Below are 72,089 nucleotides of genomic sequence, written 5' to 3' on the forward strand. Positions count from 1 at the left end.
TAAGAAGTTATACTTCTTTGGCATTCTTAAAAATAGTTTTTGATTGCATGCAAATAATTAATTACAATTAAATAATCAAAGACTGGAAAAGTAGTCATTATAGACAATAAAGTTCAGTAAACATTTGAAAACTTAAATAAATAACGATTTATTCATTTATTTATATTTATATATTTATTTAAATATTAATAACATCAATTCTATTATTATTCGAATGTTGTTTTTAAAACTATGTCCAATGCCGTAGCATCTTCCGTGGGCAACTTCATTCTGTTAATTTTGTGTCACGGTGCGCGCGCATCGTAAAATTTCACTCTCATCAATTTTTCATAACGTGCATAAAGAAGTATAACTTCAAAAATACATGTTTGTGTGTGTTGAATTGAACGACGACCAAACTTTTTTACATTTGTCAAAATAAGTTCCCGCCAACTCCTTACATATCCGTTTGTAATAGCACTTCTTCGTTCGATAATACCGATTACCTTATAAAGAACCTCGCATATGACGAGTACAATCATGCAGAAATGTGTAATAAACATTAAGGCGCGTCACAAGACAATAATTTGTCCTGATAAAGGGTTGGGCTGTGCGCGTCCGCTAATGACAGACCCGCGTGTCCAGACTTCATTCTATGCAAATACAGGCATAGAGTATAGATACTGTCCACAGACGTGACAATGTAGTATCAGTATATGAAGTACCTCTTTAATGAGTGTATAGAGAATACAGATACTGCAAGTTGTTATTGATAGAATTTACTTTACGGCGATAAATATTTACAAATCAATAACGATTATTTTAGACTCCAAGACTATTTTATTTTATACGTTTTGAAGGGAAACCAGAGTAAGCTGCTTTCAAAATCTTTATAAAATGAAACAGGTTTATTGGGTCGATAGCAACCCTGTGAGCTAATATTCCCCGTAGCAGACTCCATAGATTAAACAAATTTTCTGAAATATACAAGATTAAAATTCTATAAACATACTCTATTTCATTTTCAATGACCCTTTCTCGACGACAGCCCGCCTGCCCACGCGCACGCTCTTTCTAATCAGCCTTCCTACCATACAACGAATACACTCCAACACTAACATGCATTGAAGCTTTACTTTACTACATATAGAACTGTTACGATTAAAACCGTCAATGTATTGTCTTTATAATAAACATCGTTTATTAATAACACCTATCAAAGCTTACGTCCATTCATGAATATCTGGTCGTTTTTTTATTGTTCTGTAAACGCATGAGTGGGTAGACGTTTTGTTTTATTGTACACATTCGATGGCAAATTGCTTTATCATTGTTTCGGACTTGAATGAATCATTTTAGTACATACAGTTTAACCCCTTTTCACTGTTAAGTCTTTCCGTCAAATTGTTTTTTTAACCTTGACAATAATAATAATCCAGTAGCGTTACAACCCTAAGGTCTTAGCCACAATTTGCCTACATTTTATTGATCACGTTTATTTTATATACAAGTAGATACCAGCCTTCTCCAAGTAAATTTTTGGATTTGAGATCTGCCGGTTTCCTCACGATATTTGCCTTTACTGGAACAAAAGTCAAAAGTCAAAAATCATTCATTCATGTAGGTAACACAATGTACACTTATGAACGTCAAAAAAAAAAATACATTAAATGCTTCTAATTTTACATTTACTGCCAGTTCTCAAATCAAGGTCGTAGAACGGAAGAGAAGAACTGGCAATAAACTCTCCGCCACTCTTTTTAATCGCAAGTGCTAATTGCGCACATAAATAGAAAATACGGTGCGCAACCAACCTCTGGGATGATGGTCGCACGCTTTAGCCTCTAGGCCAACACTGCTGATAAAAATAAAGAAATATACCAAAGACCTACCTTCAAACCTTTAACAATATACATATATTATGAATACACATGATTACATGGATACAACATCCATGCTTCAACACGTAGCCACAAAATGCTGAAAAGCGGGTATTTTCTGTTGGACAGTCTGTTAAACTACATATATGTACATAAGTGGGGATTATAGGTGTTTGTGAATTAATTTATCAAACACTTTGCTCTTATGTTCTCAAGTAAACAAATAACAAACGATTTAAAACAACTCTTTAGCTAATTAAAGCAATATGATAGGATCGTAAATTTTACTTTCTTCTTCATTTAGTGTCTCTGTATTACTGGAGGTTGGCCGCAACCTCCAGGATGCAGCAACTCTTCCACAGTCGCAATACCCCTCCACTCCCTAACGTTGCGATGATTTCTTCCTTCTACCAACACACCGTTTTACCTGGATTATACCCATTATAACTAATTGAAGGAGGTTAATGTTCTACCAACATTTTTGACTTTTGTAGCAGTTTTTGAAACTTGACTTTAGTAAAAAGCAACCCTTGGCACGCTTTGAACATAACACCCGATCATAATTCATAAATGACAGGAAACAAATTATAATATTAAAAAATGTAAACGTCACTCGTCCACTGGACAGTATGCTAATAAGTACATACAAAAGTCAGTCTTTGTGATGTTGATGATTGTACCTTTGTCACACCCTCGACGTTTAATGGGTCAGAAATTATAAAATTGTACACTCATTCGGCTATGAATTATTAATTGGTTGTGATGAAATAAATTTAAATCTCTTGAATTTGAAATTAACCCTTCAAAGTTTTACTCTTGTGTTATGGTGATGGCTACTCTGTGGACAAATAAAGAATATCGATTTGAATATGGAATATTTTTAATTAAAATATGAACAGCCAGTGTTTAAAAAAATAGAAAATTCCTACAACCATAAGATTTTGGTATAGTAGATTTAGGGCCTGTTTCACAATGTCTGGATAAAGTACCAAATAGCTATGCAACACATAAATTATTTGGAAGATAAATTGTGCTATTTGACATTCATCGGACTCATAACTTATGATGGACTTTATGTGACGTATAGCGCTATCTGACAGTCGTGAAACGCAACAATAGTGTTTATCCTACCAATAAGTAATAAATAGCTAATTTGGAACTTATGTAGAACTTATCCGTACATTGTGAAACAGACCCTTATTATTCAAGTACAGTTTACAAAATACATGTAACGACTTTATCATAGTGTGACACTGGGCAATTCTTGTCACCACAGCCTTGCGATTCTGTAACTCGCCGCTGTGAAAACCGCTGTGTGAGTTCGAAAAGTGAGTTACAGAATCGCAAGGCAGCACTGACATACAGCGAGGAGACCATATATGGATATAAACTTACAAATGGATAGATAAAATAATTAATAAAGTATGTGTTATTAAAATAGGTACAATAGGTACCTACTGGTTGGTGAATTATATACCTAACAGTTTTTTTTTAAAGACAATTCACACCAATTGACCTAGTCCCATGCTAAGCTGGTGAAGCTTGTGTTATGGGTACTAGGCAACGGATATACATACATATTATAGATAGATATTCATATAAATACATATTTAAACACCCAAGACCTAAGAACAACACCAAATGCTCATCACATCGATGTTCGCCTCAGCCGGGGATCGAACCCGGGGCCCATGGATTCGCAGTCAGGGGTACTAACCACTAGACCAATGAGTTGACATTTGACATTTTACTTAAATGACTTGGTGTAAATTTGGTGTCTATTGACCCACTGCTACCATCATTGTGGAACATTAAAAGCCATACGTTGATATTGTTATTACCATGAAATGGCCGATTAGGGGTCCATACACGACCCATGTGCCAAGACATGTTGATTATGCTAATTTCTAAGCCAACTGGCACAAGCCAAACCACAACAGGTGGAGTCCGAAAGCTTAATGACCGCAAAGCTCATGCATTTGTGTAAGCTATAAACGGACATGTGGCTAATAGCATGTTTTATATAATAACTTCCTTAGATAAATTTCAGCAAACTCACCTTAATATAGTTATTAAAAAAAATTAGTGGTCCTAAACATGGTTCTTGAGATTTGCACAAGAGCTTTTGTTCATTTATTTTAATAGCATGTTTTGACATATCTAGAGGAACAGAAAAGAGCAACAAAAAAGGGGGAGACAACTTATAAGGTGTATTGACTAAATTAAAGAAACAGCTGGTGGTACATGGCAGAGAGTGGCACAGAGCAGAGAGGAATGCCGGGATTTGGGGGAGGCCTTTGCCAAAAAAGGGCACACAGATACCTAAAAGAAGATTGAAATAGAAACATGTTTAAATTTAAAAGTATTTGAATCTATCTATATATATATAAAGAAAATGGTGTTCGTTTGAGGCTCTTTCACGCTTAAACCACTGATCGTATCTACATGAAACTACCACCATTCGATGCGTTCGATTCGTTTTTCCTAGATGGTTTATGGCTATTTATTTTTTTAATTCCAACGTTCCTTCATTTTTTTATTTCTGTTTTACTTTTATGAAATTTTTTCCCGCTAATAAAAACAAAAGAGGCTTCCTAGAACCGCAAAACGTCAACATCTGTTAAAAACTCGATTTTCGAAATATTTCAATTTTCTTAGCGGGAAGTTAAAAAGAAGAATAATAAAAATATGAAATAAAATAAAATAATGAAACATAAAATTTATTTTAATTCGTCCAGCAAAGCGGGCGCGAAACGGCTAGTTATTATATATTTTAAAAATAATAATAAAGACTGATTATTTCAGATCTTACAAATGTTGAATATACACTTTAGATTTGTTATATAGATTTTTTTCTTGCTATCCTAATATCATAACTTCCTTTAATACCCCTTCACGGGTAAAAGCCTCCTCCATATATGTTTTAATATTATACAACTGTTCTGTCGTGTGGCGGTCTGAAATGTCAATGGATGACTGCAATTAAAACGTCAGTCCTAAAGTTACTAGCAGCTCCTACTTTAATTTGTCTTGTTACTATATTTTTCTTAAGCCTTTTGTGACTCATTTGAAAAACAGATTGTGTCACTGGGAATCGAACCCAAGGCTGTCACGTTTATGTGCATACTAAGGAACAAAACCACATTTTTTATTCCATCATTCACACGGCTTCCATACCAAATGATAAACTAAACGTGTAAAAATTAACAGCTTACGTCTTACGAAACAAAAGATGAAATTAATCATAGATACAGTTTAGTATTATGAAATAGATAATTGCTTTTGGCGATTGTAATGTTTAAATGACATGTAATTAATGAGATACCGAAAGCAGACGGGACCGCGATGCGTAGGATTGTACACGAAGTGAAATTTTCGTTACATTTAGCTATTGTTATATTTTGTATTTAGTCAACTTTAGTTTCATTGTTATATGTATCAATATGATTCCTAGGTTAGAGGCACTTTAATGAATACAAATTGGTATATATTTTGCACACACGTAGAAGAAAGAACTAATTTCCTTTTTAAATAATTGAACTTACTTATTAAAGTGGTCTTTCTTTTTTGCGACTGCGACGCAAACTAGCTGCTGTGGTTTCTGGCAGAATGACCAGCGCTGTGGAACATTCTGCTGCTCAGCATAATGCTGGGCCAGGGCCAATTACAACCACAGTACACACACACACTTCAAACAAACCGAATGGGAAAAGGGAATGTTTTTAATTTGTTTTATATCTTATATCTATTATATCTCTCATTTATTTTTTCTTTGTTATTGTTATTTTGTCTGTTTATGTGTGAGTGTTTTTGTTTATAATAAATTGTATGTCTATGTCTAATTAAATAATAATGATTTACATAATCGCACTGAGAAATATAGAGTCTGCGAGAAAACATTGCCTTGTTTTGAATCTTATTATGAGCCTCAAATTGGTGAATAAATTTTTTGTAATAACAATAAATAAAATTGTAAACAAAATAATAACTATTTTAAAATTGTTTCTCGCCAGCTATTCTCGTCCGTTATACGGCATTGCAATTTTACATTGCAATTTATAAATAAATTATATTATTATATAAAAATACTCCATACATTTTTAAGCCTACATACGTCAGGCTACCATTTGGCTGGACCGCAAAAGTTGGATTTTATTGTTTGACATACACGAACTGCGATGAACGTGTCATTATATTATGAGTTCATCCCCAGTGCTTTCTTATTGCAAATAATAGTGCATTGTTACCGATTTAAAATAATTACTCTATTGAATCTTTGTACTAAATAAAAAAATAGTATTGTAACGCAATACTTGTTATTCTTATCTTGCCATCTCCTTTCGAAGACGTATAAATAAATAAATAAAAGATATTTTTTTCCAACACGCAAACATACAGTATTTATTTACCTAGAACTAATAATAATTTTAAAAATTAAATAGAAAATTAAAACAAATTTCAAAAATTTGGTCTCTGTTTAGTACCTTTAATGCTGGCAGAATTTCCTCGCAACAGCTCCGAGGTCACCAGTAGGTACTATCTACCGGGCACCAACTTAAATAAAATAAATTTTCTACTATTGTTAACGGATTTGTTTGTACATAGCTTCAAACTTCAACTTTTTCCTAAATGTTCTTAGCATTATAATCATAAAATATTTGAACTATTGAAATTTATAGTTTCGAAAGACTTTAGCTCTGCGATAAATCAGTTCTAAATAGGTACATAGGTAACAAGTATATTAATTTATAAACCTTACGAAAATGATTAAGTAAAGGTTAGCCTATATGAATACATTTAATTATAACTTGCAGAATGATGACATCATTTTGCAAATCGATTCATATAATTGATTATAGCTTAAGAATTACGATTCATAAACACTGCATAAACGTTATATCAGCCTTAAATAGCTTTGTTCTTTTCACTCTTATGTCATTTTGATAAGAAATAAACGTGACAAAATACACTATAGTTTTGGGTTTGTATTACGATTAAAACGTCACTCCGTGAAGCCTGCGAAGTGGCCAGGAAACTTCTGAGCTTCTGGAAGGAGCTAGGCTGGCTTAATTAGCGAGTACTTACGCACAATGGACCAAATGAACGTCTGCGAAAATTGAGTCCACACTACTAAGTAGGTACTTCATAGTTCGCGATTATAATGATTGGGTTATAAAAAAGAAATAATTTGAGGTGAAATCTACTTTCACAGAAACAAGATATTTAGCACAAGCAACATAAAATATTTTTATTATCAATAAAATTGATGTATTTTAATGTAACATTGAAGTCAAGTCTTAGTAGGTACTCCGACTCACGTATGACAAAAACGTATTTGCTTTGTCAAACAGAGGTCATACTTACCTCTAAGTCTCGACTCTGAATCTTACCCTGACCATTGACCATCAGCTCATGTTAGCAGATATTTAAGGTAGGTAGGTACCTACTAGGTACAATTATATAGTCTAAACAATATTATTTTGTAAAATATATAAATACTTGGTGTTGCGGTACAATCTTGCTATCGTCAATCGTAGTAGGCTACTCGGTGTTAAGGTTATAACGAGACAATCATGGGACAATCAACCTTGTCATCTAAAAAAACTCGATCTCAAAACATGCATGGTCACTATGAGATGCTGAGATAAGTGATGCAATTAATATAATAACTGCAAAAAGAGATATTTTTAAGTTAATAAAAAAGTGAACACTCGCTAGTATCAAAATTTCGCATTTGAATTTAGAACATCTGACGTATGACCTCCAGCCCACATGACAAGTTATTAGGATTCGGGCCGCGCACGCGTTGTTTAACTTTTATTTCGATTCGATATCTTGATGCGTAAACCACTAAGCAGAGACCTCTTAGTATTTTATTTATTTATTAACACTTCGTTGCCGTAATACAGAAATATAATTAAAATAATTAAATAAAAAGGAGGGCAACTGGCGTGCATCGATTTCGAACGATCACTTCAAGGCAACCACTTTGAGAAAAAAATAGTTAAGATGAGCGCATGAAGTGCAAACTACATACGACAAAGAACTTAGACAAACTAACGAAAAAATATGTAAACAGTGAAGAGACATTAATAAAAAAGAGTAAAATATTTACTCGATATCCTGTATCATCACAAGTTTTGTAAAAGTCCTTGCCTTTAGATCCAGGACTAAACATTTACAAATAACATGTCCTGCAATGATAAGTGTTTGTCCGAATATAGATATTTATATCGCTTGAAGGGTTCATTCTAAAATGGCCATTGTAATATGGTCAGTTGACTTTCCCTAATGTTACTCAAATGCGTCAAAAATTGGCCGTCAACCAAATGTTTTATGTGCAACTTTCATTTGGCATTATTATCTGAATAACAAATCAAGTCAATACTTATGTCAAGAATATCCTTGTCCAAACAAAACTTAAATAAAATCTTCAAATCAAATAGTTGGTCAATTGTGGCTGTCTCAAGCTGACGATTGCTTAAAAGTACTCCGAACGTCTAGTTATTTCTTGTTTATCTGTAAATAATTATTTATAGGTGACTTTTATGTTTTTGCGTTATTCAATTGTATATAAATAGTCTGGCCATAAATACTCTTTCATAAAAACTTTTATTTTTTTCAACTTTTTAATTATTTTGAATTTGGAACACGTATATTATTTTAAAAACTTCTTGCGATTTTGCGCCATTTCACATATTTTTTCGTGTTCATTATCAAATTACAATATGTAATGGGGTGTTGAAGAAAATAGGATCGCCTTGCACAAAGTGGGTATGGAGCCGTCGGTCATATTCCAGATACTTCAAAAGCTTAGTATCAGCTGTATGTTGGTATATCGTACTATCAACAGACACAACAATACTTCGTCTGTCGAAGACCATAACGGTCAAATATGCATTTTCATTTGTAACAGAACTAATGGCTAGACTTGGCTGATGATGATATGATGATGCCATCAATTAAAGACTTCGCTAAAACTAGTTTTTTTTAAGAAAGCTAACATTACTTAAATCCAGTATAAAATCACAGTTTTAGCGAAAATAACACCCAATGTCTAAGACAGCAACTGGTCAATGGTCTTTAAAAAAATCTGGGAACAAAAGTTTTTTTGCCGCTACTTATCCATTGTAGTGACTCAATATACAGCTTGTCACAATATTTACTTAGAATCTTTACAATACTAATGTCTATTCAAGGAAATTGCATTATCCAATTGTCATTCGAGTGCTAGAATCGATTGATAACATCAATGTATCGAATTGCATGTTAATACGATACGCGATTTAGATCGGATATTTTTAACAATTTTACGTTGGACTAAGCGATCGCTTTAAGAAATTTATACCTTTATGTGACATCGGAGACCTTAGGAACTGGTTTAAGGAATTTTAGCGCAAATTTATTACATACTCACGTACACCAAAGACAATTTATTGCCATATCTGAGCTAACACATGTTTGTTCAAATACTCGAGATTTTAATTACAAAAATCGATTAGCTACAAATGTAGGCAATAATTTCAAAAGACAATTGACATATTTAACTGAGCAGAATACAAAAACCGTTTTCAATTATGTTATTTTTTCCTTATATTATATCACAACAGTAATATCCAAGCTAAGTAATTACAATAATCTGTGAAACGTGACAAAAAGTTGACCTATGGTTAGGGTTGACAAATATTTATCTCTGCTGACATTTTCATACTGTTAAATGTAAATTCAAAATGTATTATGCCGTCAGTGCCTTATTACAAAATTTGGATTGTGTCCGTCACCATAGTTACGTTTTTCCATATACCTGGTTACCATGGTAACTAAAGAACCAGAATAATCAGTTCTTAGTAAGGCTGTAGGTGTTGAAATATTATGTTATCTATTCTGTGTACAGAATTTTTTATATTTGTATGTCCAAGTCCTGAAACGTTCTAGGCAGGGTTTCGTATTTTTATTTAAATCAGGTAACTAATTGCATTTCCGAGGTAGGTACATAGAAAGTAGTGCATTTAACTAAACTACGTATAAATAGCATCGTGACTTATATATATAGATAATGATTGACAACCCTGATCGCATAAACCCGGTCATTAGTCAAGTTATGGCTGTTTGTATGTAAATCTAGGATGTGACCTTGTCAGGAATCGAACTTGACCACGGGTCAAGTCACGGGGTCAAACATGAGCGACGTTGACGTATGTCGCGATTATCATTCTACACTAGCAAAATATGATTTTTTTAACTTATAGTTAATATTTAATGTTTGTCCTCCAATTGTTCTTAGGTTTTTTACGTCTACAACATTAAATTAATGACGATAAATTCTGGTATAGAGATCTTCTTGCGGTGCGTCTGGAGGTTGGCCGTCATTCTCGTGAAGCAAGCCTGTGCCAGATGCAGCAACTCTTCCGCAGTCGCAATACCCGTCCACTTCCTAACGTTGCGAAGCCATGCTGTTTACTCTGGATTTTATCCATTAGCATTACGGAGGTGGTAGCGGTCATGGCGCAACACGTTCTCGTTAGAGACCTGCTGGATCCAGCCTATACGACGCGTGTGACGATAGTACCACATCTCAATTGCTTCTAAACTTAGTAGGTAAAGGTATCTTTTTTTACTAACCAAGCTATAGCAGTACAGAATATGGTATAGAAATAAATGCTTATATCCTTTAGATCAGTGTTGGCCTGGTTTATGCGTTCGACTCACTGCGTTGCACCAATGAATTTTCTATGTAGGTACGCATTTAGCACTCGCTCGTACAGTGAGGACAATTGTGAGGAGGCATGCCTTAGACTCAAAAAGTCGACAGGTTCCAGGCACAGAAGACCGATCACTAACACACACAAAAATAATTACGAACCAGATACAAGATTCTGTTACCAAGAGATAGGGTAGCGTCACTGGATTATTGTTTTTCATTTAAGTGTGTGTTTTATTGATATCAGTTTTGCCTGGCACTTTGCGTGTCAGTTTTACAATGTTTTTTTTTCAATACGAGCGAGTACTTCGACTTCGACTTATTAGGAAAATAGGTTTAAAATGTTTGTGAACTAGAAGAAACTAGCGTGGAATATGCTTAAGAATTTCCATAGCGCTAAATCACCTGCATCGTGACCCCACATACACCCTTACGTACATACCCTCACTTTTACACCATCACACAACACAGCCAAATTAGGTATTAGATACTTAGTTAAATGTATTTAATAAATTATATTGATTTTTTCCTTTCGTAAATACTATTAAATTAAACAAGATTAATACTATTTAATTAAACAAGATTTAATTTCTGAAAAATGTACAGTATTTTTATTTTACATATTTATTATTACACAATATCTACAAATAAAAACTCTACCAGTGATTCATATCAAGATGGTCATGTTTCCGTTGCCATGGTAACGTGGATAGGCCACGGTCACGCCACCCTCAGTAAAAAAGCTGAGATCTGGTACGGCTTGGCACCAAGTATCGACCACAACCGACCACTCGGTGCTACAAGGCATTTGACTTAAAATGGTATTTCACAAGTCATTGTTTAGATAGAATATCGTAGTAGTTTCCACTAGCAAGCCAGCTACAGCCTCCGCAATATGTGAAAATGGTTGGTTTATCACAATATTTAAAGGGTTTGAGTATATGCAAGAAAATAGCGCCCTTTTGAGTTCTAAGAGACGTCAAGGGGAGGTTTTCAATACGCTGATGTCTAAACAAACTAAAACAAAAATATCTTCTTACTCCGTCAATATTGGATAATTCATCTATATTGTGAACTGCCCTGCGATTCTGTAACTCGCTTTTCGAACTCACACAGCGGTTTTCGCATCGGCGGTCGCTCTCAAATCAGTTGTGAAGCAGTCTTATTAATATTTGGCATTCTGATAAGGTGGGAGCTTGTAGTTTATTGTTTAACTGGCCCATCGTAGAATTTTTTACCTTTCAAGAAGTTATCAGTTGGAGCAAGATCCGGGGAGTAAGGTGGATATTTTAGACATTCCATTTAAAGCTTTTCTAATTTGGTAGCAGTCTGTTGTGCGGTGTGTGGTCTAGAGCGATTGACCAGCCTTGGTTGTTTAGCAGCTAGCTTTGCTATCATGGTTTGCAGTTGCTGACAATAGACATCTGCCGTAATCGTCTGGCCAGATTTAAGAAAGTTATATTGAACCCCGACACTAGTCCACCAAACGCTCACAAGAAACTTGAGACAATTTTGGCTTAGGGCACGATTTGGTTGCTTCAGCTTGGTTCAGCCATTGCGATGAGCACTTCCGATTATCGAACAGGAACCACATTTCACAGGTAATGATTCGCGTGAGCCTGCCGATTTTATTCAAACATTGACTCTAATACCAGCATGACTCACGCAAAGTTTATTCCATAACATAAAACCTACATATAATTTCATATCAATCACAACTAATTACAATGTAAGATCAATCAAAGAATGACCCTCACATCAAAACTAAATGTCGTATTACCATACTAAATCATACTATTGCAAACACGCCCACGAAGTTCCCACTGACTCATCTTAGTACTTAATGAACCGTTAATAAATAGTTTAGGATATAGTTTAAGAATGTTATGACGTACATGACAGGCTTTTTTCGGTCCGGGCTTCAGATTTCTGTATGTTTCATGATCATTTGTCAATTTAATAGGCAAGTAGGTGATCAGCCTCTTGTGCCCGACACACGTCAACTTTTTGGGGCTAAAGCAAGGTTTCATCACGAAGTTTTCCTTCACAGTTCGAGCGAAAATGCGCACATAAAAAGTCCATTGGTGCACAGCCGGGGATTGAACCTACGACCTCAGGGATGAGATTCGCACGCTGAAGACACTGGGCCAACACTGCACTAACATGGTGTATTAGGTGAGTATAAACAATAGAAAAAACTATAAATTTCCGTATGAAAATGAGGATTTGTAAAATTAAAACACAAAAGAAGTTGTAGTAATCTTTATATATGGGAAGACTAATTGAAATATAATTATCCAATTGACGTAGGCACTTGACGAAAATATTATCAAGTTCCTACTAAGACCTCCTGTAACAAGATAGCCATCAATAAGTGACAATGTTCTGGTACTTTTATACCTTGTATGAATAGAATAGAAGAATAAGCAAGCAGTTTTGGCCTAGTGGCTTCAGTGTGCGACTCTCACCAATTGACTTTCTTTCTATGTGCGCATTTAACATTCGCTCGAACGATGAAGGAAAACATCGTGAGAAAACCGCCTAGCCGAAGAACCAAAAAGTTGACAGCGTGTCAGGCACAGGAGGCTTAACACCTACTTGTCTATTAGATTAACAAATGATTGAAACAGAGAGATCTAAAAAGGTTGTAGCGCCACTGGTTTAATTTATATTTATATTGTTTATAAATAGAATAAGCTGATAAATCTTTTGATTATAACGATCCGTAGCAATTACCAGTAGTTTCTGACATCCGCACCGGCATAAAGATCATGCAAATGTATTAACAGAAGTGTTCTATGTACCCAATTCCAGTCTATTTTAGAACCTGGTAATTTCTGAAGATGAATTTTGCCTCATCGCAATTTATAGTGTACGTTGGCGGACACCGCTACCTCTAGACACCTAGGTTTAAAGTTCAAGTCTAGTGATGTGCTAGGGTCTATCGATAATATCGTGCTTAAATCGCTAATAGAACTGATTTATTTCTATCGGTTGTCACCTTACAGTATTTATTACAAAGCTGGTTAATTAACAATACGCATTCAATGTTTTATATGAATAAAAATATGCCTAATACGATCTTCTAGAATGATAGTATGTTAATGCACAACCGATCTGTGCTTGAGTATTAGTTTAAATCTTCAAACACGTAATTGTCTATGTTCACCATTGCTTGTTATCTGTTAACACATATAATTGTATAATGCCGGAAGTTACGCTGATAAAAACATTGCTGATACAGCCTTGTTTTGGTTATAAAGATATTTTATACATATTTATTAAATATTTTTATAAATCTGGGGACAAACGTGCAGGAGGCTTACCTAATATTATCGTAGTGGACCCTAAGTCGTATAGGTTTGGGGAATACTCCAACGGGAAACTGCCCATTGGAGTTGCTTTGCTTTGGCCTAGGGAAACGGTCAGTAAAAATAAATTTAACCTTGTATTTTAAAATAGCTGAATTATTTCGATTAGTACGTGAACAATTTTATCTTATTGCGATAAAATTTGAAGAACATTCTAATCTACACTTTGTGGCCGTATCTGCAGTGTTTTAAGATAAATTAAATTTTTGTCTTTTTTAGAATGATATATTTCTTGCAAAAAACTGACGTCAGTATAAACTCTAAATGATTGTGGGTTAGCAATACCTTTTTAATTGTAAAAAGATTTGATTTAATACATAACCTTCAACGACCACGTTAATTGCAATAATAGTGACAATCTCTCTATATCTCTCTAATTGCTATTATAACGGCTGATATCGAAATACTTTGGTAGAGTGATTGATTCCATTGAGTTTTAAGATCTATGAAATATAGCTACGATGTTTTAATAGCCAGTATCAATAGAGTTTAGACACCGTGGTTAAATTTTATATTATGACAACGCCAGGAATTTATAAATCTACGGAAAACTTACCTCGGCAGAAATGGAGTTATATTGTTGCTTTAGAAATAGCTAAAGAAACCATTAGTCATCTAATCTGTTGTTTCGTAAATATCGATAACACTGGCACATCACCAATGCTCACCGGAAACCACTGACTTATTTGGTATAGTCCTTGATTAGGTCGAGCGTAGTAGGCGATGTTGATTCACCAACATACAAACTAATTACCAGATCTGCATCGTGAAATTGGTGAACTCTAAATCTAGATTAATGACATTCATTTTATTGTAGTTAATATTAAATTACTAAAATTTTCTCTGGTTAAGACAATTTACATATTTAATTGTTCCATATAGCTATTAAAAGACTTCAAAACACACGAATTAGACGTATTGTTTTGAATGTCTATGCATGTGTGTGTCGTATTTTTATTTAATTGTAATGTTATGTAAAAAAATGATGTGTTTGTATATATGGAAAGTAGAAGATGGAAATATATTTGCGCATCCCCTGGATTGGGTATGTGGGATTCGTCCCACACCGAAATCTCGGCTATTCAGAGACTGGGTTAGCAATACCCATCTAAAACCACTGCAAGTAGTTCCTACAGTAGTTATTAGCAGAGATTGTTGAAAGGAACTAGAGAGGAAATCAAAACACGGGTAGAAATACTCGCAAATCATATACTACAAATGTGTTTTTTTTTCTAATCAGTAGGTTTTATTTACACCTATGGCCAAAATAGTTAAGAATATACAATTATTCTATTTAAGCACAAACATCGAACGTTAATAAAAGCAATACGTGTAAATAGAAAGAAATCTCTCCCTTAACCATATTTTATTGTCAATGGAGACCGAAATATAAATTGGGGTTGTTCTAAAATTAAATTGGTCATAAGACTTGGACTTTGGTAAAATAGCGAGGACGTAATAAGGTTTTATAACTTATTATATGTTCTGCGGCGTCTCCTGAACGTGGCATGATATAGCTGTTAACGTAAAATTGTAAACACCGTTAGATTGTAATCTATCTCGCGAGATTATAAACTGTCGAAAGATTGTGAACCTCAGCTTACTGCTTACAATTTAACGTATTAGTATTCGGTAGATTGTGCTACACTAACTTAGTTATCATTCAAACTTCTTTGGTCAATTACAGATTAATTTTACTTTCCAACAATTTGATATAACTACCGAATAATAATACGTTAAATTGTAAGCAGTTCGTTGAGGTTCACAATCTTTCGACAGTTTATAATCTTGCGAGATAGATTACAATCCAACGGTGTTTACAATTTTACGGTGACATAGCCATCCTCAGTAGGTAAATGGATTTTCTTTTTCATGTCTTTTTATTATTGTTTTACTGTTTACATATTTAATTGCTTTGCTTAGTTCTATTAGTTTTGTCCAGGTAACTTTACGTCTTTTGAACTTCTCGATCTTATGGTATATATCGTTGGCTGGAAAAGACCGCTCGAAAGGTGGAAGGCCGCCGGTTAACTTGCTTTTTATTTAATTATTTTAATTGTACTGTATTACTGCAACAAAGTGTCAATAAATAAATAACCACAGCTTAGAAATCACCTCATTTGGTTTCTTTAATAAATGAATTATTGTCTTAAAAAGCAGTGTTGGCCTAGTGGCTTCAGCGTGCGAGTATTATCCCTAAGGTCGTATGTTCGATCCCCTGCTGTGTACCAATGGATTTTCTGTCTTTGTGCGCATCTAACATTAGCTCGAATGGTGAAGGAAATTAAGGAAACCGGCTTGACTCAGACCCAAGAAGTCAGCGTGTGTACGGCACAGGAGACTGATCACCTATGTGCCTATAAAATTGACAAATTATCATGAAAGATACAGAAATCTGAGGCCCAGACATAAAAAAGTTGTAGGGCGTATTTTTTTTTAAATAATTGTCCGATTTCGTTACTTAGTTGCACCATTGTATTTTAACCCAATTGATAATTAAATTATTAATCTACCATAAGGATAATATGATGTCAAGAGAAGAACACGTTGTCGATTTGTGGGTCTGGTCGCGGTTTTCTCACGATGTTTTTCGTCACCAAAAATGCGAAACACAGAAAACTATTGGTGCAATACCCTTGATTTGAACCTACCTAAATTCGGAAGTTGGATTGACTAAAGAAAATATAGAATAAGAAGACCAACTCCCGTAATTACTACAACTCAACGGATACCTTTTTTGTGTTCGCCAGATGTGTGACAGGATACACAAAATTGCTCAATTTGAGACTTGTAACGTTATATTTGGGAAAGTATCGGATTTTTATGGTTACATACCATTTATTTTGACATAGATTTGAGATTTTTGGTGTATTACGAAGATTTAAAGAGGTTGGCTCAAACTGACAGGCACACATGTAACATACGCTGACGAGACTCGGTGCAATAGCGAATTGGTAATAAATCATACAAAAAACCTATAGGTTTTTAAAGTCGGTTAAAAAGAGATACTTAATGCTTCATTAACATTTTTCAAATACATTAATACTGCAATGGACGAACGTGTGGCTACTTTAAATGTAACTAAAAAATTAAAAATCATTTATTCATATATAGGTAACACAATGTATAAGTGACAAAATATAAATATATAATAAATTATTCTAATTTTGAATTTACTGCCAGTTCTCAAATCAAGGGCGTAGAACGGGAGAGAAGAACTGGCAATAAACTCTCGGCCACTATTTTTAATCGCCAAGTTTTTTTATACAAAAACCGTTTACTTATCGGATTTAAACACGTTAAACGTTAAATATTTTTTACTAGATAAAAGCTATCAACGAGAATAAAAGCTCACTAAAACGAAACTCGGAAAACAACCCATTTCCCAACTTTCACGCCGCCTGGCGTCGAGTAGCAAACTACACATAACCTTTCATCTCTATGCATCCCTCTCAAAACACCCGCACACACCTACACATGAACGAGATAAACATATCACTGGTCATATCCAGAATTTTCCTCGGGGAAATCTCACAACCCTCTCCGTCTCTATTTTCACCCCGCTAATGGCTAGTTTAGAAAGAGACAGACCGTTCAAAGTGGACATTAGATGACCACGAATCGTTTATTTTTGCTGAAGTGATTGGATAAAAATTGATAATATTCAATTGGTATTGCCTGCGTAGTTATAGATGTATAAATGGTGTATTGAGTTATTAGATCTATATTCCATTTGAAAAAAAAAACTGTTTATTTTGAAGAGTCAAAGTTCGGTCACATATTATATATGATATCTCTCAGTACTTCTAAAATATTATTAATGATTCAATAATTACAATATTTTATATGAATATTTAGCCTCTTATAGCTAAGTATTTAAACTAAACTTCAAACGATAGGTGACCGATTCGGAAAGAACGCAAAGACCAAAGTTAACTTTAAAATTTCAATAATCGAACACGCAAACTTCGCAAAGTCAGTTCAGAAACAATTATGAAAAAGTTGTTCGCCGTTCGCGCGCCAGTTAAGACTCGACTGACACTCATAAAACTTATTAAAGTCAAGGACCGACCGAGATAAGTTCGTGGCGTCTTAAGTAAAATAACGTTGAAAAAATGCAGAAAGTTCGCAAAAGAGTGAGAGTGAACGATGTCGAGTTTCTGAACGACTCGTCTACGTGTTGCGTTACAGACATTTATTTTATTTATCTGATGTACCAAATACCTTGTTGACCCATATTTTTATTATAAATGACTTTAAAAATTGCACTCATGATGCAGGATGCTTATCGTCCAATTAACAGTTATTAGATGCTACGTCGTAGCAGTGCTACGGAAAAGATACGCTTCAAAAATCACGTTAACAAATTCTTTATTTAAATTTAAAGTTGAACAAGCTTTATATAACATTTATAGTTATATAGTTAATGGATATCTAACTAAAGCTATGTAAATAATCTAAGAAATATAAAATTCATTTATTACAAATATTAGTTGGATTTTTATACGTAACATTAACCCCGAGAAACATTGTTTTCATCCAAACTTTGAAACAGTTGCACAAAAAATTAATTTGCAAACTTTTACGGCATTTGTTTCTTAACGAGCATAGTGACCGCGCGACAAAAGTCCATTTAATTAAAAATTCCATCTCCTAATCGAGTCATGAAATATGCAAGCAAATATTATCCCTTTCTTTTGTCGGCTGCATCTTGCCCCACCCGCACGCACACCGACGCACGGCACTTGTGAAATCAATCTATCTCTTTTCCACCCACGCATTGGAGATAAAGTGTGTGGACAGCGGTCCCTCTCTAACCGCCGACGAAAACGCGACCGCGAGTAACCCCTGGCTACTATTCCCGTGGTGCGAATCCTTTAATTGCTACTTTTTACTTCTTTTCCATTAAAACAATAGAGTTTCGACGCATTCGATTCATTTATTATTTTGCAATTTTTTTAGCATTAAAATCGAATAATGTTGATAAAAATTACTTTTTAAACGATTACAAGATACCTTAATAGTCAAATAGTTTAATTGTTTATTATATTAAATTTTGCATTTTTTTTTCAAAATACAACATAAATTAAATCCTTATTTTAGTAACATTACATTTTAATTTTTAAAATTAGTAATGAGGAGTGAAAGTCAAAATTAATATAAATTTATTGTAAAATTAATAGAAATTATCATTCAAAAGTATTAGTTGCGTAAAATTCGGCCGCAACTGCAGTTGGAAAAGTTGGAAAATGTGATCGCGTCTGAAAAGTTACGATATAGGCGTGACATAGTCCGCACGCGCCGGCGTCGGCCAGTCGAGCGAGACGGCACTAGTTGGACACGAGACAGCGTAGCCCTCGCGCGAAGGGACATGGGATAGACGCGTTCGGACATCGGGCCAGAGCGGGCGTCCGGCCGCACCTGCCACACCGCTTCGCACGCGATATACATCGCGCCAATTCAAATATTTAGTTTAATCCAAAAATCATTGTGATGTGTAAGTGTAAAATAGATAGGACATCCAAGTGTTAGTTATGAAAAGAAAAAAGGCTTGAGGGTTTATTTTTGTTATGGAACGGACTGTACACCCGGGTCCGTTTAGCTTTTGAGATAATTCTGACCGACGGCGGCACAAGTGAAGTGAACAAACTGTCGCATGATAGCGAGATTTAGATAAAGATTAAGGATAAAGACGATCTAAAAATAGGTGACCAAATCAAAATGAGAATCAAGATGCCTGCTGTACGCATCGCGCAAGGTATGTTTATTAAATATATTTACCCTTAATTACTAAATTAATTCCAATGAGTTAGCCTAACCAGTAAAATGTCTTAAAATAAATAACTATACTATCGCATTTTAAATGTCTTTAAAAACAGAATATTTAGGTTAATTAAATTTAAAACAACTTACATTATAAAAAAGTTTTGTATTCAACGTAGGAATAAAAAAATAAAATTGCGCTGTTTATTGACTGATGTTAAAAGGCTTTATAGAAGAAAATGAGGAAGTTAATAGCGTAGCCTATGTCAATATTTGCTTTGTGGTCATCTACTGACCAAAAGGAATGAATGAAAACATGAAAATGAAGTTTTTAAAGGAAAATGCAATGAATAATATTTTTTCTAAGTACCTAATATTATCGTTTTCATTTTTAATTCTAAAAGTTTGAACTCTGTATACCTAAACGTTTAAACTATAAATTAAATTGCTTCTATAATTACGATAAATTATTATTTTGTCTTTTATTGACAAACTTTTACACATAGAAAAACAATTTTTTACCGGATTGAAGTTATGTATTTAAAAAAAATATTGTAAATTTATAATACATAACGTCAATCAGGTAAAAAAGTGTTTTTCTAATTATTTTTTTAATTCAGACTAGACTAGACAAATTACTTTTTATTGTAAAAATACGTCAAAAGATGACCATAAATGAATATTCATTAATTTACCTACGTCAATACTTTTATGAAACATATTAATTATTTAATGTTAGTCACGCTTCTATAGTAAATGTCCGTTTCATTATTGTATTTTAATAAAAGAATTTTAGATCCAATTTACATAAAATCATACATTAGTTTTTACATTTTCGAAAAACATTTTTTAAACTCTAATCAAAAGCATGTTATACTAAGATTCTCTCTATTCAAAATTTTATTAAAAATTAACACAATCATCATTAATTTAATAAAAACATCTCAATATCTATCTGATTTAGAAATTCTACAAATTTAAGAAACTTAAAAAATATCTTAAAATTCTTCTAAACAGTTATAAAATAACATCAGTATTTTTTTTAAATACAGAGAAAGTCGGCTAAACTTTATCAAAAGTTGTCCATCAGAAACATTGTTAAAATCATTAATTAAGCAGCTATTGTTAAATACCGTTCCCACTAGCCATCTTGTAATGTTATTATTCAAAATTCCCATGATTTACTTTCAAAGTGACCAAAATTTTAATTGAATAACATCTTAGTAACAATAATAATAAGGCAAAATTGTTGGAATATTTTGTTAAATTTTTGACGTTATTAAAATCATGATTAATAAAAATAAATAAAAAATCATTGTGTCACCTTTTCTTAGTTTAATACTGTAATGTTTAATTCAAGTGTTATACAATTTATAGTTAATAGACAAGAAATGTAGATTTAAAATCTAATTTTGTTTTGAAATTATGACGCTTTTTCTTACTCTGAGTAAACACAACCCAAAAACATATAATCTGGCAATTAAATTTAAATAACTGGAATGTCATAAATTAAAGACTTCCAGATTCGTTGTAATAATTTGTTTTGATCTGCATATTTATATATTATATTTTGGTGTTTTCATACATAAGTAACGGAAAGATGCAATAGGCTTAGATACAATATTTTAGTTTATCAATGATTAATAATTATATAAGTATTGTCTAATGAGCTATATGCCGTAATTAAAATTAAATCACACGGTGCAGCGGTGCGATACATGCGCGAGCGCAGTTCTTAAAACGTTATCGCACACATGGGCAATTAGTCCAAGTTGACCGAAGGCGACACGGCGGCCTGATTGGCCAGTGGTTACGTGACGTCATCAACGGCTGTGGCCGTCACGCCTGATTGGCTGACACGCGACATTTCGTCGATCACATTTGTTCTTATTTCAACCTTAAGAGGTACTCTTTTGTGCAGTCCCCCTCATAATTGTTGTGACGGCTTGCCGTGTTTTTGCGCCGCATTTTTTATGAAATACCGAGCTTACAACAAATACTACCGCGGAGTTTTATTACTATTGCATTATAAATGTTACATGATATATAATATATGAACAGCGTTGTCCTAGTGGCTTCAGCGTGCGACTCTCATCCCTGAGGTCTTAGATTCGTGCCCGGCTGCGTACCAATGGACTTTCTTAGCGCATTTAACATTCGCTCGAACGGTGAAGGAAAACATCGCCAGATAACAGGCTTGCCTAAGACCCAAAAAGTCGACGGCGTGTCAGGCACAGGAGGCTGTTCACCTTGCCTATTAGATTGCCAAATGTTCACGAAACTTAGGCCCAGACCTAAAAAAAGGTTATTTTCAGTTAATTGTCAGTTACTGATGTTTTTTATATAATATTATGCACTTTTTTATGTGGAATCTGCCCGTTCAAGTATTTTCGATCTATTCTACAAATCTTGAAAGCCTGGCATAGCACACACAAGCCACCCAACAGTGTGATCCGTGGACGGCGAATCATTAGATGAGCCTCCTGCGCGTGTACCCCCTAAAACAAAAACTCAAAGCGTTTGGAGAAACGAGTTAATCTCAGAAACTGCAATTGGATTTTGAAGTTATTGTATTGAGAAAGGCATTAACACTAAGAGCAAACTGACGATTGACCGAAATGATACAACTTTCGCTTTTTACTTAGTACTAAACCTTTTCGTCACAAAAGTTAAAAATACACGAAGGGTATCCCCATTTTAAAACCCTCCTCAGAAGTACGAATTAGAGAATCGTAAATTTATCGCGAGGCTGCGGGTGGAACTCGGAAAGTTTAAAAATGTTACTTAAACATTTAACCCGTCTATTTGTTTGTCGACTAATTGACGCGGGATGAAACTCTTTTGACATGTCTAATTGTTTTTTATCTGTGACGTAAAAAGAATATCCACAGATTACGAAATTTTAGCACAGTATCTTATCCTTGTACCTATAATATATATAATAGGTTAATTTATTTAACTAAATTTCGATAATAAATGCGTAGGCAATGATTGATAAATCAAATCAAATTAAAATATAATTTATTCATAGACAATGTACACTGATGAGTGTCAATTTTTTTTTAACCATATGCTACCAATAAATATTATTTTTTAATGAAACAGGGGGCAAACGGGCGACAGAAGGCTCATCTAATGTTAAGTGATACCGCCGCCCATAGACACTCAAATTGCCAGAGGGCTCGCAAGTGTGTTGCCGGCCTTTAAATCATGTTTTTCACATCTGAAATTATAATAATAATAAATAAGAAGCGTTAAACGAATAATAATAGATAAAAAAAAGGCATCAAAAAGTTAAAATGTACAATCTAGAACCTACAGTTAAAGTATCAGTTATAATCATAACTGAGAATTACCGTAAAAAGCTTGTTTAACTCATTCGTTTTCAAATGCAAAATGTATTAGATCGAAATTTTATTTTCCGAACATAATGAGAGCGCTTGTCAATTTGAAACATCGCGTCTTCGTTGGTTGGCGATTCAATATGTCTTCATTAAGAGAATATCGGAACATTTTATTCACAAGCGGAACTTTCAATCTTGATCCTTGTCCAGGAATTATTGTTTCAAGACCGCTCGTAATCCGTCTAGTTTCGTCTTTGTATTGTAATGGCCGGTAATACGCGTCCTGTTCTATGCAATATTTTAAACACTGACCTATCTGCTATGCATATTTATTGTACGCATTTGTGCAAACATTAAATGCTCATCCGGAAAACTTTGTTTTGCTGTACAAAGATTATTACAGTACTAATGACGCTAATAAAAGGAGTTGGTGGTCAAAATTAAAGGTCAAATTTTGTCAAAAAATATATTTTTTTAGGTAGGTTACAACTTATGGATATAAAATAGTTTACGACCTATTCTCAGGCCCAGCTTTTAAGAGGTTAGGTCAAATATTTTATATAAAGATGCTATACACATATGTAAAGCTACTGCGCAAATCTTCAAATATTTTCGTTTTTTATATGAAAATATTAACTAACGATTACTTGAACGTTCACTTTAGTTCCAATTGGGAGTTGATAATACTTTCCTTTTTAGTCAATTTAATTAAATGAATTATGCCAATCCTTATAAAATTTGACACTCTACGTTAGTCATTTGGATGTAAATTAAATACTGATCATTTTTATTTTCAATTTAGAGGTCAATAACAATTGTTATTAGGGGTAAAGCAATTGCTTTACCCCTGAAATAGTGTAAGACACGCCCTGCATAAATATTCACGATTTACTTGAATTAGCATTGCGTGATCTTAATTATATTCAATTATAGTTATAATTAACTATTTTTGTTTTGACTGACTTTATCACGTAACTTCACGTAATCTTCTTTAGCGTTTGTACTTAGTCAATTTAAAACTAAGTTTATTGGCAATGTCATAAACATATGTTTGATTCTAGAGGAATTAATTCGTTTGAAAAGCACACAAGCAGTACTGGTTCTAAAATACAGGCGAATTTGACAGTAGTTATGTTATTTTAAATTAAGAACTAATGAACCTTTGCACTATTTCCTTCAACTTATGAATTCCTGGTACTTTTACGATTTTTCTATTCTTAATAGGTATATAATAAAAAGACTTTTCCATAATGAAAGCTATTTATTCACTTACGAATGGCATAGAACGCTTCGTCATCCGTTATATGGACCATCCGATATTTAAATTATGGGAATTCAGTTAATTTAGTATTAAGAGTTCGGCGGCCACCCGACTCAACTGGACGTTTTTTAGAATTTCATTTCGATTCAAGATGTATGGATTTACATATGTAATATCGCGGAGGTCCATGCTATTAAAATGGATTTATTAGTTCGTTCAAACAATATGCGACGTTGGAGGCTGTGATGTCTCAACTATTAGGTGTTTTTTATTAAAAAAAAAACATTTTAATTAATACAATTTTAAAAATAATACAATTTATAAACTGTATTATTTCGTAATTAATTAATACACTTCTTAAATTGTATTATTATGCATTGACAACTTATATTTAATATGTATCTAATAGTTATTTTACAATTCTATTGTGTTTGCTAGCGCCATCTTTTGCATTCTTCATATAATCGGGTCATTGTAATCCTTTCTAGAAAGGATTATTTGTGACAATAGACAAACAAAAACAGAAGCTTAACACCTTTCATGTGATCATCGATTATTTAAAGAAACGTATCTATTTCCAGTAATCTTCAAGTGTCTTCAAGCCAACGAACAAATAACAATTTATTAAAATCTATTTTTAAAATTTACAGTCAACATCGCGTACCAGCAAATTGTTTCGCGGAGAATCAAACCTTATCGCTCTGGAGTTTCAATCACTGAGACATGGTTGTAAAGTAGAGAATGTAAAGGTTGTATTCATTCACATTGAAGCCTTTGTTCACGAATTCTTTGACCAATGCCCATTTAGTATAAATAATGTTAATAAGATGAATTAATTTTGATACAATTGGATTGGATGGGAGTGGGTGGACAGATTGAAGAGTCCACCTTTGTCAGGATTTGATACTAATTTGTAAGTGTCGACGAACGACAGCCTATTTAAACTTTGGTACAATCTTAAATGACATATTTCAATTGTTACAGTTGCTTCATAAACAAAAATACAGTTTTTTTTAATTTAATTGAACTATTTTTAGTTTTGTTGTTCGAGTACTATAAGAATTACATTAAGTATATGTGATTATATACAATACTAGCAGACTCGGCCAAGCGTTGCTGTGGCAAAGATTTTTGTTATATTACATAATAGTAAACTACTCATGGGAAACTCTAGGAGAACACCAGTCATGACCACCATGCTTTTTTACACAGATGCCATTAAATTGTAGCTTATGTGAAACGTTGGTACTGTCAAACACAGCGCCATCTGTTAGAATTGTGAATATTAAATAATGAACAAATAATTTGCAATAAAATATTATTGTGGGTACAAATTAAGATGTAAGCTATCCTATCTTTTAAGTTAGATCAAACTGCACACGGTGTGCAAATTTGATTGATATCGGTTCAGTAGTTTAGGAGTCCATCGCGGACAAACAACGTGACGCGTAATTTATATATATTAAGATTAGTACACGACCTCCGACGGAGTGATGGCTTCCAAATTCTTCCATTTGTCTCTCATGTTCGCTAATATTTTCCAACGCTATGAAGCACTGCAATAAATGTTTTGTTCTGCATAAAATAAAACTAAGTAGAATTTAATATTCCAAATCGTATGGTGTATTATAAAATAGGTACGATTATAAAATAAAGTTTTCTTATGTTTAAAAATAAATATGTAGGTATAGTATTTATTCTTATTATCCGAATCGAAAGTATACATCCCTTGATATAAATTGTAAAGTAATAAAAAACAATAGCAGTGTGCGACTCTCATCCCGTCAGGTCGTAGGTTCGATCCCCGGCTGTGCACCAATGGACTTAGGTCGCATTTAACATTCGCTCGAACGGTGATGGAAAACATCGTGAGGAAACCGGCTTGCCTTAGAGCCATAAAGTCGACGACGTGTTTCAGGCACAGAACCTATTTGCCTTTAGATTGACAGATGATCATGAAATAGGTACAGAAATCTGAGCTCCAGACCTAAAACGGTTGTAGCGCCACTGATTGTTTTTAATAAAAAATAAGCAAGTTACTAAGCTAATGCATAACTAACATAATATTGTAATGACAAAATTAAGCTATTAACATTCTCACATACAAAGAATACCTGCTAGTATTAGCCGTTCCCATCAAATGTCACCTTAGTACATCACACAACGCTGGGAGCTTTCTCATGCCGGCCACTCGTGACCGCTCTAGATGACCTGGCTACAGATTATGCTCACATCCGCGATGACTACTTCATTGAGGCCATGAGAAAGCCTTTTTTCCCGATTCACCATAAACAGAGAGATTAATTAGTCTATACTATTGTTTGAGTTTTAGTATTGACTTGGTATGCATAAACGTTATTCATTTCATTTCAGTTTTTCATTTGTTTTTTAAAACCGTGTTACCCAAGCAAATTATTAAGCGCGGCTTGCCATCGCTGCACATTTATTTTTGAAAATGTTTCCAATATTAGTTATGTTACTTGGGGCTATTGCATTCTTATGGTATAGGAACTGTGATATCTGTCCAGATTTGAGTTCATTCGTAACTACCATTTTAAACGCACTTGAGAGTGTAAGCACTATCAGTGTGAGTCGCTGGGTGGTATTACAATTCAAAAAAACAATTTGTAATTTTTAAATTACGTACCCGGCAAATTCTATTTCGCAACATAGATTCCGAAATATGTCTAGACAATATGACCATAGACTCACATGCGACCACAGACTAACAGTAAACTCGGATCGTACTATAAATTTGACGATCGACAGATAACCGATGAGTGACCCGCAGTACACGGCCCATTGTGTGCGCGGGAGTCTACTGAGATTAGGACTGACCTCTGATGCTGCCGATACGCAAACATTGCTACTTTTTAAAGAAAGTAAAGCTTTTTAAATACTTAAAAACCTTTTACGTTAGTAAATGTTTTAATTTAAATTAGTTTCAATAAGTCCAAATAAGTAGACAAATTCTAATATTTAAAATATAGGGGTTTTTAAGAATTTAGATTTATATTAATTTTACACAGTTAGTGTATTTAGATAAACACTTTGTTCTTATACTTACTAGAGATTAAGAACGAATTTTTGTACAGTTTTCACCAGAAAGCGAAGAATTCCAGAGGAAGGTTTAAATATATAGTTCATTGGTTTTACACGATCGAAGAGGTCGCAAAAGTTCTTGCAAAAATAATTCTTTAACCGAAACCTCTTCAATAAATTTGATACCACGCCTGTCCGGTTAATACTAAGCTTATTGAACTCTAAATATTGTATTTAGTTAAAGGAAAGGGCGAACCACTATAAATCTAAGAACGCCTACACTACAAGCTAACAATACACAAACACACACAACGACACAATATAAATCATAAACGAGACAGTCTCTCACTTTGGCTATGATTTTTAACACCCACTTAATCATAAAAACAATGTCGAACATTTGTTTAGAACATGCTCTTAATTGTAGGGAAATAAAATAGAAATAGTTTTACGTAAAATAATTTTTTAAACTAGAATGATTTCAAAATTTCATGAGGAGCTATACGCTAAATGGGTTTTTTTTGTGACGCTTGTCACGGGAAATAAATGTTTATCAAATAAATTGAACATTTTTAAAATTTAAATTCTTGATAATTTTGTATCACGTAAGTGTAAGTAAATAAACTGAAAATCGCGTAATGTGTAATACTTTAAATAAATAATATTACGAAGTCGACTAGAGTTCGAATTTGAAGCATCAAGTTCTAAATTCAAATTAGTGAATGCATTTTCATATCAAGAATATTGAAATAAACTTCTTGGATAGCAAAAAATCCGCTTAATTTCTTTGAAATCTTTAATTCAAACTAGGATTGCCGTCGCAAAAAAATATTAAAACTGGTTGTAATTCTATAGCCGCTCTATTAAGCGACTTGACGTGTAGCTAAAACGGATGGTTAAAAAAATAAATTCAGCCGAATCAAAGGCTGTTGGACAATGGTCACGGGTTTTGAATAATGGTTCATATTGCTCAGGTAGATACCGCGGCCGTGTCAATCAGATGTTTGATATATTTTTTATTCAGATGTTTTTTTGATAAGTAGGTACCTAAGTATGTTTTGGTTGTGATACTCATAATATCTTTAACACATTAATCATAATAACATATGTTTATATAATAAGGCTTTTAAAATAAATATATTATTAGAAGTAGGTACCTACTAGCAGCGAGGAAATGCTGCCAGCATTAAAGGTACTGCGAAAGGGACCAAAGTTTTTACATTTCTTTTAATTTTCTATTTATTAATTATTATTATTATAATTCGTGTGAATTCTAAATACTGTATATTTGTGTGTTGGAAATAAATATAAGTATATAAATATAATATATAAGTTAATTTTTATCATGAATAAAGGATATCATTTATGAAAGAAAACAAAAACAGGTGGATATAACCTTACCCTTTTACCAAACTGTTGAAAGGTATCAACAATAGTTATTTTGCCTACGGCCGACTTTATTCTTTGACAATGTGGGCGCGACATTGCAAAAAATCCCTTTGACCATTTGTTTGTCAATTTTGTTTGACCATGGGAAAATATTTAAGCCTCAGGTGCTGAATGCAACCTGTTTTGTGTATAAAGAATTTGTATACGATTATATAACTGCCTTATCAGTGCCTGAGCCTCCAGGCTTTATATAGATATATATACTATGCGGCCACGACGTAATTGTTTCGTCCTTTTTAGTGCTTAGTAATTCTTCGGGAATCGAACCCTGGACATAACGATTTCGCATCTGTATAAATTATTATATTTTATTATTATAAAAAAAGGGTTTTACAGTAATTTAAAGTAAAAATGAAGTTTTTTTTAAAGTAAAAATGAAGTTTTTTTTAAAGGAAAAATAAAGTTTTAATTAAAGGAATCTAAATTGTGATGGAGTCGCGGTCAGCTTAAAGCTCTCCCACGCTGTCAGTATTGTTCCAGGTGAAATTCAACCCTTCCCATTTCAATCTATCATACGACAATGCTGCCCACAAAGGATTCCTTGACCGAATTTGAACATGTGTGATTTTTTTTTGCATACCTTCCGTTTCGTTTGAGATGTGAAAAAGTCACAATCATGATTTGCAAAGTAGTTTTGTGATTTGTGTTACATTTGATAAGTAAAATTATTTTTATATATTGAAGCTAACAAAAGAAGGTAGATGCAAATATTCTATTTTCCTACGTATTTTATAAAAGTGTATGAGGTCTAATTATTACTTATTCATAAAAAAGCTCAAGTCCTAAGCATGTGTCTCTATCCGTCTTAGTGAAAACACCATTTGACAGAAAGAGACAAAGCAGCTTAAAACAGTGATAATGTTATTTTCTACGAATAATAATGTTCTAACGTAATAAGGTATTATAATTATAACTGTATGACACTTAAAAGTACCTCCTTAAAAGCCTATTATATATCTTCTCATATAAAATGTCTATATCGTTTAGATTGAAGGTTCTATTCATGTTGTATTCCTTTTTCAAATCAGAGGTCTATCAGAAAAACCGCGAACCCATTGTCCGTCAAATAGTTATCAGGTTGCGAGTGGTTGCCGGAACTATACCCACCTGTTATGAATTCACACGCTCAGGTAAAGTTCTATAACTGTATATTTTTTGTCTAAGTCTTTTAATTCGCGGAAAATCAGGCTTATTTATAGCGCAAGAAAATTATTTTCAGAGAAAATTGATAAGTGTTTTCAATGAAAGTTTGGAAATGAGGTGGTATTATGTAATTTTGTTGGGAAATTTATTTTTAACGTCACTTAAAAAAGTATTATAATCTGTTTTAATTATCTTTTGCAATAAGCACCAATAAAGCTATATTTATTTATTCCATTTTCAAATAATTTCATCGCACAAAATAATCCCTAACATTAGAATAAAGTTTAAAAATAGAATGTGACATTTTAATAAAAAAACAAACTTGAAAAGTTCCATTTTTAAAAATGAACTAAGAGCATTCAATACTCGCGTTATTTAATTCAAATGTTCCATTTTTAAATATGAAATTCGCTACCACATACATTTTGGGGAAAAAGTAGAATTCGTTACGTAATACATCACGCACAATTTGTCGGACGAAAAATCGAATTACTGCATTGTTTATCACATCCCCTAATATTTGGGCCAGATGTACACTCAACGTCAATCTTATTTACCTAAGAATAACAAACACGGGGTCATTCTGCAATTCGATTGTCATAATTTTGTTATATTTCCAATTTCGGAGCGAAATCGTACAATTATTTCCATGATTTTTGGCGAAATAATTAATATTGGATGTCGTTTTTGGTTTAACGTGAAGTAATTATAAAAAAAAGTTATTATTAATTTGGGACCAGAAAATTGTGTTTACAGTGTGATAAAGGGTTAATTTGATCACTTTGATCAAAAAGATTTTGCAAACTAATATTTAAATGATAACTAAGGGAACCTTTGGTTCGACTCTCACAATATCCAGATTACACATACTTTGTTAGCCGTCACAAACCACGTCGAACCAATAATTCATGCTTAATATAACGCGATACAATTATAAGTCATCCATCCATTTAGATCCGAAATCATATTCATTCACTAATACCATTTTCGAAGTGACACGCAGTTTTTGCTATTCAAATGGGGACAGTTGTGTTTTTTCAATATAAGCTTTCTCTGTGTGCGTCGATTACGCATATTTTCGCTCACATTAGGGGTGCAGTGTGTGAAAAAAATGCGCTATTATAAATATACGCCGAACAAAGGGATGGGAGATCGGGTCACTAGCAAACGGTTTTGATACGGGTTTTTTTTTACCTGCAATTCGGGGGTTCTTTTTTTAAATGTGGGTCTCAAAGTTTAACAAGTTAGCCAGTCTGTGAGCGTCTGCGAAGATGTTCACATGTTTTATAGTGCCCAGTGGTCTGATCGTGCTATAACTATGGATTTATCGTCACGGAGTAAGTCAAGATTTTTCGACTCTGGCATCGATTTAAGGAGAAAAGGTACTGTCGCTATAAACATGTTTCTTGTTAGTTTGTCGATACATGTGTAGGTTTAATATAGAGGGTCGTAAAGGAGGTAATAACCAATGCTGAAGATAAATTGGAAAGTAATAAGGCAGTGAAAATGGTCCCGAATATATCTCTGTATGAATCTGTGAATGCCATTCACATTAACATATAAATGACTAAGTTAGTGGACTTACGTATCAGATATTTAGCTATAAAATTGTTTTGGTTTATTAGGAGATAAATCTTAATTTCTCGTACGAATAGGTTGTTTTGATCTTATTTTTCTCAACGAGATATTAGATAATTAGACATGTAGGCAAACATTAAAATGTTTCGGTGTATACACATAATTATAATTACTTCTTTACTTACGCAATTTTTAAACGCTTTTATTACTTCATTTTTTTATTTACTTAAAATAAACTAATTTATATCTCAGATTAGTGACTATCGCAATTTTTTTCAATCGCTATACTATAAAAAATATGATATATAACATATAATCTTATTCCGAATATATAACAACAATTCAACATAGATGTAGCGTGATACTGTATACCTAAGTCTTAAGCACTAAAGATACTAAGCGCTAAGTGCGACTCACATATGTCAAAAACTTAAACTTTATACAGGAGTAATGGTTACGTTGACTTTAGACCCTGTTACCCTAAGCTTTTTGCAAGCCAAGCCTCAATGGCTATAAAATTGTCATAGCTTTAACCAGACAAAATATCGGTTGTGCCGAGAACGCAAAATCTTAATGCCATGCACTTATGCCAAGAAACCTCAGCACTATATCATAAAGGAATATTTAAAAGTATTTTAGATCTGCATTCCTTGGTCGCATTGACCGCAAATCTACGAAGAAGGCTGTTTGTCAAAATAATGACCTTCTGGTAATGGGAGGGTTGGGAGGATTATTATACGGAATATAAATAAAATTCTGAGGTTTATTCAATGCTTTGTTAGATGGACAGTTCTAGAAGCTTTGCTAGAACTTGTTAAGGCTTTAGGTTTGAGATATTTTTTTTATATTTCAACAATAACTTTTAATATAATTTTTCTAATCGGTTTGCGCACGTCCTGAGTTCGATTTTGTGACAGTATAATCTATAATTATTTCTACATACATGTGTGGTTTTCCTCATTTACGGCTTATAAAGTATCAAACAAACGGGTTTGCTTTTTTTTCAAAACACTACTTTTTTTTTAAACGAAGGTATTTAAAAACATCAATTACTATTTCTATATACAAACATGTATGCTTTTTGCCTCATTTATTGATTATAGAGTATCAAACAAACAGGTTTGCAGTTTTTTTTATCTAAAGTCAATTTCTTTATTAAAAAACGAGGTGTTTAAAAAAAAATATTATTATTTCTACATACAAACAAAGCTTTTCACCTTATTTACGGCTTATAAAGTATTAAACATACAGGTTTAAAGGTTTTTTAAATCAAAACACCATTTCTTTATTTAAAAAAATCTGAGTATTAAAAAAAATCTATAATTATTTATACATACAAACAAATATACTTTTCGCCTCATTTACGGCTTATAGGGTATCAAAGAAGTTTACAGGTTTAATTAAAACACAATTTTATTATTTACCTTTGGTCATTACTAACGAGGCCAACAGTAACTGTACAAAAGTAACCGTAGATAGGTTATAAAAACGTGTTCAAATATTCCAATAAATATTAACATCAAAGTAATGCATGAGTCCCTAATTACGTCACTTTAATAGCAATTTCAGTCATTCAAACCTCATTATAATCTCCAGAATGATCCGTTAAAACTTAAAAACGGGAGCGAGCCAAGAAAATCTGAACTTTTATATTATTTATACCGGTTCAGTATAAGGGTTGGCACCCGGCCGACCGGACGTCTCTTTATGACCCTAGTTTTATTGCTCAGGGAAAACTATATCTTACTGAAAAATGTTAAAACTGGTAGGTATGATTTACCGTTGAGACAATTATACAGTCAACAGAACCTTCATGTTGTGTTTGCTCATATTTTATGAACGTTATACTTTCTTACTATACAATTTCGACTATTTTTTATATCTAAACTCAAATACATATTTTGTCGAATTTTTTTATTATGATTTAGAAATCCTGAACGGAGTTACTTTTTTTATTGAGAATGAAAAATGAGACAACGAATTTTTGAATTTTGAATTTCGAACATCGAACATTAGAATGTGATTATCGAAATAATTTACGGCTCACAGATTCAATTAATATTATACCATCGTTAAACAGATAATAGAAACAATTGGTAGCAATAATTAGAGGAGGACAGTTAACGGCAGACTAGAATTAAGATTTTTGCCATAAACTGGCGGGAACTGCTGGGGATTAGGGGTTAAGTGTCCGCTTTAACGGGTATAGAGATGGGATATGATATCGATATTCTCAATAGTTATAAATCTACATTAAAATAGTACAAGTTAGTACTGTTAACTAACATCGATTTTTCTTACTGTTAACTAACATCGATTTGTTTCTTTTCATCAGAGTATACTAAACGCTTGACAGAAAAAAACGAAGTACTTTAGCCAGAAATTAAATAAGAGATAACGTTTTATTTGTAAAGAGGTTATGATTTATTATTGTTTCATTTTTCACGGTATTATTTGAATTTATATTGAACCCGTTATTTACATATAAAAGTATTTTATACAATTCATCAACAAATAACGAAGTGAATATAAATGTTTAACATAGGTTTCGTTATAACAGACAGAATTTAGGTATCGATAAATTAATAAGCGCATCACTAGGGTATGTAGTGTAGTGGCGTACAGTCCGGCGTGTCGTTTTTATTGACACTCGTACTGTGACAAATATCCTACGAAAGCCTACAATTCTTTCCTCAAGATCCATATACCTATCACTAAAAGTAATAACAATCGAGTATTCTATGTATTTTTAGTATATTTTTTTATATAATTAGTTTCACCAAATGAATTCCTCAAAATATGTCTTTATTTATATATTATAACTAGCTGACCCGGCAAACGTAATTTTGCCATGTACCTATATTATTTCTTGGAAACATTTTTTTAGTTCAATAAAAATAACTTTCTACTATAATAAAAATAAGGGTTGATCGTAAAGGGGTGAAAATTGAGGATTGCTTGTATTTTTGTATGTTGTATCATAAAAAAATAGAAATTAAAAATTTTGTCTAAAAAAATAAAAATTTAGGGGTGGACTACGCCTAACATTTAGGGGGATAAAAAATAGATGTTGGCCGATTCTCATAGATACCGGATAAGCACAAAAAATTTCATCAAAATCGGTCAAGCCGTTTCGGAGGAGTATGGCAACGAAAACTGTGACACGAGAATTTTATATATTAGATTCTACGTTGTCCCTGAGTAACGTACAATAAATCAGTGGCATTTTTAGGTCTCAAATTTCTGTGTCTGTTCATTTGTCAATCTAGTAAACAAGTATGTAGCCTGTGCTTGACACACGCCGACGACTTTTTGGGTCTAAGGCAAGCCGGTTTCCTCACGATGTTTTCATTCACCGCTAGAGCGAATGTTAAATGCGCACATAGAAAGACGATTGGTGCACAGCCGGGGATCGAACCTACGACCACAGGGATGAGAGTCGCATGGTAAAGCCTAGTGTAACTTAGGGAAGTGTAGGCTATTAGGCATACCCTATATTTATTTCCAAACATTTTAAAACTGAACAAAGATAGGCCGCTAGTATGTTTTAAATTATTAATACCTATAAAGCATGACCCAAATTCGATTTGGATCAAATGTTAATAAAAACCTCTCTAAAATATTTAACAACAAAAAATTCATAAGCTGACCAAAATCAATTTCAATAAAGATCGTCTTACCGAAAATTACGAAAACGTAAAATAAATTTACAAATTTCAAGGGTTGTCTATGCCCCCGGGTCTATATCAGCTTACACCTAAAGCGAAAAAAGAGAAAAAAATAATCTCACTAACGAAGGACCAATACACAGGAGGGACCTGTTTTCTTTACCCAATATCGGGTATTAGGTATCAGTAACACAATTACTGACCCAGCCTAATTTGATCAGTTGTGGTCGCGAAATTTTTTCCGACTACCTGCGACAAAAAATGCCGTAATTCGTTTACGATGATGGGATTATAGCTTTCGGTCTACTTAAAATATTCGATATTGGTTTGCTACTAAGCTACGGGCACTTCGTAGAACATAGAAAAACAATTGAAAATGAATGTGTACGAAATTTTTATTTATATATAACTATATATAACCACGAAAGGGTTTATTATTGTCTGATTTTGTCGTAGAAAGTTAATACTAGAAATGTCTCTTCCGTCGATACCTCATGTCTGAGCGTTTTGGTCAGCAGGTGACATCTGGAGCGGCAATCAGTTTCTACTGGTTTCTGTCCAGCGCCTCTCTTATAACAGTGGATATAAGAGAGGAAGGAAGGAAGGAGGAAGATGAGTCTTTCACTTGTTCGTTCCATCTGGTGGATGAACGGCCACATGATCTTTTGCCTTCTGTGTTACCAACCACGACCAGTTTCTCCCAGCTCTCATCGCCTCTGCGCATTGAATACTAGAACTACAGAACCGATTTTTTTCACCATTACCTGTCAAAAGGGATACAATTTGTTAATGGTCCTCTTGTTGTGTAAAGAACAAATCCTTGGACACATAACTACCAATTGTTATTTTATACAAGCACTTCATTTGTTTTCAAGTTCTCAATTCAAAATGGCGTCTCGCTAATACATAGTAAAAGCTTTAAAGTTTCACATAGGTTGTAATTATGGGGTAAAAGTGACGTCATTAACTGTTGATGTAACCCGCCTCTGAATAGCCAAATGTACCTACTGGGCGTGGTGTTTGCACTAGTCCCACCATAGTTTTAACTTTCTATATAAGTTTAAAAGCACTTATATACATTTTCAAAAACCCTTAACGGTTTTATAAAGAATAATATTACCAACCAATTATGAAATCGTGTTATCCTACTATACATAAAGTATATACCTATATATATGTGTGTTTGCTTCTAGCACTAGGTGCCTTTATGGAGTGGAAGAGTATTTTGACAACAATGATAAATAACATAATAGCTGTTCTTATTACTATGACATCATGATAATTAATATGATAGTATACATAGTGCGGTACACCGCATTCCAAATAAAATATTTATTATTATTAATTTTGCCATCAACACGTAGCAAGCCAATCAGAGAGACATCCCTAAAAGTTTAAAGTTATTTCGGACACAGATTAAAAATACTATACATTAACATAATTACCATGCTTTAATATAATTAGATAACATAATTATAATTTATAAGCAAATCATATAATTTCGAAGTAACTTTTGCCTAAAAATCATTCGTAATTTGAACAATTGTTTGAATTGATCAATTTACAACGAATCCAAGCTATTCAACATCAATGATTGAATAAAAAGGCAACATTTAAAGCAAAAACAAGGTATTATCAAGCCATTAAAGAGCATAAAGCCTGAATTTGCCGACATAAGGCTGTATTTGGCCCTTTGAACTCAATGTCCATTTCCGACTGATTCCTTTCAATAAATATTATCAAAGACTATCATCGCTTGGAATGTAAAAAAATCAGATATTAGATTGCCGCAAAGCGTATTCAATTTTATTCTCAATAATGTTAATAGTGAATTAATTATGTGTTCAATTTTAATTAACTTTAAACATTCAAAGTCGCTTATTATTTTAAATGTAGGTTGAATTAATTTTAATTCTATACATTAAAAATAAATTATTTTCGGGATAATCGTTTTCATAGCTCTGTGGTTAAATGCGAACTGAGCTCGTAAAACGAAATAGACGTTTTAGAAGTTTTTATTATTAAGTTACCATTGAATTCTCTTTACCTTATAATTGATGTTTACAATATTAGATTATGCTTATTTATAACTAGTAGACTCGGCCAAGCGTTGCTGTGGCTAAGATTTTTGTTATATTACATAGTAGTAAACTATTCAAGAGAAAAGGCAGGAGAACACCAATCCACCATGTTTTTTTGGTGGTTATGCCATTTAATTGTAGCTTATGTGAATCGTTGGTAATTATTTTGATAAGGATCAATACCTAGGTACGAATAAAGAGCCTTTTCTAGCGGTGGTATTTTAATAAAAAAAATTAATAAAAGGACGACTATTATTTATATTATTGTGACGTACCTAACTATAAAAGATAGAGACATGCTGTTGCGACATTTTTTATAGATAGTGATGTGTCCTGAAAAATTGTAATACATCATTTTGTTCTATCATTAATAGTTTTCGCAGCGCACGATTGAAGGAATTTTTTTGTTTATTTTTTCACAACTTGGGCTAGATTATTCAAGTTTTAGTAATCATCCCTATTTTTTTTGAAAATGAAACACGCCTCGAGTGACGCCTATGTCACTCGAGAATAGTGTAGCTTGCCAACGGTGAAAGAATTTTTAAAATCGGTCCAGTAGTTTTGGAGCCTATTCATTTCAAACAAACAAAAAATCAAACCTGTCCTCTTTATAATATTAGTATAGATAGAAGTTTTTATAGAACAAATGGACAGAAGGCTCATCTGATGTTAAGAACTGGTACGCTCTTTTCTTGTCCTTAAGTCAAATTCAGAAATTAGTGGCTGGTTCCACATTATGGCGGTGCGCGGCAGTTGCCTTAAGAAATGCTCAGTTGATCGACGGACGGAATTTCGTATTGTCTCGACGTCCGATGATGAATCTCAGCTGCTATATTAATTCGAACAACTCCTCTGAACACCGTCCGTGGTAAATGCGGTAGAAGATGCAGATAAACCCCACATATGTACGCAGCCCAAAAGATCAATTTAAGCTTAATTAACAATTCCTTATCACTTTGAAAGGATTCACAGTAAAGAAATTACGGTCTTTCACGCAAATATTTTTCTTATGTTACACGCTTACTAATCAGAAAGTAATACATATTTGCAACGTGTTTTCTAATCAATCATTAGTTTAATAGACGACTAAGAAAACGCCAAGTTTCGAATACAATATCAAAATCATATCAAATTTCTATGAAAATTATTTTTGATTCATCGCTACCAAATACATTCTGATTTATTGTTCTCCCCCGCAGATTATTTTTACCTTGTACCGATAAAATGTCCACACAATAGGGTGTTAGAGACCCCTGCCAATTAATATTGGTCATGGCGGTCAAAAATACGTCAAAATCAGACAGATTTTTTGTTATGGATCATCCGATCCATCTTTGTATGAAATAAATATAACCTATAATTTAAACATATGTGAAATCTATGCTTTTTTTTAATGTAAAAGGAGGAAAATGGGCAGGAGGTTCATTTAATATAAAGTGCCCATGGACAATCACATTGCCAGAAGGCTCGCAAGTGCGTCGCAGGCCTTTTAATAATTGGTACGCTCTATTCTTGCACCTAAGTGAAATTTGAAGTAGAGAGCAGCAGGTTCCACATAGTGGTGATGCGCGGCAAAAATTGCCTTAAGAAACGCTCAGTTGTGGAACGGACGTCGAGGTGATACGGATGGTAATTTGTATTCTGCCTTGACGTCCGATAATGAAACCCAGGTGCAGGTGTTAGTCCCAACGACTCCTGTTAACAATTCGTCTCCAACGAATTCTTAATAAATAAAGACAAGTACAAAATATAGTACTTTTACGAGTTTTATTAAGCATTTCTCTTACTAGTAAAGTAAAAACTTCATTACGATAAAACACGACTACATATTCAAAATCGTATTCTATACTTGGCACTCTAGCACATAATTAATTCAGATGACACTCCGAAGTTTAACACACAAGTTTTCCATTGACCTTTCCTGCGGTGAAAAAACAAAACAGATTTAACTGCCACGTTGGTAGTAACGAGCTAATTTAAACTTTTAGGTGCGACCTTTTGAAGGGTGACACCCCCGTCACCTGAGGCGTTTGGCGCTGCCTAGACACTACCCAATAAATCACAGATATACACTTGAAGCTAGATCGGGGATAGATTAAAAATACTATCCATTGTTTATGGAATAGGTTTATATTGTGAACGGTGATGGTAGTTATTTCGACTATGTATTTGCGTGTTGTTCCCACGAGAATGTAAGTGCGTGCTCCTATTTCACCATGCCTACTGCTGATAGAGGACAATCTTTGTTTTTAATTTATTTTATTATTATTAATTACTTAAGATGTCATGAACATGTAATGTGTAATGGTTGCAGCTCCTTACAAACATTGTGTAAGACAAATAAAACTGACGTTCGACATTGTGTTACCAAACTGACATTCTAAAAAAAACTAAATAAATATAATATTTTTAAAAAAGGAACTAATTTATCTTTTTTAAATATACAGATTAAACTAAGCGGCTAGAACATTATGTAAAAATTTGACAATTGACACAGTTGTATAGTCTATACCCATTTGTCGGTACAAACCAATAAATCAGGTTCGATTTGTCGTAATTGTGCGCATGTGTCGACTTGACCAGTGTCCACTCACGCGTGGGGGTGTGGCTACCTGATTGATCACTATAAAATCTCATGTTTCCCCGAATAACGAGATTTGATAGGGGTTAACTTAAGCACATATACATGCTTGGCATACGGTTTGTGAATAGTTTTAATTATTAAGAGATAATATTAAGGGATACAGTCATTTGTTTTTTATTTTCAAATTTAGAATTATATTTAAGTGTCGTATCAAGAAACGCTTATTGGGTATGACAATTTCCTGACGAACGTTCTATTTTTAAATTCAATAGTATTAAGGTCATATTCGCGTTCATATTATTCGACGTATTTAAGTAATATTTACAAATAACAAAGGATTTGAGTTTAAACATTTTTAGTTTTATGAAGGATGCCAAATTATGTATTAAACAAAATTTACTGCTATAAAGGCGCGGCCACAGCGGAAGCATTCCGTCGGAAGCAATCAAAAAATAGCCATCTACATCCGACACGAGCCAGGCCTAAATAAATCCTAAAAACATCAATTACACGACACATTTACATAATAAACCCCCTAAACAAACCTGAACATTGTAAACAGAGCGCGAATCGGGTAGTTTTTACGCCATATTAATTTAGTACTCGTGTTACAATCGACCCCCGTACATAAAGTACCGGCCTACTTTCCTCACAAAGCGATTGAAGGAAAAATAATAATAAAAGCAGTAAGGAATGTAAGGGAGTCTGCATAGTACTTATGTAAAATTAGCTCCGGCGTCTTTGATGTGCCGACCAATTGTGCCTTGAGAAAGCGCCTTTATAATTCCCAAGCGTCGGAGCTGTCGGCTTATTTATTAGGCAATTAAATTCTTTGCCCTATGTATCGCAAATCCTTGACTACTTCAAATTTTGCATACGCGTTTTGTTGGAAGAGTTCAAAGGCGAAAATCGAGACACGAAATTTAAGTTATAATTTAGAGAAATTCAGCATCTAGTCCACACTTTTGTAGTCACTATTAAAGTTATTGTATATACCCTACGATTATCTAGATCTTGAACTAAAGCACTGACTTTCCAGTACCGACTATTTAAATAAAAAAAAGGGAAATATTGGCCAGCAAGCCAGCAAGAGAAATGTTACAGTCTTTTATATGTAGAAACAATCTTGATACCAATCTATAGAAATTAAAATTAATCGAAATATAATAAATACTAAGCGCAAAACTAGAAGACGGCTGGACCAAGGCGAGTAATATTTTTATAGAGAGAGAAAATTGCATGTCTAAACTTAAAAACCATTTTCTTTTTCTGTAATTGTGAACGCGTTTCGTGTCCAAAACCGGTGCTGTTTACAAATAGACTAAAAGAAAAAGGCCGGCAACGCACTTGCGAGCCTTCTGGCAATGTGTGTCGATGGGTATCACTCATTAGGTTTGCCCCCTGTTATAATAAAAATATTATAATATACCAAACTTGACGTTAAGCAAAATGAACCCCTAATTATAATTAATATAAAAATCAATTGACAATACAACTTTGACATTTTCAAAACACCAGTGCCGTACCATCTGTTGACAATTAACTTACCTGTAAAGAACCCGGAACCGCAAACAGTTACTCTTTGTCCCGTGAGATAAGTGGTCAATCTCGCAACTGACACCTCAGACCGTGACTTGGGCTAATTATATATAATTTGGAAGGGTTGAATGCATCATTGTCCATATGTCACTTGGACTGGATGGTTGCGTGATGTTTTGGCATTTTTAAACATCTTCGTACGGTATTTTCAATAATATTTATAAGCGTCGAACGGTTTAAAAATCGAACAGTTTAAAATTCGAACGGTTTAAAATTCGAACAGTTTAAAATTCGAACGGTTTAAAATTCGAACGCATTACACAGAGAGATCTATGGAGCTTTTAAGTGAAAATTTAAATAAGCTCACCATGTATCCAGTTGGAAGCTATGCCTATTCTTAGCTAAATCAGACATTATATTTCTTAATTAATTCGAACAATTACTTCATCATTATTGCATTTAATCATTTAATATAGATATTAAAATTATTATTAATTTCAGCGGATGCGGACAGTGCGGCAGAGGGTGGTGGCTCTCCTACACCAGGGGTGCCTGCAGACACCCTCACGTGTGGTGCTTGCCGCCGGGCCTTCGCCCTAGCTGACATCGTGCGGTTCATACAACACAAAGTCTCTTCCTGCGACAAGGATCTCACCACCTACCATTGCTTTAGCGCTGGTGAGTATGGGAAAGAAGACTAATGACATTTATTTATATATAATATCAGAGATATTTTTTTTACGTTCAAGGCACTATAAGCCCCAATTAGTTGAGCAGTGTTTTGTCATGTTTATTTTTGTGTAGTATGAGAGAACAACAAAAACAAAACGTTTTTTAATTGTATGAGATTATACGAGGGAACGGTTCAATTATAAATAAGTTCCAATTTTAAATATTATTTCAAGTAACTATCGTAACTGAGTACCTACCGAACAATATATTGACACATTCCTACATTCGAGTCGTATCTACCTTCTTTGCCTTTAATCGAACAAATTATTTTTGCCATCCGGCTTTAATAGAAAACCAAATGTTTCTACACGCAATTAAATTAAAAAGTATTTCACTTTTCATTTCCATTCGAATGTTTTTGATAATACGGCGGACATATCCTCTATACAAAAAGTTAATTAAAGGAAATGAAAAAATAAAGCTGATAACAAAAGTAATTTTCTACTGACCTTCAGTAAAATATTATATTCAAAACAATTAAACACAGGATATTGATAAACGAACTTTTCCAGGTCCAAATTCCGATCCAGAAGATGGTTCAAGACCCGGACAATTGAGCACTGGAAGTGGAAGAAGACCATCACTCCTGACGGCAAGAAGGCCGCCGAACAGTCGGGTTCACACCCCACCACTAGCCAGTCCATCAATAGCACCACCAGATTTATTGGAAGATGGTGGGGCTTCCAGCACACCTAAAAGATTATTAGATGGTAAATCAAGAAATAGCTTCCTTTAGCATTTTAAAAACAAGACTATATCAGATATCATCAAAAACAGTAAACCCATATAGTGGTTTAAGTCTGACAAACATACAAACACATTAAACTGCAAATTATTTATTTAAAAGTCAAATTCTTATTATACGTGGAAATATCTATTTATACATTACGTAATTCCATGATAATTATTCATGATTTTTAATTTGGTAGAATAACAATGGTTAAATATATGTTATTTATGCACATCAAATAATAAAGTATATCTTTGTATAAATCTTTTGTGTATGTCATGTGTCATTTTTTGATAGAAAAAGTCCGAAGTATAAATAGATTATACCAATAATAATTAAAAAAATAGAGTGTAGGACCAAGTATTAATAAATAGTTACATTCAACTCAAATACTGAAACTTAGTTTAAAGGAAATTTAAACTTTTTTTAATTTAATTAATTAAACTTTAACTTAATTTCTTCAGTTTTTATAAGTTTACTCTCTCTATAGATGCAGATGTAGAGCAGTCAACTCCAAAAAGAAGAGCGTCAACATCACCAATGCCATCCAGCTCACCTGATGAAGACATCAAACCGAAAATCAAACAAGAACACATTATGGACACATCAGCCTCTCCTGAAGACCAAAAGAAATCCAGGATAGACGTAGCAGATGCTGAGTCAAACACAATGCATAGTGGTACGTAGAATTTACTATTAAATATATAATATATATGAGCTAAGGTCCAGATTGAGGCAAAAAAAATTGAGGCTACAATGTTTTTAGTTTTGGTTACAAAACTTAATATTGTAAAAAAATTATCAGCTTTTTAGATAACGTAGCCAAAACATTCAGTACATGTTACTTAAATCATCGCAGACAAGATTCTTCAATTTTAATTCGTAACAGTTTCGCTATAATTTTTTTTCAACTAAATTTCAAATCTTATTGCGTTCACACAACGACATTTTACGTATTTTTGAAACGTTAAGAATGTGTTGCTGTTATTAATGATTGCCTAAATTTGCTGTCAGCGTGGAGGATGGAGTGAAAGGATTTGGTTGTTTATCGGCTTAGACATTGTGTGACATGTTGCGCAATAACAATACCGGACAATTCGTTAAATGCTGCGTCATCTTTGGGTCATACATTGCGGATTTCTGTCAATCTTATACAGTGTGTATAGGTTCTTATTTTATATTAAATATCTTGTTTCATCTAAAATAAGTATGTTGTAAAATTATACACGGTAAAGTTATTTAACGGCACTAATGTTTTCCAAAATGTTCGGTCTGATAGTTTTAACATATAACGCTCTTTTGATATAATCTTTACTAATCGATGTTTAAATTTCTTATCGTAATCCTTAAGCTCAACAAACACGTGGAAACTTGGAACATCTGTATAAGCGCAATCTCGCGGGGGTGGTTCGAAAAATAATCTATCCAAGCATAACCCTTTGTGCCAGCAGATGTGCCGTCATTTGAGACTTTTGTATTAAACCGTTGCACAACAAAAGCTTTCTTAAACCCGAAAATTGTACAACGTTTAAATTTTCAACCCGCATTCTGTCAACCGCTTTGTTGAACGGTCACTGCGTAATCAAAAATTAAGAATCGATCCAAAATTCTGACATTAAAGAAACGTTAGCTGCCACAATACGTTTGCGCTATCATCCAAATGTCAATTGCAGGTTTCGCTTCAACACCAGTTGTTTGGGCTTATTGAGTTTATCCTAAACGGTGATATTAACCCCTTCGAGTGAGCTGTCAAACGCTACATTCAATATAGGGGTCCGTTAATAACAAAATCATATATTTTATTCATCTAAAACAAAACCCATCTATAAATCTCCTAAGCTCCTGTTCATTGTCAAAATAAGATCATAATTCTAATTTTCTAAAGAACGTGCCATTGAAAAAAAGGATTTTAATTTAATTGTATAACTTTATACATGTTAATTAACCCCATCATTTTACGAACAGATAAGGGTGATGTTTTTGGAGAAAAAAATTATTTGCATGAGCACACGATTTGACGTGCGCGCATTGTTATCACCGGCTTTTGTGATGACCCTTACGTTAACCATGACGAAACTTAGCATAAAGATATGAAGGTATATGAACCGGCTAATGAATATTCAGTCTTGACCCTATTTGTTTAGAGTTCAATATCAAAGGATCATATGGTAACGTTAGAGCATTTTAAATTTAAAGTTGCGCATGATATTATAATTGTCAAAGATGCTACTGAGGTTCCATTGTCAGAAACGGTCTTTTATAATTTTTTCAAAGATAAAAAATGTTTGGCGTGCTCCTGACACGTTCATGTGTCGCCGTGACCTACGGAACGTCTTTGACGAGGGCACAATGGACGAGGATATTTTTAGTTTTACATAAAGGTAGCTAAGTAGCGGGTTTTGAATAAGTGGCTTTTAATTTTAGATCTGACGTCTTTCTGAGGGGAAGATTGTCTCGTGCTCATCGCGTGTCCTTTACCTATGAGAAAGTTAAATTTGGAATATATTTGGGTCCGATGAAGTAACGTCGGAATGACGGCATTTTCATTTAAGCAATTCGTGATACAATTTCTTTGTTTCTGGACTACTAAATTTTAACTTTCAACTCATACATTTTAAGTTACGTATGTTTTAATATAGGTGGAGATACTGCTAGCTATTTATTTTTGTATTAGTCATACTTTGCGTATAACAAAAGAACATCTTTTGATGGCTGTGTCCACAAGTCTGAAACATTACCATCACAATCGGAGAACCGATGGTCGTCAGTTATTTGTATCAGAGTCAATATTGAACCAAGTGTACGTTGCGTCCAGTGTTTGTTCGTATTATTTGGCTTACAAATTAATGAGGGATTGTTGAATCAGAATGGTATTCGTTTATCACTTTAAAATACAATATGGTCAAAGGATTTCATATTAAACAGTTGATTTGATATATAAATGATTGTTGGTAGCTCTTCAAAATTGTTTGGCGGAGTTTCGGAGTTCTTTTCGCCCGCTCTTCGATTTGGGAATTACTAGTAAATTTGAATTTAGAAATTCATTTTAATTTCTGACAAGTTTATATACCTAGTTACCGTGAGTAAAGGAATTTTTATTTAAAATAGATATAATTAACGGAATATTGAATGCTGCTTCCTGATAACCGACCGCAATATTTTCATATCAAGACGCGTTTTCTTAAGGGTCGTCCACAAAGGGCCATCTCTTCCAATCTTTAATCCTATCTCGGGACCTTTGCGGGCAAATTTAAATTTCTTTAGAAATATCGTCTCTATTATATATGTGCGGGTTCTATTCGTGACGTTCGTGGGCGAGATAACGTAAGTTAAGTCCGAGTAGATTGTTGAGAAAAAACCGCTAACTTCAACTGAAGCCCATCTTGGACTGCAGCTTGGGCAATTTGATCTTTATAACTAGGCTTTAAAATCTGATCTCGTCTGCAGTATCTGGGATTAGTGGAACCTTATTTTGTATATGAGGTGATAAGTCTTTATGAAGGGTCAACCTTTTCTATAGAGAGCTCACCCTTTTAGTGAAAAGAGTTCGTTGATAGCTGATTTAGGATTGGTGATAATGCATTCAGTGTGTGTAAATATATCATAGATTTATTCTATGATAGATCGCTTCGAGAGCGTTTTTTGAATTGAATTTTAACAATGGACTGCGAGTAGATACTGACATTTGTCCCCTAGGTCAGATTTTAAAGGATTGTTGGTCACATCGATTTGAGAGCATTGAAAAGCTTTGGTTTGGACATGAGGGTTATTTGTTTGATTGTTAATTAAATCTCGTGTATCTATTGATCCAATTATTCCTATTGATTCAATAATGATTTTTATAAAACTAATATACAATACGGAATGTTTTGTCCTCGGCAAACATTTTAAAGCGCTCATATCCCCCACCCCTCCAACAATTTTATTGTTTTTCTTCAATTTTTTGTAATATGTGGTAATGGCCGTTCCACACGTGTCGACAACGGTTATTACGAGTTTAAAATAGCCGCCAACATCTGGCCAGAAGCGGACCAATTTTGGAGATCACATCTCCGAGATAAGGGTTTTGTTTGGGTACGGCGATTGACATAAAATAACCTTGTATGTTAGATTTATCGTCAATGAAATGAGTTTCTGGTTAATTTGTTATATATTGCTTTTTAAAACCGTGTTTAAATGTTTTATTATTTTTTATAGATGTCTTTTGCGTAGGTGGCACATAAAGGCAATCGATTAAATGTTAGTTTAATTTTAACTTAAAGTTTACGCCGAAACTTATTAGTTAGTTTAGATCTCTTGGGGTATAAAATTGAAATCAAGTTTTAACATCTAAGTTATCAATAACATTTTGGTTTAGTGAAATGGAATTGATTGGAGATTGCCAACTATCGTTTATAGAAACTAAAATTTTAATCAAGTAATATTTAAATCATCAAAACATTATTTACACAAATTTTCTTAATACATTGTTGTTTTGCAAGTAAGCAATTTATTTTTGTTCTTTAAATGCTTTTTATAAATGATATATAATAAATCTTTTGTCCATACTTCTTTTAAATAAATATTAAATTTCCGAAAAGTACTTCTAATCGTGTAACATTTACAAAGTAAGAAGATTTATACTCTTTTTATACTAACCGTAACATATCAACGGGTCACAATTTGCACTGGGGGGTTGAAAGGGTAGTTTGGGGGGTTGGGGGTCGGAAAGGGAAGACGGTCATTCAGCGCAGCGGCGCGACGGACATCCGCCGCATAACAAGTCGATGGTCTAAGCGCTCTGGCGTTATAAATGTCGTGAGGTTCTTTTTTCAAATTTTCAGTATTGTCTGTGGTAAGACGCGAATGGGTACTCCTTATACATACGTTTTTGTAACAGGTTTTTACGCTACTTGTACTAAAGTCAACTTCTTATTAATCAAATCAAATTAATGCCATTGTTTAACTGTTTTATGTCTTTTCATCGAAGTGGCAGCACATTTGACGGAAAGTGATAGTGTTACGAAGTCGACGATTCAGTCATAATTACTAATATAAAATATTGTTCCTAACTTTTCTATTAGATTTTAATAGAATATAGGAGGTGCGCTCATTTTCTCACGCGTGAAAGCCTCCAAAAGAACTCATTCGCAGTTTCAATGCGTGTACGGACATACATAATTTTTAACTAACGCCCATACTGCGCTGTATTGTTTATCAGTTTATACTCTAGATATCATATAATAGTATAGACAATTCTACGAAAGGTAGAAGAAATTGTACGATTTCGTAACTAATTATTAATATAGTATACAAGACATACATACAGAGATGATATAATTTTTATGCACTAATAGTTAATATATCTTTAATCATATAAATAAAGTTCGAACTAAGTTCATAACTTAGACAGTTTCTCGAGGTGTCCACGAGAGGCGCTAGTGAACAACTGTTGACAGGAAGTAGCGCCGACGGCTTCCGGTAGAATGTTCTATATGCTGCATTTTCCATTTTCAAACTCAAGATTTTTAAGTTTCACACCTTTTCATATTTTACTTAAAACGCTTATTGTTTTTCAAGTTCGAGCGTCCAAAAAAATAGTCAACGAATAAAATGATAGACTACATTCTATTTTTGAAATTTCGATTTAAAAACCTATACCAATTTATTTATAACAAATAAAGGCCATCTCTCAGATTCAGAGACTTAGCGTGAAGTCCAGTTTCTCAAATTCTAATTCTTGGCCTTTTTAGAAACAAACTCAACCCTAAGTCTTGGCTCTAAATCTGAAGATAACAGCCTTCTAGTCATATCAATTATAAAGGTTTTAGATTAGACAATATTTAGATTTCACTTTCATTGATACCAAAATTTGGAAGAATTAAATTGTGATATTAAACTTAAAAACACTTGGTAACTATTAAGGAAAATGATTCGCAGATCTAAATACATATAAAATTATTTCTGCTTATTTAAATAGGATGAGAAACTGCAAAGATACAGTCGAAACTCACGTCTTGTACATTTAGATCCGAATCGGATGTCGTAGGATCTTTCTGAAGATTAAGTAAACACGTTTAATAGTAAATTAATTAAATAAAAATTTAAATTACACCTATCAGACTTAACCAAGAAAACAGACTTTATTTATTAATAAATAAAGTCAGACTCAATATATTTAAATAGGCAAATAGGTGATTGAAACCACGCTACAGTAATAATTAACTGAAAAGGGGTTGAAACGGCTTCACTCATTTTTATGAAATTTTATATATTTGTATATATAGATGTGGGAAAAAAAATATTTTTTTCTAGGAAGACGACTGAATGAAACCGCGTTTCGTCTAGTTATTTATTTATTAAAGTACACCACATCATATATAATATATCTACAGTATAAGTTACAATCTATTCTAAAATATATGACAACTACGGCGAATATACAATTTACAAAAAACAAATATTACACTCACAAAGAAAGTTGTAACCGTAAATTTCAGTTTTTACTTAGTAATTACTTATTTAATTCACCTTATGCGGATTAGGTACTAGACAGGTGATAAACAATGCTTTAACTCAAACACAAAATAACTTTATTCATATAGGTAAACAAGTACACTTAAATTAATTGTATATTTACTTATAATTATACTTAGAGATAACTTAAGGATATCTATGATGGCCTACAAGAAATTAAGGCATCGGACAACGCTCAGTTAAAAATGTCTAACAACCGTTTCGATTTCAAAAGGCAATCGTTGATTGTCATTGTGAGGCAGTGGGGGTGAAATTTTTAAACGCCCCCCGTCTGGTCCCACATAATCGCGTGGGGTGGACACATCTTGGACAATAACTTTAGTCATCCGAATTAACTAGACAGGACGAATCACAAAATGCTGTAATCGATATAGTTAGTGGCGACTACATTTTTCTTTCTTCTGCGCGTATTTTCAAGCCCTAAGGCTATGAGCGAATATGTGCTGTGATGCTGTCACGTGTATTGGCTTCTTATTGGTAGTATATGCTCATCTACTGCCTAGAGCTACTGCCGGTCTTCTAGCTCTAGAATATGGTGACGTTTTAGTCTGTTCTATGATGAGTTCCCGAAGGGGTAAGCAGAGCACGCATTTCTGACATACCTCCCTCATCCTCTTTCATGACATTCACCAGTACCTCTAGTACCTCCTGGATATAACAAATACAATGAAAAAGTATGCACCTATCGCAAGGTTGTTTCATAATTGATTTAAATTATCGTTACATTCATTTGTTTAAGGAGTATTTATGTGTACTTTATTAGTTCAGTTTGCAAGTTGGTTGGGAAAATTTTTGTCCGTTATTTATTGGCATTATTGTATTTAATGCGAAATAAAATTTAATATGCTTTTGGATTGAACATTTAATAAAAGTAATACTTTAATACGTATATTAATATTTTCCGTAAAGTGATATTTATTTAATATGTTATGAAAAACTGTATTGTTAGTCCACAAAACCTAGCAAAATTATAATAAATATCTTTATAATATATACTTTAGTAGACTTTAGATTTGATTGACTAACAATTAAAGTTTAAGATATATCAGTTCACCCACACGTTATTGTTTAATTATCGGTGTTATCACACGAGCAATAGATTTTATCAATCTAATCTCTTATAATCCTATAAGCCTTAATACTCGGTATGGCTTTGTACCTACACATATATATTAGGCGTTGTGGTATCGTAAGAGTCTCTCAACCCGTCGTGCTTTCGAAGCACGGCTGTGCACCTATGAATTTTTATTTCTACATATGCTTCCACTCACAATGTTCAGATTTCGTGAGAAAACTGACGTCATAAGTCTGGTACAGGTTGATCAACGAAACAAATTTTATTAAGAAACATAAGCACCAAAGAGCGCGGGTTATACCGCCATCATTTAATTCCAGTACAGTGTGCCGCTAGGCTGTGGTCCTTATGTTTCTGGATATTTTTTTTTATGTTAATAGTATTTGTTCATAAAATACGTTGTCTTAGATCCGCAGTTTCTGAATTTCAACTTCACCATATTATGCACCTCAAATAAAATTAAACACTGAAAAAGTGTTTAACGACTCGTAGGTATATATATCATTTTGAAATAACTTTTTTGAATTATCGAAGCTGTGTTATCCGCTATCCATAGTAAAATTGTAATGGCAAATATGGGTTTGCACTGAACATATTAGAATTGTATTTGAATGTATATTTCGTTCAATAAGCAGCGTTTTAAAAATACAATATTTTAATAATAAATACATAGTAGTGACCAAAATACAATGGACAATATAAAAAACGTAAAATGTTGTCGATGTTTATAATACCTCAGTATATAGGGTGTATTTATTTGCGATTTAGCGTGATTATTTACAAAGATTTTCAATATCATTAAAAAAAATGTCGTTACAACCCTATTCTGTACCTGTACTTGTTTAATGATCATTTGTCAATCTAATAGGCCGTTGACACTTAGGGTCTAAGGCAAGCCTGTGTCCTCACGATGTTTTCCTTCACCGTTTGAGCCAATTTTACATGCGCCCATAGAAATAAATTGCATTGGTGCACATTGCGAACCTACAACCTCAGGGATGAGAGTCGCACGCTGAAGCCACTAGGCCAACACTGCTCTAAGAAACTTCATTAGTATTAATAAATATTAAATTGTTGGTTTTTGTATTATATTATTTTTAGATTGAATAAGTTCTTTTGTACATTTGAGGATTTAAATACTCTTCATTGTATGAACAGTAACTTTTCACGATTTATGGGCTTGACATATAAAAAGGCTTGTCCATCAATACATCCTGTATCCCGGTCACAGTCTGACCGTTACATTTCAATAATCGTCTTAACAAGATTGCTTATCTGGCCGCGCCTTCCATTCTTATATTAGTGATGCTCTTATTTTTATCGATATTTTTTTGTACCGCAATTGTATGAGGTTTTTAGATTCGATTAGCTTTCGTGATGGATATATTTATGTTAGTAGATTGTAAAAGTGTTTATCGAGGATTTAATAGATGTTTCTTAACTATAGATTATTATATATATGGGTTATATTTAAAGTATGCTGGAATTAATAGAGCGTTAGACGGCAATTGATTTCCCTTTCGTAGATATGTAACAGTATAGATTTCAATATCAACAGTCGTTACCGCGCATCCGTACGTGATTCCGGTCCGCGAATATTTCATAAGATTTTAGAGGTGCATGAATCACGCGGAACACGAAGGGGCTATCCGTCACGCCCGCCGTCCCTCGGACCTTCTTAGGATGCGTGCCACGTGCCACCCTAGGCCTACTCCGCGATATGTGAAAGCTATTACTAGACGCTTCGCTATTAATATCGGTGTGAATCCGTCAAATATCGTGTTTACTTACATTATTTCTCTTTGTCCACAGAGCCAAGTAACTACGTGTGCTCCACCTGCAAGGCACGCGTGCACTCGGCTTGGCGGCTGGTGCAACATGTCCAGCATGTACACGGTGTGAAGATATATGTGGAGAGCATGCCTCAACAGCTACTCAACAAACAGAATCACTCAAATTCAAGCACATCTTCCAGCAGCTCCGGCTGCTCATCGTCTAGCGCCCCGTTACCACCACCGTCACTTCGTCACCACCCTCTGCTACCTCCGCCAGATATGCATTCCCCTTTTGGAGTTGGTGGGCTGCTAAGAATGCCGCTTCCTGGTAGCTTACCACCTCTCGCTCATCCATCAGTACCTCCAGCGCCACTATTTGCACGCCCCAACCACCATGACCATCGATACAGAATGGAACAACTTGTTTCGGAACAATTCCGCCACCATGGCCTCAATTTAGCTGCTGCCGCTGCGGCCGTTGCAGCAAACTCTCTCCCTCCACATCAAGCTTTTCCTTCACCGGCTGATCGGCCACCTGTAATACCTACCTCGCTATCAGCTCGTGAAAGACAGCCCCCAGTATCACAGCCTCTTTCATTGGAACCCCAGCTGGATTTTTACTCGCAGCGCTTGCGGCAACTGGCCGGTACAACCAGTCCAGGGGCGGCCACAGGCAATTCCAGCTCTCCTAGCCCCAGGAAGCATTCTCCTCCGTTCGCTTCCCCGTCGCCTTCCCGAGTCGGACAAACTCCACCGGTGGGCGCCGGACCCGGAACGGTGGACGCGCCTCGTGAAGCAACACGGGCGCATAGTTCCATATCACCTGAACGTCGAAATGAACCACAAACAGCTGACGCTCCACCAGCAGATCGATCTTCATCTTCTCCTCCAAACAAACGGACCGATGAAGCTAACCACACCTGTGAATTCTGTGGAAAGAAATTCCGGTATGAAAACAGTTTAATGGTCCATCGGCGCATTCATACTAGAGAAAAACCTTTTAAGTGCACTGAATGTGATGAAGCTTTCGAGAAAAGCTCAAAATTAAAACGCCATATGAAAGTACATCGTCCTGAAAGCAATACGGAAGAGGGAGGTGAATCAGCTGGGGATACTGGTGAAGATGAAACCGAAGATGAATTGGAGGATGAAGAGCTTGATGGTGAAGAGGAGGAGGAAAATGAAGACGGGGAAGAGGTGGAAGAGGCCGAGGATCTAACTGTATCAAATAGCAGTGTTCCTTCCGCCCCTACCAGAAAACAAACACCCGTGTTACCAGCCCACCCACCTACTGCATCTGTTGTTGGTGAACTTATGGACAAATTTGGTCTCTCCAACATTGCCCAATACAGTGAAGCTTTTAAACAAGCTCTACAAGAATCTGGTAATTCGTTAAAATGGCAATTAGCTAAGGACCGAGACAATAACAACGGGCCTCCATCTGATAAACCAAATGGAATGCCCCCATCTGCGGCATTACGATTAAAAGAAGAATTCGCTAAAATGCCTCCACAACCACATCCTCTATTCAATCCTTTTGAGAGCCCGTTTGAAGCTTCAAAACGAATGAAACTAGAGATGGATAGAGGTGAAGGTTGGTGGTTACCTACATTACATGCTCAGAGACCTCCAGAAAATATATTTGACGGCCTAAAAAATAGTAGCAACGGTCTTCTCCAGAACCCACTATTAAAAACAAAAGAAAGCAGACGTAACGACACTTGTGAATTTTGTGGAAAGGTATTTAAAAACTGCTCAAATCTGACTGTTCACCGGCGATCACATACTGGAGAGAAGCCATATAAATGTGAGTTGTGCTCCTACGCATGCGCACAGAGTTCAAAGCTGACGAGGCATATGAAGACGCATGGTCGATTAGGTAAGGACGTCTACCGCTGCCGGTTTTGCGAGATGCCTTTCTCAGTTCCATCGACACTTGAAAAGCACATGCGAAAATGTGTGGTGAACCAAAGCAATGGAGGCTCTCTCGCTCTGTCTGACGACTCTAATGCGTGCCGGGATGAGGCATCGTGACTCTACCCCTGGGGCGGCCTACGTTTTCCACCACCTGCGCCGCCCAGCCAGATTTTCTAGAAAAATCAATTTCTCGAACAATTATTTGCTTATTCGCTATAGAAATTCAATTTCTAGTCTTAAGAAATCATTGAAGTAGCAAAATTGTAATTGCAATAGCTCTTATCCTAATGGAGGGGCATTTTCCTTAAAATTATTGACATATCTTTTGAGCCAGTGTTAAGAATTCCAGTTGTTGATGTTAATGTTTAGTTATTTTCTTTGGAGGCTGTATGTTCTTTGCGTTACATTTTGAACTTCGTTTTTGATGTGTTTTTTTAATTGTAAATGAAAACTAATGCCAAAGTTAGCTACGTTGATTTATACATTTAGTTTTAGAATAGCGTCAATTAATTTTCGCTACGTTTAAGATAGGCATAGACGTTTGTTTTTAGGATTATATACAATAAGAAAATGTTTCCTATCCTAGATAAATCTTGTAAATATTAATGTGTAAATGGTATTGATGTTCATATTTATAAATATTTGGCAATTTAAAAAGTTGGAAAGACGGTGAGTTTCCTGTATCTTAAATTAGGACAAAATTAAATTAGGATTAGTACAGGTAATTTAGAAGTAAATTTTAATCTTGTGAGGTGTATAATCTAATTCGTTTGAAAAGCCAGTTTATTTAAGACTGAAAATATTCCAGCTTTTCTTTGTGATCGTTATCACTGGTACCTTTAGAGCTAGCGTGATTCGGTATACGTACTTAATGTAATATATAGAATTTATATAATTTAAGTAAATTATAATAGATTATGTCTCCAAATTAAAAATCCCTTTAGTTTTCTCTCAATGGTGTTGTTTTAATGCCATTCAGACAAAACATTGTTCTTACCAAAGGATTATTTTATGGGTTACATTTAATAATTCTTTGGTACTTTTCAGTTGTACAAATTAGTCAAAAACGGATTGTTGAGGAGACAAAATAAATAACAAATACAAACTAAGACAAATTTTATTGTGTAACTGTGAAAGATGAACTGTTTTTATTATTTTTCATTTTTATTATTTTTATTTCAATAAATATCAATGATTTGTTAATCAGATGTCTTGTTTAATTTACCCTGACATTTAGTGGGATATTTTTGAAAGGTTTATTCAAAACTGCATACCCAACTAGATGTAATGTTATCAGAATCTAGCACTAATGTTGCACACTTGCGTGTTACAAAACCTTCATATTAAAGCTGGGACCGATATAGTTTGAGTTACCGAACATCAGGGCTTGTCCAATGAACTGAAAAAAGTGTTTGAAATGATTATTCAGAATTTAAATAGGTGTTTCTACATCTATAATTTTACCATACTTTAGAAAATAATTTCGTACAATAATTGTTTCGTGTTGGTTGGCACGGAAGGCTAATAATAAATAAGAAATAAAACAAACGCAGAACTGTAATATTATAGGGTTAGGTTAAACGGTACAAAGTGCTACTGGACGGTATCCCTCTGTTCAGTCAGTGTGCAACTAAATGTTTCTTTCTCACATGCAATAATATTCAGGGTGCGCAAAATACGCGTAAGTAACACATATCTGAGTAAATTTGTACGCGCTCGAGGTACTGCAAGCAATTGCGACCGCTTACCACGCCGAGTGTGATTATTTGGCACACGCAGCCCCAGTCTCCAACATTTCCGCATTATATATTCTACCTCCAACGACCTGAAAAAAATATAATGGGATCGTAAAGTCCCTACTTACCTCTAACTTGTTGTATCCTACCATACCCAAGACAAACAAAGTTGGATACGTAACTGGGTAAAATGGATACACTCCAGACAACCTCATGCAAATGTACCTCGTAAATTTATTTTGACTTATATGATGTTATTAAATTCTATTGTTTCATTCCTTGACTGATCTCTCTCATTAGAGTTCTCTTGTTAGACTTGACGCTACTGTCGTAGACTTTGATGGGAATTGATCTTACCTACTTTAAACTTAAAAAATTCCGGATACGTTTAAGCGAATTCAAACGATGAAAAAAGGTTATGGGGAATGTAAAATATGGTAAGATAATTTTCAAAGTCGAGTTTCGATTAGGTCAGTAATCTCGAAAATACCTCACACCACTCATGTCTGATACTATCTGTAAATACATTCACAAAGAATGTGTATAAGTATGAAAGGTTTAAGGAACGTAAGACCGATACGCTTAAATAGTATTGGTCTAAGATCCCGCTATACAACGACCTTCACCGAGATGCTTATTTAATGAAACTTATTTTATATATAATTTAATATGTCAATAAATATATGTAATCCATATGGGTTGCCTAGCAAATTTCAGTCCAGAGTATGTTTAATTAATTTAAAAAAAAAATATTGTCAAAATCATGGTACACACTGTTGTTTTGGGATTATTATTAGGTGGATACTATTTATTTCTTGGTTAAATTACAGGTACTTATAACATTACTGATTATTAAACATTATTAAAAATGGTAATTGTTTTTTTATACACGTGTCTTTACTAAGACATGAAAAATTACGATCACACGAAGTGCGTACGAAGTGTCTAATACCATAACTATTAAAAAAATGTACACATAAACAACTATTTAAGGCATATATTTACCTTTATACATACTTAGAAAAGAAAGAAATGAGATTTTCTTATAGCAACTTAGTGGGATTATCAGTCTCTATTTATCATAGCGTAAACACAACTAAACAGAAAGAGACGTTTTAGTCAAATTAGTGTAATATGTCATATCGTTCCGAAAGTTGTCATTTGTAGAGAGAAACTATAAATGTTTGTATAAAAAATATATTTGATATGAATATATATTTTCTTCACTTGTTAGCAATTACAACTTAGAATAAAAAATCATTAAAATGGATAGATTGTGTGTAGGTATTTTTACTTTCTATTGCAAAGGACTGGGATTTGCTACCTTTGCATACTATATTGACCTAGTTAGGAGATTTCAGATGTACCTAAATAAAACATTGTCTTACATATTGTTACTTCGAAATAAGAAAAATTAAAACAAATAAATTTCACAAAAAAACTAAATGATTACTTATAAATGCGTAATTAAATATAAATCCAAACGATAATATACTACAGCTTTGCCGAACTCTCTACACTTGGTGCCTGAATCTTAAAACACGTGGCGCCATCTATGAGTGAGTAGCGAAATAATTAATATAACTTGGCGTTATTCTTCATCTGTGATTTTAATAAAATAAAATGTTACCGCTACTTATTAAAAGCATATTTTTTTACATTTTATTGTTTGAGTATAAAATATTTTTGAGTTATTTGAACAACTTTCTTATTAGTTTAGGACATTCTAACTTGTATATAACTTGTTAGAAATAATAATTTAAAAAAAAAATAGCATAAAACGAAAGATATTTGTTATTTATTTGTTTGCCTTACGTTTTAAAAACACAATTTTACAATCTTACAACCAACTTCAAACGTTCTTATTTTCAAATAATTGAAATTCTTATTATTCATAGGTGTTTTCATATTATATTAATATTTCTCGAAAGTATTAAACGCATAAATCAACATATTCTTTATTGTTGGCAAAAGTCAGATATAAATTAAATTTCGCTTATAAGAGTTATTGTTCCTTATTGGAAATCACGCGCAGCTTCCAATCGGTAACAATAGAGGGCGATAAAATCAATTTTACAAATCAAAAACAGTTTAAAGATGTCGCTACACAAAAAAATAGAGGGAAACGATCCAATTAAGACGCAGCACAATCATATTTGTATGTCAAAGACGTTATGGATTTTAGAGCTACTAAATTAAAGCTATAATAAGACAGCACACATTTGTTTTTGTTTCCTTAATCTTATCTAATATTTTTCAACACGGTTATATAATAGTAATTGGCTAACTTGTTAAGCTCGGTATATTTTACTGGTGCCTGCTACGGTAAAGCAGTTTACTGTCATCCACACCGATAACTATGATACTGAACGCTGATACCTATGAACTGAATGATTAATTTGCGTTTTGTTCCCACGAGAATGTAAGTGCGTGCTCCTATTTCACCATGCCTACTGCTGATAGAGGACAAATCTTTGTTTTTAATTTCTTTTATTATTAATTGACTATTTATTACTTAAAGGTGTCATGTGGAATATGGTGTAATGGTTACAGCTCTTTACAAACATTGTGTAAAACAAAAAACATGGCGATTAGAAGAGTGGCGGAGAGTTTATTGCCAGTTCCTCTCGTCCGTTCTACGCCCTTGAATTGAGAACTGGCAGTAAATGTAAAATTAGAAGCATTTAATATGTATTTCTTTATTGACGTTCATAAGTGTACATTGTGTTACTTTAATGAGTTTAATGATTACTTATCAATATATTCTTGACGATGTAAAGGCTATTTATTTTACAAAACAAAACAATCGAGGATCACACGTCCGTCGCATCGAAGCACCCTAATGGAAAAAAAGCAGATTAGGTAGTCAGCATGCAATAGGTAACCCCGTCCCGTCAAAATGACGTCAGACGATGTATACTGCACGCCAATGTCCTTCTAGAATATTTCTTTCTGTTAATAGTTTATAGGCATAGGCATAATCCAGCTTACAGGATTGTAAGTTAATATCTTCTTCTTAATTTTAATTATATATTTACGACTTTCTTGTAAGGCGGCTGTAATCTTCAGAGATACCGTTGAGTCCGACTCCTGTATGTAAAGTTCAAAACGTTTCTTTAGAGAGTTGTATTATCTTCCTCCTATCCGGTGCACTCTTGACAGAGCGGTCGTGATCGCTATGAAGTGGTAATAGAATGGGCAGATGTGATGCGCTTCACGATGTTTCGTTGTATTTATTGTATTTGTTAGTTGTTTAGTTGTATTATAAATAAACATTAATATATCTTACATACATGTTAATACATTTCGTACTTTGTTTTTTCAAGAGTAAACTAATCTGACTAACCCATGGGTGAATTCTTATAACACGGATAGTGAAGTATTGATTCCAATTGGAATTTAAAAGGGTCAGTAGTGACCAATGGGCAGCGTAGCCACACCCCTAATAGTGGTGTGTAGTGTGTCTCGATGTTTTTATTTATTTTAGTAAATTAGCCTTATTATTATAAAATTATTGATACATACAAAATCTAAATTCTATTAAATAGATATTGTTTAACTATAAAGTATAGTTGTGTTAATTAAGTGTATTTAATTTTATTTTGTTATTATCTAATATATAAAATTCACAATGTTTGTTACCATACTCCTCCGAAACGGCTTGACCGATTTTTATCAAATTTTATATGCATATTCAGTAGGTCTGAGAATCAGCTACTATCTTATCATATCCCTAAGTGATAAGGGTTGTCCACCCCTAATTTTAATTTTTATTTCTTAGACGAAACATTTTGTTTTTATTTTTTATGATACAGCATACAAAAATAAATACAAACCTTAATTGTCACCCGTCTACGACCAACTCCTATTAATTATTATAGTAGATAGTTATTTTTATTGAACTAAAAATATTTCCTAGAAATAATAAACAGTGCAAAACGACGTTTGCCGGGTCAGCTAGTTTACTATAGGTAAAGAAAACCTATAGCGTAGATATGATTTTAGGCCAGACAAGAAATCTATATATTTATTTATTTCTCTAAGGCAAGTAGTAAGTATTAAGGCCAGTGTAAGTAAGTACATATAGGTATGTAAAATTTCATGATAACAACATTTTGATAGTGTGTTATTAGACTTCTGTATAATACAGATACAATTTTTGTTTCGCCGGAATGAAAGTCATACCTCCGGTAGGAATGGCAATAAAAATTTTGTCATAAAAATATTTGCTATTATTAAGATAAACACTACGTCACAAATTACTTAACAGTAAGTTTTTGTTATTATTATTAAAGGTTTTTTAATTAATCCATACAATAATAATAAGTAATAATAATAAAATAAAGCAAACCATGCTTACATTTCTTAATATGAGTATTAGTTGTGTTAGGATAAGTTCTAAAATTATAACTATTTTAATTTTTTAGTAGTCTAGTATTTGTATGGCCCCTTTTAAGATAAAAGCCTATTATATTCTATTACTACCTATATCTTCCATTTCTCTCTGTCTTGAGCAACATTCATCCAGTTTTTCCCCTCTAGTTTTCTAACGTCTCTTTCCAGTAGGTCCGGACCGGATTTTGCTATTTAAACAGTTAGTTATTAAGAACTAAATACACTTTTTTTATTATATTAATAAAGCTATTTTGTATTATAAGTGCAAAAATATCCGTTACTGTATGGCCATCTGCCATTATAACAATGGATTTTTTGCGAGTGCATATTGCAAACTGGTCTATATTAAAACTGGTTTTAGAAATATTTTTATTATTTCACTAAAATATAAAAGTTTAGTATGTTAGGATTAATAAAACAAAAGTATATCTATATTTATGTAAAGGTTTATTGAAATGTTTTGGAATTTGGAATTTTTACAAGGAGAAATAAAAACGTTTCCGTATTTTATGATTTAGTTTTACAAACTATAGTTAAAGACAATTTATTGACAACTCTATACTTGACAATATAACAGTCTTCTATACGTACATACGGCTCGCTTATTTGCTACTTTTATTGGTTCAGTGAATAGGCTATCTCTCTCTCTTATAACTTAAATACTATCATTTATGAAATTTAAATTTCTATTTAGTTTTTATTAAGTTTTTTGTTTATTATTATTTTTTATTTTGTGGTTGCTTGTTTAATTTCTCCCTTGCTTCTGTTCTAATATAATTAATGTGTATGTGTGTTAAATTTATGATGCCATATTTTCTTGTATAATTTTATGCATACACGTTATTTTTAAACTTATAAATGATTAACTAACTTTAAATACCTATGTGATTCTTTATAAATTTACATGTTTAATATTAGGTCACACAATAAACGAAATTCGACTGAAACGAAATACATACATATATATCGTAATATTTTTTATTCACTGCAAAATGCAAGATTTTTTTTTCATATACTATGGGAATTGTGGCTGACTTGCTATTATTAGTTCAGTGTGCATAATATTACATATACATATTTATATAAAATATAATCATTAAAATTATAATAATTTTCCTCCTGCAACATTAACAAAAATCATCTAGTTAATAATATTTTAGTTAGCACGAAAAAACAGTTCGACTGAAAAAGGAATAAATCATTAGACGAATTACATACCACAATCCATCAACAACTTTTGAAATATAAATTATTACAGAAAAATAGCACGCGTAGGGCATTACAAAGGTAGGGGTAGGTCAAAGAGGTTAGTAGATTTTGGAAGGGTTGAAATAGCCCTAACTGACCACGGGCGTAATATTAGAACCAGTTCTCGTTTTATATACAAAAAGCAAAAGGTGCCAATAATGTTGCTTACTAGTCTCGAACATTAGTTTGTTTTGATAAATACTTTTCATGTTCAAAGTAAATGCGAACTTCGTTACGCCTTAATATGGTTTTTGTCTTAGCCTTAGTCATCAAGAAGGCGCGGCGTCACTAAAAACTATATTCAAATCTATTCTGCCAACTTAAACGAAAATATTTGGACTGTATTGTAATTCCAACTCTACCGTAGGTATGCCTGCCTGTACATTAACCAGAGCATTGTGAACAAAATAAATGTTTTCCAAAGGGCTACAGAGAGAAGTAAGCATACTTCTCTCTAGCTAAATATCAAGCGCTGGGAAAGAAGACTGAATGAATGTAACCGATGCTGATGAGCTGGGCCATACGCGTCTCAAGAGCTAAATACAATCGGTGGAGTGAATAAGTCCTACATTTGCATCCACGCGACGGGAAGAGAGCGCGGGATCGCCTATGGAGCTATTGGTTCGACGACCTGGTGGCTGGCGGCTTTTAAATAAAAGGGTAGTATCTACTCACATATGGAACATTTTTGTACCTATGCTATCCCATAGCGACTTAGCTTTTATGAAATAAAAACCTAAGTATCAATATTATTATAATTTTTTTTTATTTTTCATACAATGTCTCTTCATAAAAACCTACCTCAGGTTTCAAGGATTAATTTAAATGAATTGGTCCAGCCGCCGTCGTGTTTTGCGCCTAGCAAGGAATTTTTTTGTAATGGTCGATGCTAGGATATCCTGTTTATATGGCATTCCATAAAAAATATATAAAATGTTTTACAATAAAATGTTTTTTTACAAAGATTTAACCTTCTTTTCCTAAACAAGAAGGGGCTGCATAATGACAAAAATACGTTTCAAATTGACACACTTTACATCTCAAACATTTACAACTAAAAACAACCCAACCATTACGTTCAAGATCTTCATTTCAGGACCGTTTCGTAGAACGTAACCGCGACCGTAGACAAAATAGGTGTGCATAGACGACCAGCTTAGCTAGACCTCCCCCGCTCCCATCACCACCTGGAATCAGATTAGAAAACGACCAACAAATAATCCTACAGAGGTCTAATTTCAATGGCCAAGCTACAATCCGAATCAAAATTCAAAACCGCGCGCTCTCTTAATCCGCGCTGAGGATCACAATAAAAGGTAATACATTTTAACTCCTTGTGTAATGCTGGAGAAATTTGAACCTTATTCCATGAGATAAAGGGATTAGAACTGTAGTGGGGAACAAAAATAAGATTATCCAAGCGAAAGTAGAAGGTGAAAGGGAGACATTTTGATATAAAGTTTGTGTCGCAGAGAGCTCTTTTGAGATCGAATTTATTTTAAAATTTTGTTATGTGCATTAAGTATCAATGGTTGTAGTACCCACGGCTTGCAACTACCATCCTCAGTCTAGGATATACTGTTACATATATCCTAAACTTTACAGTCTCCTTTCTAAGGTTCAATGCCCTCTGCATACCTTAGAAATTACCGTACACGCCATGTACGGTTTAGGCACTCAACTGGTGCCACACTAACCTCCAGAAGCAAAGAAAAAAAATTAAATTTATAGAAATAAACTTATCAAAAAAAAACATGTGCTCCGACCGGGAATCGAACCCGATACCCCTCACGTAGCGGACCGCTACACTGTAGCGGCTACAGTACAAGACCCTTTAGTAGGTATCCACAAGGCTAACACTGCTTATAATTTATATATGTACTTGTTATAATCTACATAAAATTTAAAGGTGTTTTGGGTGATGCGGGAGCAATACATATTATTTGTACTTTGGTATAAAAACATGTATCTATTGAAACGAATGACTATTAGTACTACAGTATGCAAAATATATGAGAAGGATTTAATATAATTCAGTATTTATTGCAAAAACTCACGAATTATTTCGAGTATAGTCTTGTGTCAGAGCAGTGTTGGCCTAGTGGCTTCAGCATGCGACTCTCATACCTGAGGTCGTAGGTTCGGTCCCCGGCTGTGCACCAAAGGACTTTCTTTCCATATGCGCATTTAACATTTGCCCGAACGGTGAAGGAAAACATCGTGAGGAAACCGACAATTTTTTAGACCCAAAAAGTCGACGGCCTGTATCAGGCACTGGAGTGTGATCACCTACTTGCCTATTAGATTTAAAAAATGATCATGAAACAGATTCAGAAATCTGAGACCAAGACCCAAACAGATTGTAGCGCCACTGATTTATTCATTTTTGTCTTGTGTCATTCCCAATTGGTTAACTTATGCAGCTGTCAGATTTCCACACGTGCCTTCGAGAAATGACAGCGGTAAACTGTCACTCTACTGGAGCTTTACTCCCAGTGTGACCCCAGCCTTACGTCAGGTGTCGGTCGGCTTGCCATAACCAACGCAACGCTCATTTGTGCCTCGCAATTAACCCGCAGGAATCGTGATTCGAACACCTACGTGAAATAGTTGCCTACGTTCCGTCATCGCGTGTTATTACATTTTGTATAGATAAATATTATGTAGAAGGGCTATACAAAACCCTACTTTGGCCATTAAGAAGGAAATGTATAGAATATTACTTGATATATCAAATTTCTTTTTAGGTTATTTTAAAATTGTCAGTCAGTAATTAAAATATAATTTTATACGTGGATTGTGAAGGTACGTTTTATAATAATATTTTGTTGGTGTTTTAAAGCGTAAATAAATATAACGTCCGTGGCTTAGTCTGCGTATAGTTGGTTCAATTCTCGGAAAAACAAAATCTGTCACTGGTCGGTACACAGTATCATCACTTGCCTAAAAAAAATTAAATACTCAGATATATCCCATTTTGATATGAAACAATTCAATTAAAGTTTTATTAATGAGGTATACTTAATATAAATCTGATATATCACAAACATCACTCTGCTTAATATAATTAACATTTGTTTCAAACAATTATGTACTCTATAATATACAAGTGTTAGCCCGGTATAAATGGGCAATTCAGGAAGGTTGCGAGGTAAATAACAAAGAAATATGTAACAAAAGGCTCTCGGGGTGGAACGTGGACAATTTTACACGAGTATTTACAACCTCGCTGTCCAACGGTCTAGGGAAATTGTGAGGCTAGTGATGGGCCGATTTATCGATGAAATATTAAACCATTTAAATGTTTTAACACTAAAATATTATATTTCAAACTATTGTTTGTAAGTTCAATTTGTTATATTAAGGTAAAACTGTATAGTATATTATGTTTCAGCAACACATATGATGAATGAAACTCAAATGTGTTGCTGAAAAATGTATTTTATGAAACAACATTTAGAGTTTGATAATTTAGATACTAAAAAAACTATCACTTTTAGCTTATTTCTTAAATCTTCGAATTAAAATTTAAATGACAAGCCAAAATATAGTCTTTTCCACAGACTAACAAACAAATTAAATAAAACATCAGTTAACACATAAAAGATAATTATTAATAATCTAAAGAATCCAATCTAAGAAATATAAATATTTCTTTACAAAATAATATTAAATATTCCTCTCAAATGTATACTTATTGAATAATCACGGATATCAATGAGATCAAGAAACAAATATAGAAATCAACTGGACTTAGTCGATAGCACACATTATCTAATGTGTTACTACGTTCGTTATATTTACTCCCAGGCTTAATTCAGTAGGTACTTAGATCAACCATTTTTTTTCTTTTTAATACACATAACCTAATGTTTAACAAAATATTAATTTATTGACAACAGTAATGCCACGTATACAAATTTTCCAAGAAGCAGAAGTATTTACCTAATCGAAGTCAATAAGACTTTTTCTTTAAAAAAAATCTAAAATCATTGATGTAGTCCCAAAATTTATATTTATATGAACCCTAGTGAGATCTGCGTTAATGCATTAGACATTACAAGTATCTTTAATATTACTTTAAAAGAAGTATTATAAATACAGAGTTAACTCTACATAATATTATAATCTCAATTCCCTATGACATCGACAATACACGGTTTGTTTATATACATCTAAAAAAAACATCTATAACGCAACATAGAATTTACCCTATAATAAATAAAAAATTAAAATAAATTTAAGTATCGATACTTTTTCGTCAATCACTAGGCAACCATCATCAACACCGCATTCGGAAAATCTACACTTAACCAGAAGAGCCAGCCCTCCCATTTATCCTTACACTCGGTGTCCTGAGGGGGGAGGGTGGGGGTGGCAAAGGGCAATGGGCGCTAGCGCAACTAAGCGTTGATTCGCCCTTTGAATAAGTTTTATGTTTTAGAAGCGAAGTTTTTGGCACAAATAACTCCACACGAGCATAAATGTGAAGTTTGTATAAAATTGATATTCGAAGTTGGTAATTATATTCTGACTTGTGATTTCAGAATTTCGTTTGATACGTTTCTTGTAATAACTAATTAGTTTGTGAATTGTTGAACTGTTTATTCTTTTAAGAGCGTTGCTTTTTCCTTTGCGATCCAAATTTTTACGAATGTTTTTTGCGGCCAGTTCAGAGTTTAATTCCCGAAGCTTCTAGAAGAATATGTAATTATAAATATACAATTAATAGAACCTAACATTAAACGTGTTTAATGGAAATTAATAATTTAAATAAAATTATTGTTAACTAGGTATAAGGTTCCATCCGCATTAATTCGTTCGTAGAAAGGTATAGCTTAGAGCTTTTTAAATAGACTTTTCACTGCAAAAATATTGTTTTGTTAGACATATGGCATCGCTTTTTATAGGTACTGATATCTTCTATAAAACTGTAGTACTTTACTTTGCTATATAGTCAATAGTTTCCGAAGTATATACAGATAATTGGTATCGAAGTTTTCATACATACCGATAACTTTTTTGAAACTACATAATATGTTCATCGGGGATAATGTACGGTTCTAATGGTGAAATAATTTTTCTAATCTTGTAGTTTTAACATACAACTAATCAAATCTTTTATCTCATTTTAATATTGGTGTAGATGAATACCAAAAAGAAGCTCTATCTATCTATACCTACGTAAGACCTAAATACGCATAGTATAACAATATATACTATACCTACTCGATGAAAACTCAAAATGATTACAATAACAATTATTTCCAAGCTTATGTCAAATATTATGTATAAAATGCGCCAAAAGTAGCCCCTTGGGGGGTTGTTAGATTAGAGGGTGGGGTGGGGGTTACGGGCCATCAGTCTGGCCGATTCGGATGATGAATTAATCCAACAAATGTGACGCTATCACTTAGCCCTAATGTAAGGATATAATGTAACCATGAAATTTAAGACAAAAACAGCCGTTATTATAATCACGTTTAAGAAGTTTAAGCTTGTGGGTAACGCAAATGACACAATAACACTAAACAATTAATTTTTCATTTCCATCAAATTAATAATAAATTACCTAAAAAAGTTTTAAAAGCTTAAAAAGGCACAGTTCAGCAGAATGATACGTCTCAGCCATAGTTAGTTTTTTTTAAGATTTTTCATATAATTCATACTAGAATACGGTTAAAGAAAGTATTCCGTAATCGTTATATCACCTCGACGTTCGTCGTGCATCTGAGCGTTATTTTTTTTTAATAATTTAGGGTATAACCTACTAATTTTCTGATTGAGTGTCCATGGGTGAATAAATAAAAAAAACAGGTTTTAATATCACATAACCGTAAAACCATTTAATAAATAGCCACGTAGAGGCGATTTTTTTTAAACAAGAAGGCATACATGTCGATTGGAAGAGATCGACAGTATCGTCCAAGTGTTAAATAAGCAACTAGAAGGAAAAATTACTTACATGCTGCTGGGATTTCAACTAACGATCTAAGGGTTGAGACTCTTAAAGCACTAGGCCAATCTCTACTAAATGTCATTGTATTTATTCATTATATTTTAACAGGGTCGGATTTAGGAGAGGGCAACCGGGGCTACAGTCCCGGGGCCTCCACAATAGGACTTGTGGAGGCAGACTAGGACTTCGGAAAACAAAAATGTTTAAAATTCCAACTAGTAAACACTAGTAACTTTTCTTTTGATTGAAAAACTCGACTGATTTTTTTTTTCATTTTATTTGTAAAATAATTTAGGGCCTCCACTCCATTGTTGCCCCGAGGCCTCCAGACCTCTAAATCTGGGCCTAGATTTTAACATTAAGCATAAAAGAGCGCTAAAATCAGTTAAATTTGTTAGTATAGAATTTGAAATTATTTTTTTATACGGCTTACAAACTCTTTTTAGTCTTCATAAACCATAGAGAAATTCAAAAATAATTGCTTAAAAAAACAGTGTTGTCTAAGTAGGTTACATTTAATAATTATAATAAATTCAGTGAATGAAGACACGGTGACTGGGATATCTACTTTTCTCCTTAACTCTATTATTTGAATGTCTCCCCTTGAGAAGGGTCGCGTGTGCTCACCTGATAATGTAATTAAAACACATTTATTTGGAAAATTTAATGAGTTTTCTGCTATGTATCTACTTAATCACTATAATATCGTGAAAATAATTCAATAACTTTCCTTTTTTAACTCATATACTCATTCTTTTTAATCAGTTACTTTGTGAGTACCGGGCACCCTTCAGTATTAACAATAAAAGTGCAACGAACTGCAATTTATGCAATCCGCCATTTTAATTCAATCGGACATTTCAAATTTCGAAGGGAGCCTTGACCAATAGTGTGCATTTAACCCTTTCAAAGATTAGAGTATTGTTTCAAAGCTCGGTGTTTGTTTCGAATTCAGAACGCCCGCCATATTGTTCATTCAAAATGGACGTGCTAACAATGGGTCACCATTGTTCTAGACGGACTGTGTCTGCAAAGTGAACGAATGTCGGCCATTGTTTTACCGTATTCTAATTTTGAATTTTTAATATCGTTCCGTGTGTCGATAGTTGAGTGCTTCCAGTATGCTTTTTATAAAAACAAAAAGGCCGTTGTTTTCAAGATTTTAATGTTTTGTTTATTGTTTTTAACTATCGTAGTGCTTTTACAGTGCTGTTGTGGAGCGTACAAATTGCAGGCATTAATGAATCTTGATTTGGATTTTATATAATCCATATAGTATAGTTACAATATATGTATTCTAATATACATGACAATTATTAATAAAGGTGTGTGTGAAATCGTGTGATAAATTGGTCCTTAGTTTAGTAAAACATTGATCTAAGATGAACAGAGAAATAATACCTAATTAATTTAATTTTGGGAGAGTGTTGGCCTAGTGGCTTCAACGTGCGACTTTCATCCCTGAGGTCGTTGGTTCCATCTCCGGCTGTGCACCAATGGACTTTATGTCTATGTGCTCATTTAATACTTGCTCGAACGGTGAAGGAAAACATCGTGAGGAAACCAAAAAGTTGATGGCGTGTGTCAGGCACAGTAGGCTAATCATTTACTTGCCTATTAGATTGATAAGTAATTATAAAACAGATACAGAAATCTGAGACCTGGACCTAAAAAGGTTGTAGCGCCACTAATTTGTTTTTATTTTAATGTATTTGATACTTCAAATTATGTTCCAAATAAAAAATGTCCAAATTCATTACAAAAATATCAAGTCCTTTATAAACGTTGGACAATAATGAAATTAACGTGAGCCCAATAATCCCAAAAACCGGAATAACACGTTCCATTGTACACATTCATTTTAGGGTTAAAACTAGATCATTCTTTTGACCGGCGGTGGGCACGCACAAAAAATATTGATGTAATATTGTCAAATTGTCGGTAATTCAGTTTTGTCAACAGCCATGAGGGTTACATGACAAATTATGGAAAATAATAAATGTATAATGGGTGATAACATCGATCATTGGTTGGTATGACCGTTTTATTATGTAAATATATCATTATTATTATTTTGTTCTAAGGTAAATTGAAAGAAAGAATAAATAAAAAATTTTTTTGACCGGATTGAAGTTATGTATAATTATAAATTTACAACTATTTAACATAATTTTAAATTTATCCAACGTTTTGCGTGCTTTACAGCGTGCGTGGTCACGGTGACTGAAGACATAAGGTGTTGGATGTCAAAAAGTATCACAGCTGTAGAGAAAGTTGCATTATCTGTATTTATTTCCCGGAGTTGGTATCGACTAAAAGATGGAGGGTTTTGGCAAAAATGGCTCACGGTGTCCTCTATTTTCGCGGATTGTTTTTCTTGAGATTTTAATTTGGATATTATTGGATCCCAGGTGTTTGATAATTTTAGGCCGTCTTCTCTATTGAAATTGGGGTGTTTTGAAATCAAAAAACACCCCAAGAAAGAATAAACTTTATCACACAATTAATTAGTATCCATTGCCAGCGTAACTAATAAACATTAGAAAATTTATACGTAGTAGAGGAGCTCGTGGGTGGTTCGCTAGTTTTCTAGGCTTGTTACCCGCAATACGCAAATTAATAAGCTCTATCTGCGCGGCTGAGTCCAGCTGAGGCCAATCACTAATCTATTACAGATTCAATTCCTTTGATGCAGTTACATACAAATTCATGAGAAGGCTTGTAAAGGGTTGTTTCTTCTCTTTCTAGGGCTATGTTAGTCTAAGGATCAATTATTATTTATTATGTGCTTGTTATAATAACAAACAGTTTTCTACATATTTCCTATACATAATTTATTAATTTATAAAATTTGCCAACATTTGTGACTATAAAACAATAAACGAATGAACGAACTTTAGATTGTACCACCAAATTAAATTATTATTATTATTAAAGTATTAAATATTATTTCTTATGTGCTTGTTATAATAACAAACAGTTTTCTACGAATTTTCATCGTTCAAAACATTTCATGTGTGTTGTATGGATAATAGTTTACCAACTTTTGTGACTATAACAATAAATGAACGAACGAACTTTAGATTGTACCACCATAACACTTTTGTACCATATTCTTGCAATTAAATTATTATTATTATTAAAGTGTTTAATATTATTTATTATGTGCTTGTTATAATAACAAACAGTTTTCTACGAATTTTCATCGTTCAAAAACATTTCATGTTTGTTGTATGGATTATAGTTTACCAACTTTTGTGAGTATAAAACAATAAACGAACGTACGAACTTTAGATTGTACCACCATAACATTTTTGTACCATATTCTTGCAATTAAAATATTATTGAAGTGTTCATTTGTGTTTCAATAGATCCAGATATGAGTAATTATTCTGATCAATATACACAGTTGGATCAAATAACTATGACATTCAATGTGATCGATCACAAGAGACGAAAATGCTAATACAGTAATCCCCTAAAATGCGTTACCTATAACCCGTGTTCGTATAAGGCGATTTCCATATAACGCGGATATTTCTCAAGTTGTAGTGTGAAATTTGTAGTGATTTGTCATGCCCTAAATTAGGTTTGCATAGCTTTGCACCTGTTTCAATTGTGTTGTTATAAAATTAAACTAAATAAATTTATTGAATTCATGTTCCTAGTTTTTGAATTGTTTAAATAAAAACGGTCTTACAAGAACACGCCTAGAACGCGATTTCCTATAACGCGGTCTGATATTTCCGCGTTAAACGGGTTTACGTATTACTGACGATGGATTTTTATAAAGCTATACCACCAATCAGAACACCCTTTAAAAACCTTCAGAATTTAATAAACAAATCGTAAAATTATTAAATATTTTTACGAAATGATTTCCTCGAATCTATAAAGTATCCACTAGATCTATTAATTAAACTTGTCTGCCTATCTATTAGTGCAGTTTCAACGGCCCTCCAATAAAAAATAGACAATCCATTGTTCCCGTCAAATTGGTAGAGAAAATTATAATTAAAACCGCGTCGAAGCCTCCTCGACTATTGAGAAGCATGTGAAAAATCACGCCTTGTTTTAATGAAATAATGAAAAAGTCACTCATTCGTACGTGTGTCTGCTATAGAAATTTAAAAAATGGCAACACTGAATGATTTTGTGAGTGCAACCTTATACGTGCAGTGTAAATTACCAATTAGAAGCCTTTGATAGTGGTGCTAACAAAAAAAGCAATCGTTGTTATTGCGTTTGAATTTCGAACGGTTCTGTACATACTTTTTTCTAGTGGCCAGCAAGTAAAGAGGTTATTAATATTAAAAAATATAATCGTTTGCGCTCTGATCAAACAACCTTTTAAAATTAAAATTGCTCTTTTAATCTAAGTATTCGTCTCTTTCTTCTTCTTTCACAAGAAAGAGACAGATGGCTATTTAAGTTACAACGCCGTAGTGTACATACAAAAAGGAGGTCGACCAACATTACTGACTTAATAAATTCATTGCGACTTAATTTGTATGTATTTTTAAATTATTAAGGCACAGTTGATTTTTTATTACCATGGTTCAAAAACAATAAACAACAAAGTGACAGTTAATAAATATAGTTTATCCATATTTTAGGATATCA

At 33.5% G+C, this 72,089-nt stretch overlaps 1 protein-coding gene across 1 annotated transcript; it reads left to right on the forward strand.

Moving 5' to 3' along the window:
* The first annotated feature begins 19,324 nt into the window (after positions 1-19,324).
* On the forward strand, positions 19,325-55,336 carry LOC125051819 (B-cell lymphoma/leukemia 11B). Its single transcript, XM_047652392.1, has 5 exons — positions 19,325-19,689; positions 41,885-42,061; positions 42,628-42,825; positions 43,336-43,524; positions 52,249-55,336. Exons 1-5 carry the CDS (start codon positions 19,653-19,655, stop codon positions 54,243-54,245), a joined length of 2,598 nt encoding a protein of 865 aa, XP_047508348.1. The 5' UTR covers positions 19,325-19,652; the 3' UTR covers positions 54,246-55,336.
* The last annotated feature ends 16,753 nt before the right edge of the window (positions 55,337-72,089 follow it).

The sequence above is a fragment of the Pieris napi genome, chromosome 8, assembly GCF_905475465.1.
Source record: "Pieris napi chromosome 8, ilPieNapi1.2, whole genome shotgun sequence".
In the NCBI taxonomy this organism is placed as follows: Eukaryota; Metazoa; Arthropoda; class Insecta; order Lepidoptera; family Pieridae; genus Pieris; species Pieris napi.

Coding starts and splice junctions, on each gene's coding strand:
- LOC125051819 (XM_047652392.1), top strand. CDS start 19,653: ATGAGAATCAAGATGCCTGCTGTACGCATCGCGCAAG. Junction 19,690..41,884: donor TGCTGTACGCATCGCGCAAG/GTATGTTTATTA, acceptor TATTAATTTCAG/CGGATGCGGACAGTGCGGCA. Junction 42,062..42,627: donor CTACCATTGCTTTAGCGCTG/GTGAGTATGGGA, acceptor GAACTTTTCCAG/GTCCAAATTCCGATCCAGAA.